General features: G+C 57.6%; 4 protein-coding genes across 16 annotated transcripts in view; 3 read left to right on the plus strand and 1 right to left on the minus strand.

Annotated features, from left to right (window-relative positions):
* Positions 1–278: 278 nt before the first annotated feature.
* UBALD2 (UBA like domain containing 2) lies at positions 279–5,005 on the minus strand. The gene is made up of 3 exons (XM_075720029.1): positions 4,886–5,005; positions 4,217–4,279; positions 279–599 (listed from the first exon to the last, which is right to left on the minus strand). The coding sequence occupies exons 1-3, from the start codon at positions 5,003–5,005 to the stop codon at positions 279–281; spliced, it is 504 nt and encodes a 167-aa protein (XP_075576144.1).
* A 4,465-nt stretch (positions 5,006–9,470) lies between these two features.
* RNF157 (ring finger protein 157) lies at positions 9,471–31,548 on the plus strand. Its single transcript, XM_075719813.1, has 19 exons — positions 9,471–9,714; positions 15,357–15,475; positions 20,023–20,111; positions 20,677–20,823; positions 21,371–21,488; positions 21,603–21,669; positions 21,825–21,868; positions 22,283–22,330; positions 22,524–22,595; positions 23,184–23,343; positions 23,573–23,715; positions 24,006–24,244; positions 24,345–24,453; positions 24,647–24,758; positions 25,243–25,433; positions 25,606–25,671; positions 25,998–26,046; positions 27,578–27,688; positions 31,508–31,548. The coding sequence occupies exons 1-19, from the start codon at positions 9,627–9,629 to the stop codon at positions 31,546–31,548; spliced, it is 2,013 nt and encodes a 670-aa protein (XP_075575928.1). The 5' UTR covers positions 9,471–9,626.
* Positions 31,549–37,770: 6,222 nt separating this feature from the next.
* On the plus strand, positions 37,771–42,043 carry FOXJ1 (forkhead box J1). Its single transcript, XM_009482298.2, has 2 exons — positions 37,771–38,301; positions 41,243–42,043. The coding sequence occupies exons 1-2, from the start codon at positions 37,771–37,773 to the stop codon at positions 42,041–42,043; spliced, it is 1,332 nt and encodes a 443-aa protein (XP_009480573.2).
* An 11,472-nt stretch (positions 42,044–53,515) lies between these two features.
* Positions 53,516–61,312, plus strand: part of EXOC7 (exocyst complex component 7) — a 23,146-nt gene continuing 15,349 nt past the window's right edge. For 9 of the 13 annotated variants that reach the window (XM_075720249.1, XM_075720248.1, XM_075720254.1 and 6 more), the window contains exons 1-6: positions 53,516–53,606; positions 54,402–54,467; positions 55,564–55,748; positions 56,433–56,538; positions 57,074–57,296; positions 58,576–58,743. In XM_075720249.1, coding sequence (XP_075576364.1) covers positions 53,547–53,606; positions 54,402–54,467; positions 55,564–55,748; positions 56,433–56,538; positions 57,074–57,296; positions 58,576–58,743 — 808 coding nt within the window. In that variant the 5' untranslated portion in view covers positions 53,516–53,546. Of the gene's footprint in view, positions 53,607–54,401; positions 54,468–55,563; positions 55,749–56,432; positions 56,539–57,073; positions 57,297–58,575; positions 58,744–59,787; positions 59,816–61,312 lie in introns of all 13 variants that reach the window. The other 4 variants (XM_075720250.1, XM_075720257.1, XM_075720251.1 and 1 more) reach the window with 2 other exon arrangements.

Here is a 61,312-nt window from a genome sequence, read left to right on the forward strand (position 1 = left end):
ACATTAGATATATTTATATATTATAGTTATATATTAAAAAAAAAAAAAAATAGGGGGAGAAAAGACCAGCTAGCGACTCTTGCAGAGGCTCTTGTGGGCCGGTGCCCTTCCCGGCAGCATGTTCCCCAACCCCCACCCCCCCTTAAAAATAATAATAAAGCCTAGAAAATTATTCCAGTGCGTTTCTCGGGGAGCCCCTGCTCCCAACGCCCTGGCCCAGACCGCTCGCTTCCCTCCCCCCCCCCCCCCCCAATTCCCCCTCTTCGGCCAACCCAGTCTTATCTCTGGCCGTCCATGGTGGCCACGGCTTTCTGTGGGGGGCCGGCGGGGGGCGGGGCGGGGGGCCAGGCGGGCTGCGGGTGGTGCAGGTGGTGGTGGAGGCCGTGGGTGGTGGGCGAGGAGGGTGGCAGCCAGGCAGGCTGGTGGCTGGGGGGTGAGGAGGCCCAGAAGGGGCTGAAGCTCCCCGGGGGGGAGCAGGCCATGGAGGTGATGGGGCTGTTGCTGCTCTGCAGGCTCTCGGAGGTCCGCAGCTTGGAGAACATGGCCAGAGCGTCTGGGAAGTTGGGTGGCGTGGCTGGCGTGTTGCTGGGGGTGCACATCTGCGGGGGAAAGGAGAGGGTGGGCGTCACATCAGTCACGGATGCTTTCAGGGTCCCAACCCGCATGCAAGAGGTGGACCCATCACCGGGGATCCTGACTGCATCCCACACCTGGGACCCCCGGCCCCAGGGGATGCTCGGGGCCCAGGTCTGGCTGCATCGGGGTCCCCAACGCTGCTGTGCAGACCCCAAGGGTCTGGGTGGCTCCCTGAAAGGTGTAGGGGCTGCATGGGGAGGGTCTCCAGCCCAGCCAGGGCCAGCCTGGGCTGGGAAGGACATTTTGAACCATCCAGGGTACTCAAAAGCGCTGGGGGGGGGCAGCAGGTTTGGGGAGGGGGATGCTGCTGATGCCAGCTGCCCCATGGGATGGGGCTGTTCCAATGGTGTCCAGCATGGGTGGGGAGGGTGTTGGGGTCCCACCTGGCCCCGCAGGACCCCCATTCACCCAGCTGCCCCTCCCCTTCACACCCCATTAGGGCACAGAGAGCGAAAGGCAGGCAGGGCCCCCCCGGGACGGGACGCGAGGCGGCGGCCAGGCCCCGCCCGGTTCCTGGTACGCCCCTGCCTTCTGTGAACCCGGCTAAATTTAGCACCCTCCCCCCACTGCCCGGTGAGGGATCAGGCCCTTTTCACAGCCAAACTTGCCAGCAGAGGAAAATGCAGTGGGTAGGACCCAGCACCCTGATTCAGCAAAGCACTTGTTATGCTCTGAGTATGGGGGGGGTGCTAAAGCCCCCCCAAAGGGGCTGTGCAGGGGGGCTTCACCCCAGCAGTGCAAAATAGGGTGGGCCCCTGCCCCCTTTTTTATCTCCAGAGAGGGGTCGCTGGCAGGGAGCGGTGTCATGCCACGGGCTGCTCTGAACGACGCAGCGGGGTTAGAAATAGCGGTGCTTTGTCCAGCCCGGTCCCGGGGGACAACGGTCTTGGGGGGCATTCCCCCCCGCCCCACTCGACCTGTTGAGCAAAACTCAGCGAGGCTGCGTGGGGTGCATGCACAGGGAAGGGGTACGTGTATGGGGTGCACACGCAGGCAGGGGAGATGCGCTGGGCGGGGACACACTGGGAGGAGATGCACGGGCATGGAGGTGGTGCATGCATGGGGGGGCTTCACCCCTCTGGGTTAAATCTGTCCTGAATCCCTGTTGTCCTCGCAGAGCCGTGGCTCCCAGCGGAGCCCGAGGCACAGCTGAGCAGCGCATCTTGCTGCTGTGCTGCTCGTGGGGATGGCGAGCGGTGCCAAGGGGCCGGGGCAGCGTCTGCTGCCTCCAGCTTTTGCTGCCTTCAGCAATGGGGAATCAGGGAGACGCTTCTGATGGGGAATAGCTGCTACATCATCCCCCTTCCCGGGGCTTATCCCGGGATTTGCCCCTGCCTGGTGCTCAGCAGCCCCAGCTGTTCCCCAGCACACACAAACCCCCAAATGGCTCTCGCAGGTTCCTCCAGATCCCCATCCCAGCCATCCCTGGTGATCACTGGGGTCAGAGGAGCTGCTGGGCATGCTGCAGGTGCTCCCTGCTCCCCCCTGCTGCAGCCAAACCCCAGCCAGGGGGGTCCCAGCTGGACCCATTCAAAGATGGGGCACTCCCTCAGCCTCTCCCAGCCCGAGGGAAAGCAGTGGCTGGCAGACCCACGTCGGCAGCGGGATGGGTGAGGGCCAGGGCACCCCAAAAATGCAATTACAGCCAGGCTAGCACCAAAGGCGTTCATGGTGAGCCAAGGATTTTCCTCCCTGGCTGCATACAGACTTTGGGAGAACTCAGTTCAGAGCTCACCTTGAAGAGGTGGTAAGCCAGGGTTTTTTTTGTTGGGTTTTTTTTTTTTTAAATAGCCTAGAAATTTGGCAGTATCTGAAGAGATACTTGTTGCAAAAACACCCAAACAACAACAACAAAAAAAACCCAAACAAAACAACCCAACAAAAATGTCAAGTGACTATGCTTTGGGTGGAAAAAAAAATCAAAACAAAAACCAAAACAAACTAACACTACAGCCGTACACACACACAAACACACACACACACAAGCCAACCAACCACCAGCCCTGGACCAAGGTCGGATGTGATGCTGGAGGGGGGACACAGCTCTGAGCTTCTGGGGCGGTGTTTGCCAGATTAATTTGAAAAACATCAATTGAAAAAAAAAAAAAAAAAAATTGCCATGTAACTATTGCCTTCCTCCTCCAAGACTTTTTGTTAAGGAGCCACCCGGCTGTCAGAGGGTCGGTCCCACCGCGAGCTGCTGCACCGACACACCACACACCAAACAGCTCCGGTGAGTCCCTTCCCCGTGGGTTTTGCCGGGTGCAGGGAGCCTCCCCTCTGTGGGGGTGAAGGCGACGTGCTGCCCCGCGCCGTAACGCCGCTGCACTCACAGCTTTGTTCTCCAGCGCTTGAAAAAGAAATAGAAACTGCGACCGCAAAGCCCCTCATCTCACCCCCTGCCCCAAGCCGTGCGGGGCACTTTAAGCTGCAAAATCAGGATGCTGGGGTGGGGGGGGATAGCAGCAAAAAAAATGCTAAAAATGCAAGGTGGGAGTATTTGGGGAGAGGGTGAAAGGTGTTTTGTCACCACGTGGAGCACGCAATGTTAGGAAAACACGGGGGGGGGGAGGGGTGGGCTGTCCTGCTCTGGACCCTCCATGCCAGCCGGGGTGGGGGCGATGGGGCGGCCATCGAGCTCGGGACGGGAGGTGGGTCCCGCTCCGCCCGGGGGGAGCGGGATGGGTTTCATCAGAGCTGCTTTGCATCCCGCTTCCGGCAGCCGCTGGATAGGAATCGCCCCGACGAGGCTTTTGGTGTGAAAACACAGCAAGGCCTGGATCCGGCCGGCAGCTCTCGCCTGCTCTGCCATCCCCTCTCCCACCGGGAAAGAGGGTTTTCCGCGAGATGACCCTTTGCAAACTCCCCGAGTCGGCGAGAAAACGCGCAGGGGGAGGAGGAATTAAAATAAAAGGGGTTTAAGTGGGAGCCAGCCAGCAAAATGAGTTTCTCTGAGAGAGAGCGTTTGCTGCCGGTGATGCCGGGCCGGCTGGCGATTTCCTGACGGCATGAGAAAAGGGGGGGGAAAAAAAAAAAAAATATCGGCTTAGCCCAGATCCGCTCCTTCCCCCGCGCGCGGCACCGTTTAGTTCCCTCAACATAAAAAAAAAAAAAAGATATGAAAAAAAAACCCCCCAAAACACAACAAAAACCACACGGAGGGGAGTAACTTCCTCCCCTCAGCCAAGGGGCCGTGCCCTCGGCCAAGGTCAAGCGGTGTTTGGGGAAAGGGGGGGCAGCAGTGCCCCCCACCCCGGGTGCGGGGAGCCCAACTTCCAGTGCGATGCTCGCGGAGACAAACTATTTCCTGGCAGACATTTTAGCTCGTGTTTACATTCGCCGGCTGCGTGTTCCTCCGGGCGCAGAGCAATATGGCTGGCAGGGGAGCTGACAGCTCCTCGTCCCAGGGGGGGCTGCGGACCCCTCGGGGGGGGGGCGTGGGGGGGTCCTAAACTGGGTGGTGTTTGGGGAGGGGGGGGGAGTTGGGGGGGTGTAGCTGGTGGGGTGGGTTTGAAGGTGGGGTTGGGGATGGGGGGTTGGGGAGGGGATGGAGGGGTGTGGGGGTGCGGGTCTCACTCACCATCTGGGGGGGGTGGTGGCTGCTGGGAATGTTGGTCTCCTGGAAGAAGGCGCTCAGGGCCGTCTGTGGGGACAAGCTGTCAGCCCCAACCCACCCGAGACAAAGGGGGAAAGAAAACACGCCCCCCCCCCGCCCACCCCGCAGCCCCCCCGCTCGCCCCCACCCCCGCGGGTCCGCCCCAGGGGCGCCCATGGGCACCCCCCACCCCCCCCAGGCCTAAGGCTGGGGGAGCCCGGTGCTGCCCTCCCCCCGGCCCGCTCGGGATCGCGTCTCCCCCCTCATGCAGCGGCTCCCCCACGCGGGGGGGCAGAGCCCACCCCCCCCTTGTTTACACGGGGTCCCACCCACGGCCCCCCCCGCCGCCGGCTCGGGGCGGGGGGCACCCCGCCGGCGCCGGGCCGCAGCTCGGGTTACGACCCGGGTATAAATAGGCCCGGGGGCGCTCGGAGCCGGTTCCCCCCGCTCCGCGTGGGTGCTGGGGGGGCCCAGCGGCCCGGCCACGCGTGTCGGTGGGCCGCGAGTGGGCCGGCCTTCCCCCCCCCCCCCCCCCCACTCCCTTCCGCCCCGTGGCTCTGCGGGCAGGGGGGTGGCGAGGCCTCTCGGTCTGAGGTGTCCCGGTCTGGGGGGGGGGGGGGGGGGGGGGGGGGGAAGGTTTGTCCCGGCCCGTACCTCGAACTGCCAGTGGGCCGCCTGCAGCAGCTGCTTGGCCTGGTCGGCGGCGCAGCCGGCCGCCAGCACGAACTGGTTGATCATCACCTGGTGCCGCAGCTCCTCCATGTTCACCGACATGGCGGGGGCGGCCCCGCCGAGCGCCGCCCTGGCTGCCCGGAGCGCGCCCGCCGCCCCGCGCCGCGCCGACACCGGGGGGCGGCGGAGGGGGGGCTGGGGGGGGGGGGGGGGCACACACGGCGAGGCCCCGCCCCCGCACCCTGATTGGCCGCCGCCGCGCCGCCCGCCCCGACGGGCGTTCGGTTCGAATCTTCCAGCTGCCCCGGCGCCGCGCCCCGCCCTTCCGCCTTCCCATTGGCCGACGCTTGTGTTTTGGCTGCAGGCGGCTCCGTTATTGGTTGTTGCACCTCGGGGAGGGCGGGGCGGCCGGCGGAAGGAACGGCGCGACCGCTGATTGGGTGCCTTGCGAGTTTTTTTCGGAAGGCGTTGGTGACGTCACGTTCATTGAGGAGGTTCATTGAGAGGCGCGGGGGGGGAAGGGCTCAGCCACCCCACGGGCACCCCGGCGCTGGGGGAGCCGCTCCAGCGGGGTCTCCCCCCTTGCCCCCCCCCCCGCCCCAGCAGGGCTCTCCCTGCTGCCCCCCCTTCCCGGGGACCCCCGCCTGAGGCCGGGGGGCGGGAGGGGGGACCCGGCCTGAGTTCACCCCCGCGCCCCCCCATAGGAAGGCCTCGGCAGGAGGGGCCCGGGGGCTCAGGCAGAGCTCCCAGGTTTGTTTTTTTGGGTTTGTTTTCTTTTTTTCTTTTTTTTTTTTTTTTTTGTAATATAATGTTTAAAATCCTGGTGACTCCGAGCTCCAGCCGCAGCCCGCAAGGGTGAGCGAGCTCCCCCCCCCGACGCGTCTCCCCCCCGCCGGGTTTGGGGACCGAGCGGGACCGGTGCGATGCACGCCTGGAGGTGTTTAATTAAAAAAGGAAAAGCGGCATTTAAAACCCAAACGAATAAACCGGGGACTTTGGCATTTAAAACCCAAACGAATAAACCGGGGACTTTGCAAATGGATGGCGTGAAAATGGATTGAGCTGAAAAGAGCTGTTGGAGGTTTGGATGCAGCGGTGGTGACGAGCCGGCCGGGGGAGAGGTGATGATGAGGGGCAGAGATGGAGCCTTCGGAAGCAGCGTCTGCAGCCGGTTACCCCCGTGGCAGCCGGTGTGCGAGGGCCCGCGTGGGACTTCGGCAAAGTCCCCATGGTCCGGTGGCGGTGGGCTCCAGCAGGCAGCAGCACACGGTGCTCGGCCGCCCGGTGCAAGGGAGGAGCGGTGCCAGCGCATGGTTTCCCCGAGCTGGGTGTCACCCTGGGGTGTTGGGGGGGGATCCCCCCCCACCAGGATGCAGCAATGGGTACAGCAGGTCCCACTTGCCCAGCTGAGATTTTGGCAGCTTCATCCTCCTGGGGCAAAACCAGCCCTAAGGCAGGTGGAAGTGTGAGAGGAACAATTCCAGGAGAAGCTGGGCCCTGGAACCCACCTGCCTCATCCGTGCAGCCCCTTTACACAGGGCCCTGGAGAACGCTCAGGATCTCCTGCTTGCCAGAAACACCCTCTCGTGTGCACGGCGCAGCTTCTAGCTGAGTTAGCAAAGCTGCGAGCAACCAGCCTCGGGTAGCGCCTGCCTGTAAAACCCAAGGAAACGCTGCTTACGAGCCCTCGCTCGCAAACCACCGGGGCTCACGCAGGCAACGGGCGTCTGAGGTTGTGATAAAACACAGCATCTGTGACATCTGGAAGAGCAAGCAGGACCTGCAGTCCTTCGAAACAAAGCTCTGCGCCTCACCTGCCTGTGGAGCCGCAAGACTGTTGCAAACACCTCTGCTTTTCCCACCGCAGCAACCAGCTGGTGGAAAAGCCCCTTTTGGGGCAGGATTTGCAGCAAGGGCAGGATTCACTGTCAACCCTCCCTGGCCTGATCCTGCCTGAGGTGATCTTCCATCCTCCCCGGCAGGCGTGCTGCCCTGCCACCCCATGGGGACCCACGGGGGGTGGGGGTGTCACCCCTCCGGGCAGGGCGTGGGGTCCCAGCACCTCGCTCCGCCTTCCCAGCCAGGAGCTGCTCTGGGAACCAGCCTGGGGGGATGATGATTGTTAGGGCTCAGCACCCGCTAAGGAAGGGCCCATCCCCTCGCCAGCCATGGCCAGGGCTGCAGGGCTGAGGCAGCCTCTCCCTAGGGCTGGGTGGGGAGAGCTGGGGCACCATCTGGGGAAGGATAAGGGCAAAGGGATGTGGGAGGGCTGGGGCGAGAGCCAGCCCAGGGGTGGGTTGTTGGCTCTGCAGCGTGCCAGCGACTGCTGGAGGAACTGGGAGTGGACTGGGAATACTGGGTATACAGACAAGCGTTTGCTGCCATTGGAGAGCCGCTCGCTCTCCTGTTTAACCTTCGAGCAAACCGCTGCGCCCTCCCCCGCCTCAGTTTCCCTCTTGGCACAAGGAGGCAGGAGAGGGGTGCCCTTTCCCTGCAAAACGCACACCCCCAAATCCCACGGCGGGGCAGCACGAGCGCTTCAGACTTGCATCTTGCCCGCAGCAGGTGCATTTTGGGGTTAAACATCGCTTTTTCTCTGTGCATTGGATTCCCCCTCCCCGCAGCCCTGCCGGGTCAGCCCCGCTGGGGTTTGTCCTGGCTTTTGGGGTCCGGTGAGGATGCGGCTGGACGGGGCTTGGGAGGGAACCTGCCCTCGAGGCCGTACCGTCACCCAGCTCCTGCCTGCGCTCCCGCGCTCCACTGCGGCACTGTCCTACAAAATCCTCTGCTGCAGTAATCGCTGAAAAAAAAAAAACCCCACAAGCCGTGCATGCACACAGCAGCTCTGCGTGTAATGACTGCTGGGTTATGGATCTGCACAGGGATAACTTTGAATTATTATCTGCACTAAAACCCTGCAGTCTGTTGTGTGCCGGTAATGAAATGTGCTGGCTCCCTCTCCCAGGCTCGCGTTTCTCGCTGCCATCGCTGGCTGGAGCAAGGCAGAGGAGCGGGGCCGCGCCGGCAGCTCAGCGATGCTGGGCTGTGCTAGATTTTTCAATGATCCGTCTGCAGAACAGGCTGCCCAAAATGGGTGTTGGGGCGAGCAGGGATCAGCCCCTGGGGTCTTGGGGCTCCCGGCTGGGCTCCAGCACCAAGAGCCAGAGCTCCCAGCGTTGATGTCGCCCTCGGCTCCTCTTCGGCCAATGCGCCCGTTGGCACCCAGCCTGGCTGTGCCATCCAGCGGCGTGGACGCGGTGTCACTGCTAGGGCTGCAGGTCCTGGTATGACAGCGACAGGCTGACAAACAGGGTACAAAACTGGCCCCAGGCTTGCCATGGCGGGGGCTGCTCTTTGGTTTGGCTTTTCTCAGCCGCCCTTGGGGCTGCGCTGGTAGAAAGCAAACGGGGAGGGAAATGCATGTGTCCCTCTGCAGGGAGGGCACGAAGCAGGGAGCCCCAGGGACGGCCTTTGCTCGTCACCGCTGAGTGGCTGAGGACATCGGGGCAGCTGATCCGCCTCTCTGCACATCTCCCATTTGATATTTATAGCGCTCGTGTTATCAACTCAAATCAAAATCATGTGATGCTCCACTAACTTGCACCACAGGACTAATTAATCACCAGGGTTTATAAGCATGCGGTCGAAGGGTCCATCCTTCACCTTCATCCCCAAGGGCGAAAGGCGAAGGTGTCCAGTGCTTCCCAGTATCCTTAATGCTGGGCAGCTGGGGGGATCTGTCTGGGGGTGCGTTGGGGTGCACCAGAGCGGACAGCCCTGCCTCCAGAGGCTGTGCCCGGCAAATGCAGCTGCTCCTGGTGCGGAGCAGAGCTGGGAAGGGGGGATGGAGAAGATGGAGGTGTGCACTGGGGGGGACTTTTAATCTGACCGGCACTGTGCAGCCCCGGGGTGCTGCCGGAGGGGCGCAGCCCCTGTGCCAACGGCTGCTCCGTCTCTTTCCCCCTGCACCAGGCGACCTGTTGGGAAAAGCGGGGGCTTGGCCCTCTCCCAGGGGACACCCCAGCAGCAGGGACGCCCCTGGGAGCCCCCCAGTACAGGGACAGAGGGGCCGGGCTCTGAGCCAGCCCGGGGGCCCAGGCTGTCCCTGGGCCGGGGGTCTCTGGGGCGGGGGGTGCTGCTCAGCGTCACCCGGGCTGGTGGGGCTGGGGGCGCGGGTGGGAGGAGGGCGGTCACGGGTGGGGACAGTGGGGTGGTGCTGGGGTGGGCAGCGCTCACCGGGGGTGTGACTGGGGGCGGCGGGGGAGTGGTACGGGGGGGCAGGTGACGGCAAGCGGGACCAGTGAGCGGTACTGGGGGCAACTGGCAGCGGGGGTGGCAGGCGGGCGGCACTGAGGGCACGCGTGTGGAGGGTAAGTGGCACTGGGGGGGGGGGGGGCCTGCTGTGCGGGTGGGGGACACCGGGCAGGGCGATCCCGGGGACAGGGGCAGCGCCTTGTCTCCTTGTCCCCCAGCCCCGCGGCACCGCCGGGCCGAGCCGCGCCGAGCCGGGCCGAGCCGAGCCGAGCCGGGCCGAGCCGAGCCGAGCCGGGCGGGGCGGGGCAGGCCCCGCATTGGCGCAGCCCCGGCGCTAGCGCGGGGGCGGTGCCGGGCGCGGCGCAGAGCGGAGGATGCTGCGGGCGGGGGCCGCCGCCGCCAGCCCCGGTCCCGGTCCCGGGCGGGAGGGCACCCCGCCGCACCCCGCCCGCTGAGCCCCGGCCCGGCCATGGGGGCTCTGACCAGCCGGCAAAACGCAGGGGTGGAGGAAGTGGATATCCCCGCTAATTCCGTCTACAGATACCCCCCGAAATCCGGTGAGCCCCCGGGGGGTCCCGCGTCCCGGTGCCGCTGCTGGGCGGGAGGGGGGGGGGCCGGTGTGGAGCGAGCAGGGTGGGGACCGAGCACGACCTTGCTGCGGTCGGGGATGCCCCTGCGCACCCCAAAGCAAACCCTGACCGCACACAGCTGCGGGGGGAGCACCCGAAAAAATAGAGGTCTGGCACTGGGCACCCTGGCTCCGTGCGGCGCGGCAGGGATGGGGTCACCCCTGGGTCCGCCCGCGGGGTGCCCCCTCTCCGGGTGCCCTTTTGCCAGCCAAACCCGGCTCCCAAACATGGCCGAGTTGTTGCGACTTTAATGACATTATTATTATTATTATTATTTGTACCAGTGGTCTGCGGCGCCGGGCTGGGAAGGCTGGAGCTCTTTTTATAGCTGGGCGCTCGGGTGCTGGCAGCTCGGGAAAAGCCTGGGTTTAAATTCCCGGGAGGATGAGGGAGGCTGGGGTGGGAGGGATTGGTGGGGATCCCTCCTTCCTAGGGCCCTGCCCCATAGCAGCACCCCGGCTTCTGCCATGGGGAGACTTCGCCTTCCCGGGCTCCTCGCCCTGCCTCGGCGGTGATGTCTCTCCCGCTCCCGAAGCCGGCCCTGTCTCAAACCTTGTGCGTGACCTTGGAAAATCCGTCCTTCCCCCCCCCCGTGCCTCGGTTTTCCCTGCAAAGGGCTGGGCTGAGGGGGGGTCCGGGGGGGGCCATGCAGGGGTCGTGGTGGGGAGAGGTGATGGAGTCTGGTCCTTAGGTGGGTAGCGCTTCAGAGCCACAAAAATACCCATATAGGCGATGATGCCCAGGAGCACCATGCGTGTGTGCGGGGATTGCCACAGGATCCTTGCGGCACTGAATATTATTAATAGCTAACTATTTTGGTAGTTAATAGGATAAGGTAAATGCTTTGATCGTTAGCGCTGTGACAGATTACTCGCTAATTGCAAATAAAGACCTCCTTAGGAAGAATTACAGCCAACACAAACCCTACTCTTGTCCTGAAAAGCTATGTTTGGCTTTTTGTTTAGATTTTAATCCAAAATTGGTTGCACAGCTGGCTGGCACATCTGTGGTGGCTGGGGTTAACCAGGGTGTTGCAGGGTGGAGATGGCTGATCCCCGGCAGCCTGTCCTCCCGCAGGGCTCCCCCTTTTACGCAGTTTCAAGGCCTTTGTCACTTTGATGCCAGCTGAAGGTGGACCACCCCATCCATGGGTTTACTTTCTACAGGCTCTGAGCGTAAAGGCGTTTTGTCTTGGCTCTGCTTCTTATTTACGGGCTCTTGAAATATCCAGGCATGAAGGGGTGGAGGGTGCCAGTCCTGTGCCCTGCTCTGGGTGAGCAAGTGCACCCAGCTGAGCACTTCCAATCTCATCTCAGCTGGCAGAGGACACCAGGCTGATGCTTAACTCTGGCTTTCAGGGAGAAACCGTGGCTTTCAGGTGTGCTTAGCTGGGCTGGTCACACCAATGGGGCCTGGGCAGAGCTGGGGGGGTGGTCCTGGTGCTGCCCGGGGTCCTCTGGGAGAGGGTTGGGAGGTGCCCAGGTGACACAGCCCTCTGCACTGGGACGATGGCAGGTTGGTGACTGTGGGAGATTATGGCTGGTTTGCTTTTAATCCGAGAGGGGATTTGCCTTCAGCACTGCCGGCAGCTGAGAGGGAGGCAGGGGAGGACGTGCCGGGCAGCAGAGCTGATTCCTCTGTGGCGGCAATGCTTCTCTTGCCTCGAATGCTGCCTGGAAACAGCCACTGGCTTTGGAAACGTGGCCCCGGGGATGGTCTCACGGGATCCCAGGGCATTTCCCTCTCTCTGTGGACATGGCTTTGACTGTAGGCTAACTCAGGATGGCCAGTGCAGCCTGTGGGAATAGGGCAAACACGTCTTGTCCCAATCAAGCATCTCCCCTTCCCATCCTGGGGGTCCCGTCCCCTCCAGGCAGGGTGCAAATGGGATTAGTTAAGCCAATATTTTGAAGAAAAGGCTGGGATTTACTTCAGCGGCTCTAATCTCATGCTGGCAAAGGTGATAGGAGGGAGAGCAAGCCGGGGCTGATTTATGGAACCTGGTGCCTGGCTAGTGGGCTCACTGTCGGGGCAAGTCCCTGGCTGAGGCTGGCATCAAGCTCTCCCCCAGGCACATGGGAGGGGAGACTGTGAGCAGGGCCCTGGCTGGGAACAGGCATGAAGGGGTTAACCAGCCAGTGACACCCCAGCCCGGGGGGGGGGCACAGCCCCAGGGAGGTGGCACTGCATGGCACAGGGAGCAGCACTGTGGCTGGGGTTTGGCTTAGCCTCCGGCTGCCTCTGGCTGCCTGCTTTAGAGCGTTGAATTAAATAAGCCGCAGTGTGCCGGCTCACCGGGCGGCGATGGGTCACCCCAGGGCAGAAGCACCCAGCACCTTTTAACCAGCCCGGGCTTTGCCCAGGCGGTGCCAGGCTCATCGCAGCACCCTGTGCTGGCACCCACTGCCGCGGGGTTTCCCTGTGCCAGCACTGTGCCATGGCCACCCGCTGGGATGACCGCAGGCTGTGCAAAACCTGGCGCTTCCCTCACCAGGATCACGCAGACGGGCTGAAAATGAGCCTTTCTATTTTAGCTGCTTCGGAGACCTGGGCTGTGACCCTGCCGAAACATCCAGGCTCTGACGTTTGAGAGCCAGGGGCTGTGTTACCAGAGCTGAGCCAGACCCCAGCAGGGCAGCGGTGGCTCAGGGGACAACGAGTGACATATGCCACCGTGTGCCATAGCCAGAGGCACGGCCAGAGCACGCACCAGGGTCTGTGCCCACGGGGTCCTTGCTGGTCTCGGGGCATCCCACCAGCCCTGAGTAAGGTGGCATCCCTGGTGCTTGTGGAGAAAAGGGGTCGATGGTGTCATTGGCGCTGGGTGGTGCCGGTTACATCTTACGTGATGGTGCTGGCGGGCACACAGGACACACTTTGTTTGCCAGGAACGCCAAGCAATTTTGGTTTATTGCTTCTTTCCAGCAGCCTCTCTGTTCAGCCCTTCCTGTGTGCTCACCGGGCCTCTGAAGTTTAAGATCTCATTAAAGGCTGGCTTTCCCTTGGCAATGTGACCATCCTTGATGGGCTGTCCTTCCCCAGGGACAGGCGTTGGTTAAGGATTTATAATTAGCCGATAATAAAGTGGCTGTGGCTGGAAAGGTGCTTGCTTCCTCTGCCACCCAGCCATGCCCACAGGGTCACTGGCACCCGCTCCTGCCGATGCCCTGGGCTTTCCCTTGCCAGTGCTTCCCTGGCAGAGCCCGGCACGACTTGAGGCTCTTGTTTTAGGAGGACCTTCCCTGGGAGGGAGCACAGGGCCAGTGCTGTCTGCTGCAAAGGGGGAGCTGAAGCCCCTGGGCCATGCACGGGGTGCGCTGGAAGCCTGCAGCACCCAAGGGTGCTCCCAACCCCCGGCAGGGAGACTGGGTGACAGCAGTGTGGTCCTCACCTTCTCTGCCCATCCTATGGAAGCCCCCAGCACCCACCAAACCACAGCTGGGGCCATCACAGAGAGCCTGAGCTCCATTTTCCAGCTTTCCCCCAGTGCTGGGAAAGCTTTTCTGCAGGTTTAAACATAATTTTTTTTCCATCTCCTGGCTTTTGCCCCAAGTCAGTGCCAGGAAAAGCTCCGGACAGCCCCGTTCTCCCCCAGCCGTGCCACTGCAGGCAGCTCCGAAGACACTTTGCTCTTGGATTTTTTTTCACGTGGCTGCGTCCTTCCCCGAGGAGCTGCCTATAAATTATGTACGTGGAAAATGGGACCAGAAAGCAGCAGGCATCAATAATTGATGGTCGATCTTTGCTAACGGGCACGCTGCATCCGGGCATCCCTGTGCCACGGGGCCTTCGGGTGAAGCTGCACAGCACTACTTGTCCCTCCTGCCCTGGTGTTAGATCCCCTCTCCTCCTCCCCTTGGGCTTTGGCTCAGTTTTGATTTTTGAATGCAGTATTAAGGCCTGATCCAGCTGTGGGCAGTCGCTGCATCTGCTGGAAGCCAACTGCAACCTCTGACTTGAGTCCCCACAAGCAGAGTTGCAGTTTAAGCTTGAGCTCCTTTGATCTGTAGACCCCAAAGATTTAGTTTTGGGGTGTCTCCAGGGGGGTTGTGGAGGGCTCTGTGCTGTTGGGTTTGGGGTTTTTGCAAGCTGGACCTCATCCCCATGGCTGGCGGGACAGGACACTGTGTCCGTCCTCCATCCATTGCCTCTCCTGACTCCCAGTGCTGCTTCTGCTCGCCCCTCACCATTCCTGTTGGCCTTCCCCTTTCCCTTCATTTTTCCACCTCTAAGGAGAAGTCCTGACCCTCCTGCCCTGGCCAGATCCTGTGCCGTGGCATGCTTTCCCCAGGCAGCCACAGCCTGGATCTCATGGACAAGGAGCAGGCACCAGTCGGCTCCTGGCTGGGCTGGGAGGAAAATCCCTCTTCCAGTTAGAAGTGCCTGACCTGGGGGCTGCTCCCAGCTCAGGGCACAGGACACACTGGTGTTTTCACTCCGTGCTTTACCCTGCGATGGAAGAAGGGACACCAGTCATTGCCTGGCATTCATCAGGGCAATGTGGAGCACTTTGCAGGGGGGTTGCTGACTTCCTGGAGGGTCTACAGCCCTCCAAAATCCTCCCTCCTGCGAGGGAGCTCTTCCTTTGGAAGGCTGCAAGCTGAGAACTGACAGAACTCAGTTTAGTTGTGCTTTGCCCGCCTTCCCAGCAGCAGCCACAGCAAACCTGAGCAGGTGCCTGGCTGTGGATGTGCTGCCTCAAATGGCTCATGAGGTCTGCGACGCCGGGATCCGGGCAGGAGGAAGCCAGCCTGTTTCGAGGGCTGTGTGCCTGGCTCGTGCTGCCGTTTCCCGGCAGCATCCGTGGGGGTGTAGGAGCCAGCCCGGCTCCCCCAGGGCTCCCAGGCTTTGGGAGATGTGGTGCTCTGCCAGGACAGGCTGTGACCGCTGCCTCTCCTGCCTCCTTGGGAAATTAGCTGGTGTTTATGCAAAGGATTAGCACTGCTCTCCTGCTCTGCTGCCCCAGAAGCCATCTCCCCTTCCTGCTCACAGACCAGGATTTGGCCACCCCTGCCAGCGAGGGGATGGTTGAAGGTCAGGGTGACCTTGGGTGGCTGAGGCTGGGCTGGGGCTCGCAGGGGTTTCCTGGGCAGGGAAAGGGGAGCAGGCACTGCGCTCGGGGAGGGAGGCAGCTGAAGCCCCAGGGTGTGAATCTGCTCCTGTTAAATCCCGCTGGATGGAGCAGCCCCCGAGCTGGGTACTGCCGTGGGGCTGGACCCCTGCACCAGCCTCTCCACATCCTGGCTCTCTCTGCCCAGGCTATGGCCATCGTGGCGGCCGGGCAGGGACAGGATTGCTGGCAGCGGCGGGATGCAGGCAGGGAGAGAGGAGGGCAAGGCAGGCAGGCAGAAGGCAGCCAGGAAGGGTCACTTCTTGGCCAGCTCCCCCTTCGCCTCTGCCTGCTTGGAGGCTGGTAGCACGTGAGCTCAACCCGAAAGGCTCCCAGCAAGGTGACCTTGGGGACAAAGCCACCTCTGAGCGATTGATTCAGTGGCTCTGTGCCGCTCCATCGCCTGGTTGAAGCCATGTCCTCCCCCTCCGCTCAGGCAGTCTCCGTGTTTTCTTTCCAGGGAGCTACTTTGCCAACCACTTCATCATGGGCGGCGAGAAGTTCGACTCCACGCACCCCGAGGGTTACCTCTTCGGCGAGAACAGCGACCTCAACTTCCTGGGGAACCGGCCTGTGGTGGTGGGCACCAGGGGGTATGGGGCTGGGGGGGGGGGTCGTGGGGCCCGGGCGTCCCCTTCCCAAAATGGTGATGACTGTGTGTATCATGGGGTGCATGGTATGAGGCTGCTGGCTGTCACCCCCCAAGGGCAGAGCCACCTGAGCATACCTGGGGTGGCCTGAGTGGATTCTCTAATGTCTGATATAAGGGTTGGCTACTCGCTGCAGCCTGTCCTCCGTCAGGGACTAACCTGGGTCTCCTCTGAGCCTGTCTGCCCACGTCCACGTGCTCCACAGCAACATAACGTTATTGCTATATCTCTCACCTCATTGCCAAACTTGAGTTGCAATGGCTGAATAGGTTTGCAGTCCCAGAATGGACTGGGAGATTGTGTGACCTCTGCCTTTGGGTGCCGTTCTGTGCAGTACCCGTGTTGCGGGTCATCGGACCTGCACCTCTTTTCTGACCCACGAGGGCTGCTTGCACGCACAAACCCACCAGCTTAAAAACTTCATCTGGTGAAGAAGATAGTGAGGGGTGATGGGCTGATTTAGCCCAACTCCTCCTTTCTTGCTCTCTCTGAGAGCTGCTTTTCCTCTTGCCCTTCCCAGCCCAGCTGGGAGCCATCTCCCAGACTAGGTGGCACGGGGTGGGGGTTATGCTGGGAGTGCTGCTGGTGTGCTGCAGGGTAGAGTAGCTTGGACAGGAGCAGGCTAAAGTATTCCCCAAGCTCGAGCAAAAAAGGCGAGGGGAGGGAAGGGGGTGGTGGGGGCTGCAGGCAGCACCGATGAGTTTTGTGGTGCTGGGTGCTGCTGGATCTGGCTGGTCCCAGGGCACAGGGAAACCTGGCTGCAGGGGAAGTCCCCAGACCCCACGGTCCTGGAGTTGTTTTTTCTGCTTGCTGCCTTTTGAAAGGGAGGAAATGAGAGTGGGGCTGTCCCCACAGAGGGTTTCAGCCATGGGGGTAACGTCCCCCGCTCCTCTGGGTGCATCTCAGCGGGGCGGCTCACCAGCATCAGCCAGAGCAGTGGCGGGGGGGTCAAGTATCAAAAAAAAAAAAAATCAAGATGAGGAATTAAAAGGCACCAAAGCTTTTCTATTGAGTCGAGATAAGCTTACCTGGTGTCAACGGCCCGGCTCTTGAATGCTGCCTGCTCTGTGCTGGGGCTGGTGATGCTGCTGCCATCCCAGTTCATGTTTCTTCCTTGAAATCAGCTTCAGCAGCATTTTGGCAGCATCGTACAGTCCTTCAGTGGGGAAGTGCCTGGCCCTGGGCTGTGCCAGAGTGGGGATCCCGGTAGAGCCAAGGGCAGGAGCACCGCCCCAAAACCCGTGAGCGCTGGATGGGCAAAGCCAGGGCCTTTCTCTGCATCCTCTGCACTTCCCCAGAAAACGAAAAGTCAGCACTCGGGTCCTCTCTCCAGTAGCGAGTGCTGAGAAATCATCTTGATTACAGTAAAAGCCTCTAAACTGCCCAGCGAGCAGTTCCTGAGTCAGACGCCCCGACAGGAGAAGCAGCAGGGAAGGTAAAGGAACAGCTTGGAAACAGCAGAAAGAATTAATATAGCATTGCAAACTAAATTGCATTGCTCCGGCTTAATTACCAACGGCCCTGGGCTGCAGAGCTCTGACCAAGGTCTCATCTCGCTGAGAGTGTGGCAGGGGCATTTTGGGGCTGGGCTTTCGGGTTGGGCCAGTCTGGGGGCTTGGGGAGGGGTCGGGGAGGACCCGTGTTGTTTCTTGCCCAAGCCTGTGTCCAGGTATCATTTGGGCAGCTTTGATGCTGTCTCTGGGACCTGTTCTGATGCTTCTTGGCTGCGATGCTTTCATGTTCTAGCCTGCTGAGAGAGCGCTGGCTGGGCTGGGAACGTCAGAGATGGCCAGTGCTTTTTGGTGGGGGATTTATATTGAGTTCCTTGGGTGTCAAGGGCCAGGAGGTCTTGGAAAAAATTGTGTCCCAAGTCCTCTCTGAGCTAAGGACCTTGGCTGAGCTATAAACAGCGCTGCTGCCGTGGGGATGTGCAGAGCACCCAGAGCCTGTGCAGACCCTCCCGTCCACGGATACAAGATAATCTGGATTTTCCAGCTTGGGACTGGTTCCCAAGGGGCTGGGAAGGGTGCGGCAGGTTTACGTAGCTGCCACCGTGCTGGGACACCTCTGCAGGGGCTGAGGAGCAGAGGAGCTCCTTGCGGCACCCAGAGAGCATGGGGCATTGAAATGTACCGCTGCGTCTCCCTGCCCACGCAAACCAGCCTGGGTCTGCTTGTAGAAAAACCCCAAGAAAAGTTTTTTTGTTTGGGTGGTTTTTTTTTTTTTTTTTTTTTTTGCTTAAGCAGAAGCTAGTCTGGACCAAACATCGCTATAGATGCATGGACAGTGTTTTTACATGGGTGACAGTTGCAGTGAGGTGTTTTTCTGTTGTTTTGCAGTTTGATTTAAATTGAGGAGATGCAAAAAGTCTTTTAAACAGCCCCTTTCTGATGTGCAAACCCGGCTTGCAAAATTTCATTCAAAAAAAACCCCAACCCCCTGAAAAAGAGCCCACACGTGGGTGTGAAAGAGCCCAATGGTGATGGCAGAGCTGTTTCTGCCGCAAAAAATTTGCCTGCGGTGCTCCCCCATTCTTCCCAGCCCAACGGCCCCTGCGGGGCTGCGCCCGGGGCACGCAGCTGCCTGCTTCCTCCTCCGTCGCCCACCCCTGGGTGCTGCGGCAGGAGGGGGCTTGCACCCATGGGTGCTCTACCTGCCAGGGCGAGCTCTGTCACTTACTGTGGGCTGGTCTGGGTACGGCTCAGCTGGGCAAGGTGCAAATGAGCAAGACTGGATTGCTTCATTTATTTGAATAGCAGAGGATGTATCGCAACATGGCGTGGCATGTCGTGACATGGCTCAGCTCCAGCCTGGAGGCCTTTTCTCGCTTGCTTCCTTCCAGCTGCAACAGACAATTCTGCAGGTGCCAATGACTCGTTAAAAAGCTCATTAACACCAGATTAATGACTCAGCCACCCTTTTCCCCTCCTGGAGGGGAGGGAGAGGGTGGCAATTCCAAGGTGCCACCGATTCATCTTCAAAGCGCCCCGTGCCATCGTCTGCACTGGGTCCAGCCCAGGCTTTAACCTGCCTTTCGATGCCACCTGTGGGACCGGAGCTGCGGGATGGTGGGACTCGGTGGGTGATGCCCAAATGGTGGAGGACAGATGGGGCAGGCTTCTGCCTGCGCTGCCTGGTCCTGCGAGCTGCCTGGGCTGTCCCATCCTGCTGAGCCCTGCACGGGTCCCCGGCTGGGGTGGTTGCGCAGCCCCATCTGTCCTGCTCTGCACGGCGTTGGGGAGGGGGGAGGCGAGGATGGCTTTGGGGACAGGGAAGGTGATGATGGCTTTGGGGACAGGGAAGGTGATGATGACTTTCCCGCGTGAGGGCGCCAGGGACATGGGAAACGGGCACCTGGCTCCCTGCGGGGCATCCCCAAGTGCCATCGGCAATTGGTCTTGTCCTCTCAGTATCGGGGTGCAGCAGGAGCCTCGCTGTCCCTGAGCCCCCTCTCTGGGCTGGGAGGATGAAGGGACTCGGGAAGCCTGGCTTGGCTACTTATTCCCTCTCCCAAGGCAGCAACTAAGCCCTCTGGCTCTTGTGAGCATCTGCCATCCATGACGGCACCTGACGCCCTCCTGGCTCTGGCTGTCCCCTGGCACGCGGTGACAGCTCGCCAATGAGCCAGGCATTAATCCTGGCATTAGCCTCTGTCTCTCCAACATGTATTTGTGTTGTCCCCCCGGGGGGGCTGGTCCCTTCCTGGGGTTCAACCTACCCGGGAGATGGAGAGGGGGAGATGGGTCCTGCATCCCTTCCCTGGTGCCCTCGGTCTCCCTTGGGTGGCTGCAGTGCCAAGGAGAGGGTGTCCCCCAGCTGCCACTGTGTCCCCTCTCCCCAGCAAGCCCTGTAGCCCCTGTGCAGGTGGACAGAAGGGACAAGGTCACCTTGGAGGATGGCACACCACCTCTCCCTCGTACCGCTGCTGCCTGCCTGGTCCTGCCTGGCTGCCCCGTTGGCTCCAGGCACGGGGCTGGCAGAGACCCCACCACCCAAATCCCATCCATCCTTGGGAGAAATCAGGGACACTTGTGCCTGTTCCTTGGCTGGCAGGCAGGGAGGGAGCTTCGGCCTCCCCCTGCCCAGCCTCATCCAGCCACTCCATGCTACATCAGCAGCCTAAAAATACATCAGCAGCTGTCCGCCTGCCCTGTGCCCCGCGTCCCCCTCACCCTCCAGCTGAAGGGACAAGGAACGGCCCCTCTCTGTGTGTAACCCCCCCGTGAAACTGTCCCCTGCAAGGGGTTTTGGGCTTGCTCTTTGCAGGGGGTATGTCCCTGTCACGCTGCCTGGTACCCAAATGCCAGTAGGAGCTGCAGGTGCTCAGCACCCATCAGGATGCGCAGGCCACCCTGTGTCCCTGCATACAGGGTGTTGGGTTGGGGCTGGGTCACTGGGGGTCCAGGGACAAGGTCCATGGCTGCTGTGATCCCCCCCGATGTGCGTCTGCCTTCACCAGTGTCTCTCTTGTCCTAGTTCCCTTACGCTGCTCCACCTCCTCAGGAACCTGTGAAGACCCTCAGGAGCTTAATCAACATCCGCAAGGACACACTGCGCCTCGTCAAGTAAGTCCTGCCAGGGGGGAGACAGGGCCAGGCACCCCACAGCCATGAGCCACAGGGAGGGAAGGGTCTGGCTTGATGCTCCCGGGGGATGCTGAGCACAGGGATGCTCTCATCTTGGCACTGGCAGATAGAGGGGATGAGCATTGCTGTCCAAATGTACCCCTTCCCCTCTCGGCATGGATGAGCTTCCCGCATGCGGGCACTGGCTGCGCTGGCTCCACTGCAGGATTAAAGGAGCTTAGTGCTGCCTTTGAAGTGCTTTACTTTTTCTTCCTCCCCCGCCTTCCAAAAGCTTTGTTGGAGGGAGGCTGGGGATTGCAGCCGGTCTGGGAGATTCAGGATTACAGCTGAAATCTGCCTGCGGCACTTCCTGGTCTGCAGGCTTGACCTTGGGCATGCCAGGCCCTCCTGGCGTGCCTTAGTTTCTCCTCATGGAGGGGGCAACCCTTTTTGGGACCATCGGTGCCAAGGGGAACCTTGCACTGGGGGAGCCGTCTCTGCTGGGGGGACAGTCCTGAGCCCTCCCCAAGGGGTGCCCGTCTACTGGACCCTCTGTGCTCACCAGGTGCTCAGAGGAGGTGAAGACTCCGGGGGAAGAAGTCAGCAAAGCCAAGGTGCACTACAACGTAGAGTTCACTTTTGACACAGATGCCCGCGTGGCCATAACCATCTACTACCAGGCGACCGAGGAGTTTCACAATGGGGTGGCGAGGTGAGGAGCCCCAGCCTGGCATGTGCCCCCCAGCCTGGCCTGTGTCCCCCTGGCCAGGTGTGGGGCTCTGCTGATGGGGATGGAGCCTCTCCTCCCTGGAGCATCTCCCCTCCTCAGGGCAGGAGGCAGCTACCGGCGGTGCTGAGGCTGGAGGGAGGTTCCTCACGTCCCCTGGGTGCCGCCACCAGGTCCCTGCCAGCCCCTGCCACCTCCTTCCCTGTCCCATCCTTCTCCCTCTTGTTACATCCAGGTCAAAGCTGAGACCAGGAGAAATCATTGCCCCTCCTGGTCCTCACCAGGTTGGCTGCAGGGTTGTCCCTGTCGCCTCCTGTCCCGTGTTGGCTGTCCTGGGGTTATTTTGGCCCCATGGGTTATTTTAGTTCTTTTTAGGACTTCTTGCCTCAGCCCCAAGAGGCATCCAGGAGAGGAGGGGAGGAGTGACCCCCCCCCCCCTCCCATTTTCCCGGCATCCCCATGAACCGGGGGCCCAGGAGGAGCATGGGGACACCCGTGGTGCCCCTGACTCTGTCCTGTCTCCATGGGACAGCTACATCCCCAGGGACAACAGCCTGCAGTCGGAGACGGTGCACTACAAGCGGGGGGTGTGCCAGCAGTTCTGCGTGCCCTCCCATACCGTCGACCCCTCCGAGTGGAGCGAGGAGGAGGTGGGTCCCACTGGACCGTGGCATCAACCGTCGGGTCGGGTACTGTTATGGATGCGGGATGAAGCCTCCATTGCTGCTCCATCTCACCAAGCCTCTCCTCCTGTCTCTCTCCAGCTGGGCTTCGACCTGGACCGGGAGGTGTACCCCATGGTGGTGCACGCGGTGGTGGATGAAGGAGAGGGTGAGGAGGGCGTTCCTTGCTGGGTTGGGCTTGCCCAGTTGCTGGCACCGCGGTGCCAGCCCTTGCACCAACCAGGCAGAATCTCCTGCTTCTCCTTGCTGCTGCCATGGGCCTGCCCATCCCCTGAGCCCTGCCCATCCCTTTGTGTCTTGCAGAGCACAGCGGGCACTGCCATGTGCTGCTGGCCACCTTTGAGAAGGTAAGTGCCAAGCTGGGGCTGTCCTCCGCCTCCTGTCCCCTTTCCCACCGGGTGTGAGAGCCTGGAGAAACCCCATGGGGCTTGCGATGGTGCTGCTGGGCTGGGGATATTTTGGGACTGCTTCTGAAATTCTGGGAGTATCCCCCAAATCCTTGATTTTAAGCACCCACTTTTGAGGCTTTTGGTCTCAGCTCCGTCTTCCTTGCTCCAACAAGTCTCCAGCCTTGCGATGTGTGTGACATCCCACACCTGCCTGGTACCGGGGTGTCAGGGGAAAAAACAGAATTGCTGCAAAATGGGCTGGCTGGGAGTGAGGTGGGAGTGGTGACAGCTACAGGGCGGGTGGGTACTTGAGCATGGCAGTCCCTGGGGTGCTCAGCCCTGGTGCCCACCTGCGTGCTCTCCTCCCTCCAGCACAGTGACGGCACCTTCTGTGTGAAGCCTCTCAAGCAGAAGCAAGTGGTGAGTGTCCGGGTGTCCCCGTGGGCGGTGGCAGCTACCGCTCTGCAGACCCCTGGGGTGGAAGGTGGCGAGGGGCTTCAGGGAGCAGCAAACCCCTGTGTGGGCAGCAGCTTGCCCCTGCCCTGCTCCTGCCTCCCAGGGAGCTTGGGGACCACTGGCAATTTCAAGTGCATCGAACCCCGCGGGGTTGCAGGTGGATGGTGTGAGCTACCTCCTGCAGGAGATCTACGGCATCGAGAACAAGTACAACACGCAGGACTCCAAGGTATGTTCCTCCATCCTGCAGCCTCCATCCCCCAGGCTGCATCCCATGGGTCTTCCATAGTCCCCTCTCCCATTCCCCTAGCACAGGTCCAGCAGCTAAAACACACATGGGGCAAGAGTTTGCAGCACAACATGGAACTGCCCGGGGCGGTACAGGTGTTTTGTGTTGGCATCGACACTGTAGGAAACAGAAAGCTGAAGGATTGAGCCTTTTTCCCCCATCCTTTGTGGTCCCTTGGGAGTGTGGTGGCTGGATCTTGTTGACTTAGGAGGGCACCATGGGGCTCAAAGTGTGGGACATGCCTCCCCCTCTGCTATATATATATATATTTGTGTGTGTGTAGAAGTTGGGGTGAAGGACACGTCCCTCTGTGGGGTGCCTGATGGCTCCAACCCTACCTCCCAGCCTCCAGGAGGGGAGGGGATAAGATCCCAGAGTTGTATTTCAAGAGCAGGCAGCCCAGGGACACAGGCAAGACCCCGCAGCAAGTTCTTGGGGCACCCAGCTGGTATTTTAGGGCACCGATCCTTGTGCCGTGCGGGCTGGGGACCCCAAGGCTGAGCGGCTCCCATCTCTCCTGCGGGGCAGGTGGCCGAGGACGAGGTGAGTGATAACAGTGCCGAGTGCGTCGTCTGCCTCTCGGATGTCCGCGACACCCTCATCCTGCCCTGCCGCCACCTCTGCCTCTGCAACACCTGCGCCGACACCCTGCGCTACCAGGCCAACAACTGCCCCATCTGCAGGCTGCGTAAGGGTGGCGGGCTGGTGTCTCTGGGGGGGGATGGCATCTCAGAGGGGAGGGCTGGCATCCCTGGGGGGGGAGTGGCATCTCCCATCCTTGGGTTTTGGGGTCCCTCCAGCCCCACATGCAGTGATACCATGCAGGGATGCCCTTCCTCGGAAATGGGGTGGCATTTTTGGGGAGGTCTCCTTTTGGCACCTGTTTTTCACCCTACCCTTCATTCCTGTTGCTGCAGCTTTCCGAGCCTTGCTTCAAATACGAGCCATGAGGAAAAAGTTGGGTCCCCTCTCACCCACCAGCTTCAACCCCATCATCGCCTCGCAGACCTCTGACTCCGAGGAGCACTCGGTCAGTGCCCAGAAGAGCCTGGCCCACCCGGTGCTGGGGCCAGGGAGGTTTGGGGATGCACGTGCTTCCTGGGGCCAGGGTTTATTTATTTAATGCAAATTGATCTTGCAAAAAATGCAAGGTTGATATTGCAAAAAAAGGGCTTTCAGTTGGGTGGAAAGACCACAGATTTGGGGCTTTCATTTCTGTGCAGGGAGTTTGTCTCTTCTCTGGGTTTTGGCTTCTCCCCAGGTCATCTCGATCCCACTGGAAGAAGGGGCAGGGGAGGGCAGCAAAACAGCCCAGGGAGGACCTTCACCCCATCTCCCCTCTCTCCCCAGTCCTCGGAGAACATCCCTCCGGGTTACGAGGTGGTGTCGCTGCTGGAGGCCCTCAATGGGCCACTGACGCCCTCGCCGGCCGCCCTGCCACTGCGCGTGCTGGGGGACCCCCCGGGCGCGGGGACCCTGCCCTCCTACGGCAGCGACGGCCCCCTGCCCCCCCTGCGGGCCCTCTCGCCCCTCGAGCGCCTCCCTGACTGCGGCCCGCCGGGGCTCAAGCTGAAGAAGAGCCTCTCCAAGTGAGTGCCGGGGTGGGCGCGGGGGTCTGGGGGGGGAGTTCAGGGGGGTCTGGAGGCTGCGGGCAGGGGTGAAGCCCTCTGCTTTGCCCCCGCTGCGCAGGTCCGTCTCGCAGAACTCCTCCATCCTGCCCGAAGAGGAGGACGAGAAGTCGTGCACTGAGTCAGAGTTGAGGGTCTCCAGGAGGAGATCCCCTACCCGGCGCGAGGAGGTGAGCACCCTCTGAAACATGCTGGTGACCGAGGCACCGGGGGGGTGGCAGGTTCAGGGGTGGTTTGGGACCAGAGGGTCTGGCTGTGATTTGCCCCTTCTGGCTCTTCCTCCATCCATAAGGATGCCCGGGGCAGACAGATCCATCCCTGCCAAATATCCCCATCCCACATCCTCCCCACATGCTCTTCCAGGAATGTGGTGCGACGCCAGAGAGCGAAAACCTCACCCTGTCGTCATCGGGAGCCATCGACCAGTCCTCATGTACTGGGACCCCCCTCTCCTCCACCATCTCATCCCCAGAAGGTACAGCACAGCGGGGCTCGCACGTGTTGGCAAGGCAGGAAAGTGGGATCACAGTCTTGGGTCCATCCCGCTGTGGGGGGATGCGGAGGGGGTTTGCATGGCCCCTTCCTACCCTGCCATGCACATTGCATGAAGCCCTGGGGTGTCACCTGTGCTTTGTCACCCATAGACCTGAAGATGGGGGCCATGGGGGCACTGATCACCCCTGCTTCATCACCCCATAGATGCAGAGATGGGGGGTATGGGGGCACCAATCGCCCCTGCTTCATCACCCCATAGACCTGGAGACGGGGGGCTGTGAGCCTTGGGGATCTGCTGCTGGCAGCTTTCCACCCATCGCACCTCCATGGCACGCAGCAGGTCCTTGCCTCATGCCCCACTCCTCCTCATTAGCCACGTTTTTAATTAGCTGGTGCTGTGCTGCAACTTGCGCCAGTGCGCGGGGGGGGTCCGGTGGCCCCGCTCAGCCCCCGCTCTCCCCCAGAGCCCGTCAGCAGCAGCCTGGCTCAGTCCGTCATGTCCATGGCCTCCTCCCAGAGCCAGCACTCCCAGCTCAGCACCGACACCGTGTCCTCCATGTCTGGCTCCTACATTGCTCCTGGCACGGAGGAGGAGGAAGAGGAAGAGGGGGACATGCTCCCTGCAGCTGCCAGCGCCACAGCCTCCGACACAGAGGTAGGTGCTGGGGGGTTTGTTGACGGCACCCATCTCCCCCAGGTTCAAAAGCTTCTCCATGGGATGTAACTTCTCCTCCAAACCCACCAGCACCAGACTCCCAGACTCTCTCCGGTTTGTTTGGTTTTTTGTTTTCTTTTTTCCTTCCATCTTTCCCACCTTCTTCCCACAGTCAACACCTGTGGAGTCCCCAGATATAAACTTCGTCAGCATCTCAGCTGAGGAGCGCGATGCCGAGGTAACGATAACCACCCCATGTGGGGCTGGGAGCCACAGTGCCACCCGGCGTGGCAGGGGGGACCTCGGTTGTGCCCACCTCTGGGTGCCCGTGGAGGGCGAAGCTGGGCAGCCAGCACCACGTCCCCCCAGGGCTGGGATGGGGAAGGGGCTGCCCTGGGGATGGATGGGGTGGTGGGGCTGTCCCCTATCCGGGCTCATCTTCCTGGTTCACAGACATCTCCCAGGGCCAGGGATGTTCCCCCAAAGGGACCCGGGGACAGCCCCCGGCACGGTGCTGGCACACGTGGGGCTGCTAACGCTCGCTGCCTCTCGCCTGTGCTGCAGGGCAATGATGTGCTGGAGGATGAGGACGCCTCTCCCACGCAGGAAGACGGTAAAAGTCCCCAGGTCGTTGTTGTCCCCCTGTTTTCGGTTTGGTGTCACCGGTGGTCAGCCGAGCGAGTGGCAGATGCTATGCCGTCTCCAGCTCCCCTGCATGCTGGCTGCCATCAGGGAGAGCCCTGGGTGCCTCTGTGGGCATCAGGGCTGGGAAAGCATCCGTCACAGCACGGCCACCCACGGGCGGGTTGAGCCCCAGTGGGTTGGGGGAAGCCAGCCGGCCACGGGGACCCCAGCGAGCACGGTGTGGGGCACGGAGCAGGCGACGGCTGGCGCGCAGGATCTGACGGTGTTTCCAATGGGCCAACTGGGAAAGAGGCTTCTCCGTGTCATTCCCCTTGCCAAGAAGGTCTTTCCTCACATCTCCGAAAGTCTCGCCCTTAGGGAGCCCTGTCTGGGCTGGTTCCCGTAGGAAGGGGCTGCAAAACTGTTCCCTTTGGGATGCTTTCCTAATTTTTTTTTTGGCCTGTCCTCAATGTGCTTTCGCAAGCCAATACATTGAGGGCTCCTCTCGCCTCCACCCATGTGCACTCAAGGAAAGACGTGGTCACCCCTGTGCCATTGGCCACCAGCCGCCTCGGATTTCTTTTGGGCAATAGGGAGGCCCTTGGTGTGCCCCCTCCCATGTTTGCAAGTCTCTGATTAGCAAAAATATACCAAAACTGTCCAACCTGGACACTCAGCCAAGCTGGAAAGCAGGAACACCCATCCCCAAAGTGTGGCCTCTGCCCTGCGGGGAGGCTCTTGCTGATGGAAATACTCAAATATAACAACTGGGGACCAACTGGTGGCTGTGGTGGACATCCACGGGCATCCCAGCAACGCCGGGAGCAGGGTGGCCTTTCTCCTTAGGACACGGTCCTGTGCCCATTCTCAGTGGGGCTACTGGCTTATTTGGGAACATCCCTCCTGAGGTGTAGTCACCTGCATCTGATGGAAGCAGGTAACAGCCTGGGGGCTGATCTCTCGTACAGGTGATGCTAAGAAGCAGAGTTACCTCCCTCAGCCCTGAAAGCCTCCATCCCCTCTGCAAAGCTTGGCTACGGCTTCTTTTGCCCCACGCATCCTGTTGCTGCCTCCTCCCGGCATCTCCGCGGCTCTTGCGCACGCACTGATGGTGCCGGAGAGCGGTGGGAGGTGACGGGTGCCACCGCAGCCCGGCTCTACCGACCAGGGACCACTCAGCCGTGCCAGGGGGAAGGTTTGGTTGAACCCCAGGCAGGTGGTGGGGGAGCAGGTTCACGCGTGCTGGTGCCCACCACCGCATCGTCGCTGTTTCACTGCCCTCCGATGCGGCCGGTGCAAGGAAAGGAGCAGCTCAGACTGTGCCCAGGCATTATTGTCCACTCTTCACCCACTCCCATCTAGATGCATCATTTTTATCTTTTTTTTTTTTTTTTTTTTTTTTTTGAAGAGGGTGGGGAGGGGAGAGGAAAGGACCTATAAATCCCACACCCCACCACTAAAAAGGCAACGGCAAGTCTCAGCGCCGAGCCGCGGCGTTAACTGCCTTAACTCCCTTCCAGGCCCGAGGACAGGCGCTTTCCTCGGTCTGAGGTGTGACAATAACAATGACTTGGGCATCGCACACGTGAAAGCGCTGGACAATAAACTGTGCTCTGAGGCCTGCTTACCTGGTGAGTGGCCGTCTGCTGAACATGAACTTGGGGTAGGGGGGGACAGTTCCACTCTTCCCTGCATCACCCCAGCCCTTTGCATCCATCCCTCCTTTCCCACCACCATCCCCACCACCGCCATCCCCACCTGGTTGTCCTCACTGCACCCCACCACTGCACCCCACCGCAGGGCTGAGCACCAGGCACGTCACCACCCAGCAGCCATAGTTCGGGGTGACCTGTCCGCACTGGGATGTCCCTGGGGGGTCACAGATTTGCTTTGCTGGGAGGCTTTGTCCCTTGGCCAGGGGGCTGCTGGCACCCCGGGGGACACCAGCCCTCCCCGTGAAGGTGGTTGTGTGGCACGACAGTGGCCTGGTCTGGACTTGTGGTGGGCGCAGCAGTATTTTGTGTCAGGACGTGAGCCGCAGCCGCTCCAGCCTTGCCGCAGGGGCTGCCTGCCTCCCCCTCCTCTTCCTCCAGGGCCGGGGAGATGGGGCATGTCAGGTCTAGGTGTCCTTCTGCAGAGCCCCAAAGTTCATCCCTCTTCCATTTCTTCACACTTTCTCTCCCACCCTCCTTCCACCTTTCTCCTGTTTCCTCTCACCCTCTCTCCATCCCTTTTTTCTCTTCTTCCTTCCTCCCAGGCTCCTCCGTCCGTGTGAAAGTTCATGTTCGCTCTGTGCCAACACGGTTTTCTCAACCCACGCTTGTGTCCCCTCCCTGCCCAGAGTTGCCCAAAGGTGACAAATGTATTGGTGACCCTCAGCCCATGTGCAGGCCGAGGGGGCAGCGGGCTGGGGACCCTGCCCAGCACCGCAGGCTCCTCTCCATCAGCCTGGGGGGTGGGGAAACAGGAGGGGAAAAAGCCAAGATGAAGCCCTCTGAGGGTCCAGGTCTGCGTCAATACATTTGTGGACAAGCTGAAAGCAACTCTGCCCCTGCCTTGCCCCTGAATTTGTGGCAGGTCCCAGACCCACAGCAGGTGCTGGAGAGTTGAGAGGGTGGGTGAAACCAGCCCAGCCCCCCCCACCCGGGAGGGGAAAGTAATTTCTTTTCCCCCTTCTCCTCCAGGAAAGCTTCCTCTCCTGCTGCCTCGCCTGATCCTGCCTGTTTCTGCACTGGAGAAACTTGGCTGAGGCTCTTGGGGAGGAACAGGCACCTGCCACAAATGTCCTGTATCCCCTCCATCACCCTGCAGCAGCAGCTGGCTGAGCCCCGCCAGCTGGGGGGGGGGGGGGGGGGGGGACGACTGGGGAGAGGGCTGGGGGCATCCCAGCAGCCCCCCTGCCTTTGCTGGGTGTCCTGGCAAAACATCCCTTGGCTGTGGCACCGGCCAAAGCCATCCCTGCACGCATCCCTCTTGGTTGTGCCAGGAGCAGGATGAGGAAGCGGGGGGCTTTGCAGCTCAAGCAGCCCCAGCATGGGGCCAAATTCTTGCTCTGCTGCAAGGACTGTGATGGCTTCATCCCCTCCCTGGGCTGGGGTGCAGAATCTGGCCCCTGGGCCAAGCCCAGCTAAGGATGCGCTCTCCATCCTTTGGCCACCACGTCTGTCTGTGCATCCCGCAGCTGCGCTGCTTGGAGCCCTCGGCAGGGAGCCGTGCTGCCGCCCGCATGAGAGGGGTGATCTGGCCTCGGCATTTGCTGGGAAAAGCGGGGGGGCTGCCACTCATGCTGGGGCCAGAGGTGCAGAGCGGGGGCTTCAGGGCTGCCCACGGTCTCCTGGGAATGGCAGAGGGGCCACAGAGAATAACTCCAGGGATGCTGAGTTCTGCCCCAAAGGTGTCGGAGGGAGATTGCCCTGGGGTGCCCCAGAGTGCTGGAAAGAGCTGGGGGGGCTGGGGAGCTGGGGCGCTGAAGGGGAGCAGCCACCCGTGGGGCTGTAACAGCCATTTGGTCGTTTCCTGGTTGCAATCGGTGTTTTGCAACATTGATTTTGTTCGTTAGACTCAGGGCAGCTCCTTCCTTCTCCGGCCCCGTCTGCTCCCTGCCAGCAGCTGCCTGTCAGCAGCCACCCACTATTGGGACTCGGCTTTGCGACAGAGATGATTTGAGGCACCATTTAATACTGGTGGTGCTGGATTGCAATCACAGGGCTGGTTTGCATGCACTGGAAAAGTCCTTTTTGGCAGAGGTTTCTTGCAGGTTTGGATGTAATCACATCCACGGGGCCAGCAAGAACAGAGTGGACTTTTACTTTGGGGCCAGGCGCTGGGTTTTTGAAAGCCTACAAGAAAATCACCTTGACCAGAGATGATGATACTATTATTGTTGTTGTTGTTGTTATTATTATTATTTATTCCTCCCCCAATTTCTTTTGTGGGGAGGCTTTGCCGTGATCAGATCCATGGGTTGGTTTTTGCCCTCTCTGTAATGGATGAAGGCACGGGACGTGGTTCCTCAAAGTGGAAAGGTTTGCTCATCCCCAGCGCTGCTGTGAAATCTCTGCAGATTTCACTCTGGTGGGAAAAGTCTTTGGGAGGCGTCGAAAGGCCACATCCTGGGGATTTTAGGACACAAGGTTTAAATAATACCCGCAGACTCCTGTCCTCAGGTGGATCCCGCAGAGCCCTGGTGTGTGCAGCGGGTTGTGAGGGCTGTCCCTGGGGCTCAGAGCATCCTCTGGCCACGGCCACAGCCTCTGCTGGGGACGGGGCAGCAGAAGCAGCACTGGAAAGAGAAATCTGGGGCAGGTGCCTGCTGAAAAGGCTGGCGGCAAGGTGAGGAGGGTTGGGGAGCTGCTGTGTCAGAGGCAGCACAAGACCTGAAATCCCCTGAGGGCTTTTGCCGGTTTAAACCCGCGGATGATCTGAGCTGTAAGCGATATCGCAGTGGGCCGGGCGAGCTGGTTGGGTTTCGCCGCGATGCTCTTTGGGAGCCCGTCTGTGCAGGGCAGGTCTGATGGCTGCTAATGGCGGGGGGGAGCCCCCTCCTGCAGCCCAAGGGGAGAAGAGGCAGGTGGGCAGGGGGCCAGGTCCCCGCTGTGGTGCTGGACTGTGTCCTGCTGCCCCCAGCCCTGCTCCTTGGCCGCCTCCCAAGGGTGCACTGAGCTGAGCTGGGTCTCTGCACCGGAGCACTGTAGTGACTTATGCAATATCAAGCCCTTAATGGGATTTTGGTGTGCATGTGTATAGGTGTGTGTATGTGTGGTCGTGTTTAGTTCTCCATTCCCTCCAGGATCCACAGACTTAATGTGCCTCGCTCTCCAGCCTGAGCTCGCCATGAAAAGCCAGTCAAAACAGTAGCTGTCACCTCCCATAAATCAGCAGGCAGGGAGTTTTTACTGCTCCCTCTCTGGGAAAGCCTCAGCGCTTGTCCTTGGCCTTGGGGTGCCCTTGCATGGCCCCCCACCCAGCTCAGAGCTGCCCGCACCCCCGGGCACAGGGCTTAACCTCGCTGGTGGGAGCAGCCACCCTGCTTTAGGGGTGCACCCCCTTCCTAACGGCACCACGTAGCCTCTGATCATTTGGGTGGTGGGATGCAAGCCATGGGCAGGCAGGTCTGGAGCTCTGCCCGTCGCCCTGCCCCGGCTGGAGGGTGCTGCCTGAACTGGGAGCCTGCAGACGGAGAGGAGGCGTGCGGGGACTCAGCTCCCCGACGCTGCAAGCATGCCCACCTCTTGGTTCCCCTTGGCATGAAACCCCGGGGGGCACCACGCATGATGGCCCCCTCGCACCGTGCCTGGCAGCGGCTCCCCATCCTCGTCCCCGACCCATTCGCAGGCGGCGAGCCCCCCGAGCCTCCCGCGGTCACCCTATTTGCTCGCTCGCGTGCATGCCCCTGCGCCGCCTCCGCTCCCACCTTCACCATGTGCCTTCTGGTCTCTCCTGCCACACAGCCGCCGTGCCGGACTCCTGCCCCATTAACATTGAGGAATAGGTATGAGAGCCCCAGAGCCTGCCCCCGCCTCGCGCCCCATCACCCAGGGGGGGTTGGTGCTGGGTTGGTGCCCCTCGCCCCAGCACTGCTGGCAGTCCCCTCGCTGTCCTGGCCAGGGTGACATCCCTTAGTGCCTAACCTGTAGTCTCTGCAGGGTGCCTGCATGTGCCCTCTCGCTGGGCATGGGTGAGCAGAGGCAGCCCCCTTCAATTTGGGTTATTAAAACCCGGCCACCATGTGTGGTGCTTCCCATTTGTCCCTCAGCATTCCTGAGAAATCGGGGCTTTAAGGGGCTCCCCTGGCCTGGAGAGGTAAGTGCAGGTGCTCACCAGCCCTTGCTGCAGCCAAAACCCAAAGCGGGGCTGGGGAGATGGGTGTTATTTGGGTAGACTAAATTGCATCCCCCATGGAAAGATGAGTTGAGCATGCCAGCGGGCTTTGGGAGCCCCTAAACCCCCGTTTTCTCCCCCCAGGCCCAGAGGCAGCCAACAACAACGTGCAGCTGCAGCAGGCGCCCTGGCCCCGCCGCCCCCCCAGCACCCGCGACGTGGAGCCGGCAGCGGCCGCCCTGCCTGTGTGAGGGCTCAGCCTTGGCAGGGGCACGTACCCCCCTGCCCACCCAGAGGGACCCTGGTGTCCAGGCGCTGTGGGCATCGCCACTTCCACCCCTCAGCTGTAGCAGGACTGATTTTTCGAAAGAAAAGATGGTAACCTCGACTTTTCCTCCCCGGCCCCCTGTGCAGAGGGGGGCTGAGAGCCACGTCACTTTGGAGCCTCCCATCAGCACCTCCTCATCCTCCAGCCCCAACGGGGACGGGCTGGGGTCCCCTCCTGCCCCTGGGCATTTCACACCCCTGGGCTCCTCTCCTCTAGCATGTGGAGCAGATGGGATAGGGTCACCCCACAAAGGGGGTCCTGGGACGTGGCCAGAGGGGGATGGTGGGAGGAGGGTGCTCAGGGATGCAGGTTAAGGACAAGCGTTGGCATTGGCATCCTCGGTGCATGAGTCGGTGACCCCATAGGGGGCCAGCCTCACCCAGGTTTGCTGGCCCATGCCCCTGCCATGCCGTGGGATGTCCCCATTAATGCACCGGCAGTGATGGTGCCCCCCAGCTCCCTCTCCCTCCCCTCTCCTTCTGGGCAACACGTGGGCTCTTGGGCCCGGCCCGCGAGGTTGCTTTTCCCCAGGGGATGGAGCAGGGTGGCAGGGGTGGGCAGGGGACCTGGTACCCCCACTCCAGTCACCAGCCCCCGGGGCATCGCTAATTTAACCTCACTGTCTTCCGCCCCGCTGTGAGCTCGGGGCTCAGGGCTGTGCCCTCTCTCTGGAACAAGTGCCAAAAGTGTCACTCCCCCGTCCCACCTGTCCTATCCTCTCCATCGCACTTTGTAGCAGGGGGTGGATGAGGGGACGGGAGCTGCCCCCCACCCCTCCATCCCCATCTCTCTGGCCAGTGCTGGGCTGACAGCATAAGCAGTTTTAGCTCCATGGGACAGGCACACAGGGACACCATTGGGGCAGAGAGGCAGCCACAGACCTCCGGGACCTGATGGGGCTCTTGGCAGAGGCCAGGCTATACCCTGGAGAGCATCAGGGTCAGTCAGAAGCCACTTTGAGGAGCATCAGACCCAGCATCTCAATCTAGTGAGCTCTGGAGCTGTTTGGGCCAGCCCAGGGTGGGACGCTGAGCCCCCCCCTTTTCCCCACCTGGTTTTGTCACGCAGATGTGATAGCAAAGGCCACCTCCTCTTTGCAGGAGGAAACTCTGTTTCAGAGCTACCTTAGGACAGAGATGCTCACACAGTAAAAGCAACATCCCACAGCATCTGCGGGGTGTGTGTGGGGAGTAGGTCCCCACCACCCGTCCCTATGGCGGAGCACGGGCTATGCTGATGGCCATGGCTCCTAAAGGGGGATAAAGCCCTTTTTGGGGCTGGGGGGTGTTTTCTCTGCCTGGCTCACAGCCGGGGCCATGGTAGCTGCTTGCTCTGTGGCCCCGGTGTGGGTCCTGCCAGAGGTGAGGTCAATGTCGGCCACCCTGCTGCTCCCTCCTCCGGGCTGGCACCCTGCCGTGTCTCCTGTAAGCTCAACAGCTCCTAAATTCCTCCTTGGGAACTCAGGGCTGGGTGCTGGGTGACATCTCCAAACTGCTGTCCCATGGGATGGGAGCTGCTAACAGCAGGGATGGCTGGAGCAGTCTGTGCTGTGTCTCCCCATGGGGACATGCTGCCCAGTGCCATAGTGGGGCAACCTGCGGGTTTGGGTGTCCCGACCCCAAGGAGCCAGCAGCACTGCGCTGGGCACAGGGAGAACTTTGGGGGTTCAGTGTCATGCTGAGCTGAGAAAACCAGGGGGGCTGCGGGAGGCCGGCTGTTTCCTAACCCTCTGGCATGGGCAGGGGAGGGAAAATCAGGCTGATGCTCCAGGGGTGGCTCATCTACCAAAGCCGAGCCTTCCTCATGGTTTCAATGGGGACAACGAGAGCTCTCCAGGCCTGGCCAGGCACCACGGCGTAGGGCTGCAATGGTGCTAATGGCTCCGGCAGGTCAGGGCAGAACAGGCAGGTCCTTACTCAGGAGGGTCCCGGGAGGTGACTGGGAGGGTTTGCCAGCTGCTCTGAGCTGTGTGTCCCCAAGGCTGCGGGAGTGGCCAAGCAAGCTCACGGGGTGGCTGCAGACTGGGTCGGCGGCATGTGGGCGCTTGCTGCTCGCTCGGAGGGGCTGTGGCCGCTGGCAAGCGCAAGGCAATAGAGAGGAGCCGGGAAGATGGTTCAGCCGAGCAGCATGCTGCTGCTGTGGTGCGAGCAAAGAAATGAGCATCCTCCGCCATGGCACAGGAGAGATGGGGTTTTGGCATGGATGACACCAGCACCATCCTTGGCCACCCAGAAGGGATGAGGGGCTGGAAGGAGCTGCCAGTGCCAGCAGCGTGGGGTGAAAGGCAACAGCCCCTTGTCTCATAGGGCAGCCCCTTGTCCCAGTGATCCATCCGTCAGGGATTTAAGAAAGGAAACCAGATTGCTGCTTATGACTTTGCTTTGAGCATGTTTTGGATTTTAAGAGTATGTTTAATAAAGGGTATCTTATGTCGACAAAGCGTCCAGAGTTGTTTTGTGGTTACAAGGTGAGGGCAGTCGAGGTCTTGGGGCCTCGGTGGGTGGAAACCCTTTTTGGCTGGGACTGTCCACCCACCCGTCACCCAGGCACCTCCCCAAAACCAGCCCAGCTGCTTCAAATCTCCTAAAACAGTTCCCAAAGTCCTTTCCAATATGCATTATCCAACCATCCTAAATCCTGCCTCCTCTGAGCCCTGCCGGGATGGAGAATGTGCAAATGCAAACAAAACCTCTTCAGGAAGAGTCTGGCCTGGGGCAGCAGCACCTTCCTGGCATGGGGTGCAGGTGGCTGGGCGGATGGCACAGGCTCTGTTGCCCCTGGCACTGCTGGGACAGATGAGGACACCCAGAGAGGTCCTTTCCTGGAGGAGAAGAGGAGCATTAAGGAGCTGGGTGCTCACGCAGGAGAAATCCTTCCAGTGCTGGGGAAGAAAACTCATGCTGGGAGCTGGTGCCTTGAAGGTGAGGAGGGCTGTGAGGGGCAGTTGTAGTTTCGTTTTAATGGAGGGGGCTGATGCATGCTGGGGGGGAGCACCTTGCAGCTGCGGGTGGAGGGCTTGCAGACAGCCAGATCCTGCGAAGGAGGAGGATGGGGATGGGAGAATCGAGGCCTGAAGTTCTTTGCCCCAGGCTGCTCAGGAAAGCCCTCGAGCTCTTGCTGCCTTCGGGTGTGTTTTTGCAGAGCCAGGTCCCACTCCTGAGGGAGATGACTTGTTAGAAAGGCTGAAAACTGAGGTTTGGGGTTGTTTTCTGGATATCGGTCTGCTGAAAAGCGAAATAGATATTTCCACTCTCCTGGGAGTTGCCTCCAGCCTCCTCCACGCCCCGTCCCAGCACTCGCCACCTGCCAGCCTGCAGCCACTGGGGACGGGCACGAGCCGAGGGGAACCTGCCCGTGTGCTGGGGAGAGGGTTTGACCGTCCCAGCTTGTCTTGCCCAAATGCCCGGGGATCCTGGCAGGAAAATCCCTTATTGTAGACACCACTTCAGGCAGCAGCGGCCCTTGAGAGTGGGTCTGGCCACTCACCTGCCCCTTGCTCTCAAATGTCCTTCCCCTGTGGGGCAGTGGGCAGGAGAAACGCCTGGTGTTTAAATCTCTCTGAGACACCCTGAAGCCCCCCACTCCCGCAAAGGGCAGGCCCTGCGCTGTGGGGTGGAAGCAAATGGCTTCCCTTGGGTTTCATGGCTGCTCTCAGCCCCCTTGGTTCAGGAAGGGGGGGGGGGTCCGTCTCTGTTAAAGCCCTTGGGCTGGCAGTGGGGGGGGCAGGGATTTCTTATAGAGGCATATGGCTGTAATTCTTTTAATTAAATAAAGGCAAGCCCCATCCTTTAATTCGGGGGTCTACCAGCCCCCCTCTTCCCCTTTGGCTTTGCCCTAATTGCTGTGGGCTCCTCAGGGGTCAGAAGTGGAGGGGGGGGGGCACAAGTAGGAGGAAAGGACTGCCCCTGTGCACAGGTTTGGGGACTGCTGGTGCTGCTGGGGCTGGATTTGGCCCCGGGTGTGGGGTACGGTGGGGTCCCCGCATCCTCCCCACAGCATCCCTGGGTACCGCAACCCATCCACAACCTTCAAGCGCCCCCATCCCCACGCCGGGGTCTGTCCCCAAGTGGCCAAGTCTCAGCCAAAAGTGGCAGGTACCCTCCGCCTCCCCATGGCAACGCGAGGACCAATGGTAGGGCCGGAAGCTGTTTACGGGGCGGAGCGTCGCCGTGGCAACGCGTGAAGCCTTTCGGAGCAGCTACTTAATGGCAGCCCCCGGGCGGCCGGCAAATCACGGCGGCTCGGCGGGCAGGGCCTGCTCGGCGCGGGGTCAGCGCTCACCCGCAGCGGGGAGAGCAGAAGTTCCCCCCCGCCTTCCCTAGGGCCGGGCCTTGGGGGCTTTTTTTTCTTTTTTGCCCCCCCCCCCTTTTTTTTTTTCCCCCCTCCTGCTTTTCCAGAAGCTTCTTGCTCTCTCGTGAACTTTGGAAGTTGGGGGACGTCGCCGGGACGGGGTAAGGGGGGGCGGCGGGACGGGCCCGCGGGGCAGCACCGCCGGGGCTCAGCCGGGCTGCTGGGGAGCAGCCGGCCGTAGCGGGGTAGCTCTGCACGGGGGCGTGTTCAGTGTTAGTTTTAGTTTGGTTTTTATTCCCCCGGCCGCTGCCGCGGGCATTTCTGGCATCTCCCGCAGCTGCGAGCGCAGGACTTTGCAAGGGCTGGGTGGTGACACTGGGGATCGGGCATCTGAACAAGCTGTCGCTGCCCTCAGCCTTATTTCGGGGGGGAAAAGCCTGGTTTGTGGGAGTGGGGCAGGTGGTTCCACTGCCCCCGCCCCCTTGCCCTCCCCCCCCCCCCCCCCCCGGCTGTTGGTTCGGCGTCGTTCAAACGGCGGAACCCCCGGCCCGGTGCAGCCGGTGCGGCGCTCCCCGGCCCCGGCCGGCCCCGCGGGGCTCCCCCCTCGCCCAAAACCACGGGATTTCGGGTTTACAGCCAAACAGCGAAGCCGGACGCCGCATCCCCAGCCCAGGAATAACGGAAGCCCAAATCCGCCGGCTTGCTCTGAGTGAAGGTGTGCTTGGGGTGGGTCCGCGCCCCCCCCCCCCCCCCGGGTTGTTTTAGGGGTGCCGGGTGAAGGGAGGAGCAGAAATAGCGTGGAACTGAGGGAAGCTGGTAGCGGGAGGGGAACTTTAAGGTATTTTGTTGAGGCGTTTGATCCTGAGATTTTTGTCCTGCTAGCGGCGGGTGGGAGAAACATCCTCGCTTTGTGGGATGGCAGGGCTGGATTTTGGTTCTTTGAGGGTTTTTTTGTTGTTTTTTTTTTAATTTCTTTCTTCAGCCGAAGGCTTGCTGGGCAGCGCCGGCCCACTGGGGTTTGGGTGACACCGGGGCACGAGGGTTTGAGGGAATTTCCCCGAGGTTCAGGGCTGCTAAAGCACCCCGGGGGAGGCATTGCGGCCCTGGTGCACAGCACCCTGGGGATGGGTCTCACTCAGTGGCACCGGGAGCACCCAGGCCCAGCCCTGCCCGGGTGCTGGAGAGCAGCTGCACCTCGGGGAGCCTCAACCTTCTCCCTGTTGTTATTGCAGGATCTGCCCCGTCCCCTCCCGCCCCTTCACGTGCACCCCGTGAATGCAAGAGCTGCCGGCGCGCCAAGGCATGGCTGAGGGGTGGCTGGGCTGCCTGCAGGCAGGAAAGGCCAGAGGGCAGGAGGGCAGCATGGGGGACTCGGACGACCTGGACGACAGCCTGACCAGCCTCATGTGGCTGCAGGACTTCTCAATCATCAATGCCAGCATGGGCAAGTCCTCCTGCTGCCCCAGTGGCCCAGACCCCCATGACTGTCACAGGATCCCCAGCTTTGCCGCCCCGTGCTCGCCCCTGGCCGCCGACCCGGCGTGCATGGGCATGCCCCACACTCCCTGCAAGCCCATCTCCTCCTCCACCTCGAGGACGGCACACCATGCCGTGGCCATGAACCCTCAGCTTGCAGAGGACATCGACTACAAGACCAACCCGCACATCAAGCCGCCCTACTCCTATGCCACCCTCATCTGCATGGCGATGGAAGCCAGCAAGAAGCCCAAAATCACCCTCTCTGCCATCTACAAGTGGATTACTGACAACTTCTGCTACTTCCGACATGCTGATCCCACCTGGCAGGTAGGAGATTTGGAGACCTCTTGCCTTGTCCCCTCGTCCCACAGGGCTGGGGAGGGCTTTCTACAGCCTCTGCCATACAAGGCAAGGTCCCACGGGGATGCTGGATCCCACTGGGAGGAGAGCGGCACTGGCAGCCAGTAAGGAAAGGCTCTAACGGGAAAGAGCTTGGGTGTGCAGAGATGCCACGGCCACGAGGACGGCAGAGGGAAGGAGCCATTACGGGGGAGATCCCAGAATCATTCTGGGAGCAGGGATGTACCCGTTGGGCTGCTGGTCCCTGCGGCTCCTCTTGGCTCTGGGGTGAAGGCATCTCTGTCTCTGGCTCCACCTTTCTGGAGCTCTTGTGGGGTCCTGAGTCCCTCGGGGCTCAGCACACATGAAATCGGCAGGTCAAGTATCTCTGGGTGCTGAGGACCAGGAGAAGGAGAGAGTGCCACTTGTTGGACAAATCCCTTGTTAGGGAGGTTCAGAGCACAAATGCTGCTGCTTTCCAAGCAGGGCAGAGGGTGGGTCTCCTGCCCCCTTGGACAGGCGAAGGAGGCTCCATCACTGTGATGAGCTGGTGAGGCCTCAGAGGGAAGCCCAAGAGAGGTCAAATAGGGCTGCTGTCCCCAGCTAGCATGAACGTGTCCCTGGGGGGTAGGGGAGAGCCCCGAGGCTCACCAGCTTTGGGGACAGCCTGAAGCACAGGGGCTTTTCCCAGCAACCTTGGCTTGCTGCCCGCCTCCGTCACATGAGGGGACCTCCAGCACGTGAGGCTTTCTAGGATGTGGCAGGGCAGTAGGGACCTGGGTGGCTCGTTCCTCTGCTTGGGTTATTCCCAGCCCAAATCCGCAGTGTGCCAGCAATCCCGGCAGCAGTGCTGGGATCCAGGCAGGGCTGGGCAAAACCACTGCAAAGCCCCTGCCTGGTTGTTGACCACCTTCTCCCCAGGCAGGTGGGTCTCCAGTGGCTCCTGAAGCCCATCACGGGGAAGGGAACCCCCGGTCCCTCCCTGGGGCCACCTGGGTCCCCCAGCCTCCCCCTGTGCTGGGGGGACCTACGGGAGCGATTTGGGAGGAGGAGCTGTGTGCCAGCGTGTTGACTTTCTCCTGCAAACTCACGGCTGGATAATCACCACGTTTTTAATTAAATGTGTTTATTAAAAAAAGAAAGAAGGTTTTCAATCCCTCTCTGCAGAGATGCAGGGGGTTCACGGGATTGTTGCAAGCAGGAATGATAAATATGTTAACTGGCCGGGTAATAACAGAGGGCAGCCCAGGCTGAATGAAGTTTGGGATGGGGAGGGGAGATGGGGAGCAGAGAATGCAGCTTGCAAGTCTCTGACCCTTGTAAAATTTTGTTAAACTGTAAATTTGGAGTGATTACAGCCTGGATTGTTTGCGGGGATATCTGTGTTCCTACTGCTCCTTTTTTTTCTCTCCTCTCTTTTTCTCTTTTTTTCCCCTCTCTTTTTTTCTCTTTTTTTTTCTCTTTCTCTTTTTTCTCTCTTTCTTTCTCTTTTTTCTCTCTTTCTTGCTCTTTTTTCTCTCTTTCTTTCTCTTTTTTCTCTTTTTTCTCTCTTTCTTTCTCTTTTTTCTCTCTTTCTCTCTCTCTTTTTTCTCTCTTTCTCTTTTTTCTCTCTTTCTCTCTTTTTTCTCTCTTTCTCTCTTTCTCTCTCTTTTTTCTCTCTTTCTCTCTTTCTCTCTCTTTCTTTCTTTCTCTTTCTCTCTCTTTCTTTTTCTTTCTTTTTGAGGCTGTGTTCTCATCCCCTATCCCAATTCCCGTACATGAAGACAGCCTGGAAAGGTCATGCCACCCATACTCCAGGGGGAGATGGATATATTCCTGTGGGAGCTGAGTGCTTTGGAGAGGAGCCAACACACCCAAGGAGCTTCAGCCCAGAGGAGGGTTTTGTTGTGTGTGTGTGTGTGTGTGTGTGTGTTTTTCAACAGCTCTAAGCATTCAAGCCTTGTTTTTCCTATTCGGCACTACGGATTATGGATGAATAAGCATAAAGATATCCAGGCAACATTAAAAAAAAAAAAACCTCTACCATATCCAATCTCTTAATACAGTCTTGGCTTTGTGGAGTCCAACGCTGGGTTATTTACCCAATAACTGAGTTTCCTTTCTGATTATTCACATCACTCCAGGCACATTCAGGGTTTCAGAACAGCTCGACGGGAGCAGAAACTCCTCTTTCTGTGTCCCCACCCCCCCGCTCATTTGAGTGGTGGCTGATGAAGATGCAGTGATTTCACACTGAGCTTCCCTGAGCCAGGAGGCACCTCTGGGGACACACAGGGCTGTGGTGGAGCAGCCCACGTGTTTTGCCTGCCTGGTTCATGTCAGCCTGGCTGTGGGGAGGCATGGTGCCTATTTTTTTGGCCAAATATTTTCCCCTCAACACTAGCAATAGGTGCAGATGAACTAGGGGATGCAAGGAGGGCCCTGATGATGCCGTTCCTCCACAGTGCTGCCATGTCTTGCCATTTGTAATGGGGCCATGGCCACATTGGTGTAAAGACCCTCCTCTTCCTCATTAGCCATGAAGGAGGACCTGACTTCCTCCAGCTTAGCTCCATGCCTAGAGCAAGTCTGGCCGGTTTCTCCCAGTGCTCTGCATGATCCAAGGCCCCATGGCCCCAATTTATATCCAAGGAGAGTTGCCCAAAAGCTTTCCGTTGGTTGGCAAGTCCTAGCTTGAACCCCTTGGCTCCCGCCACCTCTGGCTGGATTAGACAGGAGGCAAGAAAACTCTGCGGGTGACTTGGGGCAGGGGAGTTTCTGCTGGGCATGTAGCCCGGGATGTCTTGACATTGCCGTTTCTGCGGGTTTTTTTTTTTTTCCCCCAAAGGTCCCTGCTGAAAACGTGCTTTTCCACCAGCCTCTCCATGTAGGTAGGTGCCACAGCAGCAGACAAGCATTCAGCCCTGTTTTTTTTCTCTTTTGGGTCTAGAACTCCATCCGGCACAACCTCTCCTTGAACAAGTGCTTCATCAAGGTACCCCGAGAGAAGGGCGAGCCAGGGAAAGGCGGGTTTTGGAAACTTGACCCCCAATATGCTGACCGGCTCAAGAATGGTGCCTTCAAAAAGCGGAGGATGCCCCCAGCGCAGATCCACCCAGCCTTCACCAAAAGAGCCCAGCAAGAAGCACAGTGCACCGCCAGCCCGGCCACTTCAGCTTGCACCTCTAATAATGTCCTCAATGTCAACGTGGAGTCGCAGCAGCTGCTGAAAGAGTTTGAAGAAGTCACCGGCGACCAGAACTGGAATCCAGCAGATGGCAAAGCAGGGCAGAAGCGCAAGCAGCCCTTGCCCAAGCGAACAGCCAAGGCGCCTCGGCTTTCCAACTCTGCCTTGCTGACCCAGGAAGAGCAGACTGAGCTGGGATCGCTGAAAGGTGACTTTGACTGGGAAGCCATCTTCGACACCAACCTGAATGGAGACCTCTCCACTTTTGGGGATCTGGAGCTCACGCCTCCAATCAGCCCCATAACACGCGACCTGGACTTGACAGTACATGGGCACCACATCGACTGTCCCCAGGGGCAGGAGCAGGTCCTCACCGAATCCAACCAGAACAACCTGGACTTTGACGAAACCTTCATGGCCACTTCTTTCCTGGAGCATCCCTGGGATGAAGGGACAAATGATTACCTCTCCGACTCCGTCAACATAGAGCAGTTGTTTGAACTCAACGACACCTCTTTGCCAGCAGATGTGAGTGACTGGAGTAGTCTGGCGTCCCTCTTATAAGAGTCCAGTCACCATTCAAAGCCCAAACAGACTTTAGTAGGATGCTCCCCCCATGCTGCTGGGACTTATAAGGGACAAGATTTTCTAGAGACAGACACATTGGCAGTGACTTTTACCAGCTTCGTTGTAAGATTATTCACAGAAACACCAGGGGGAGTTAAAAAAAAAAAAACACCACAGGAACTGCTTAATATATCTTTAAAGGACACATCAGAAGTCTCTAGTCCATTAGTTTCCTCAAAAGAAATATAACACTACTTATTTTTTTACTTTTAAAGGAAGAAATGTGAATATTTTTTTTTTCCATGGAAATGGACACGGCATATGTTCCTTCAGGGCTAAAGGAGAGCACCTGCTAAATCCTATTCAAGACATGAGATTCCTGGTGGCTTAGGACTCTATAGACTAAGTGCAATTTCCTCACCCCTTCATCTATCCATTTCTCTCTCTCTTTCCTTTTTCTGTCTAGGTTAGTTGGTAGGTATAGTGTGATAATTAGCTAGCAAGCAAATAGAGGTCCCTTCTGGATTCTCTGAGTTCAACCTCCCTCTTGACTTGTGCCTAGGGAAGAAGAAAACGTTTATAAATTCAGCAAGTCTGCCTCTTTAGATGTTTTTATATAATCTATTATATATTATATATTCAAAGAAACCTATATTTTTAGCACTAGAATTTCTTAATAGTGGGGGGATAGGGGAAATGCAGTTTGAAAGTTGTTTTATATTTTCACTGTTTAAAGGCTTGTGTTTGTTGTTCTGTAAACCAAGACCATGCGAGGGAGGATTCCTGCAGCAGCAGCAACAGGTTTCGCTAAGGATCCAGGAATTGGCCCCGACAGGAGAGGAGCAGCAGCAACTGGGTTGCTCCAAGAACTGGCTTTTCATATTTTTTGTACCCAAAATCGTCGCTGCAGTTGCCGAAGGGTCTAGACCACCATAAACCCTCTCTGTCTTTCACCAGCTGACATAGTCCCTCTCTGTTTTTTTGGTCCGAGACTGTTGCTCTCGACTTCTTTTTGCCCATCCATCAGGCTCCGAGCAGCTGCCAGGGGAATGCAGGACCCCAATTAAGGATGCGCTTTTGGGGGAGCCATAAGGAAAACACTGTGGCATGGCCATCAGCTGGTGGTGATGGGGTCGCTCCACATCGAATGCTCCCAGGTGGGACCAAGGAGGAAAGAAATCCACATTCAGGCTCCATCCAGGAGCTCAGGCCAAAGACTGTGTGTGCAACGGGCTCTGGGGACGGCAGCAGAGATGAAGTCCCATCAAGCCAGGAGCAGCTTATCAGCCAGGAGAGACACCAGGATTGACACAAACTGAAGCTTTGGCCCTTTGGCTCGGTGTGCAGTGAGAGTGTGGCAGGGTCTCTGCAAAGTAGCTCAGAAACATTTTGGAAGTGGAGCCAAGCGCTGCTGAAACTTGACTTGAAGCTCTTGAGAACTGGATTCTTTGCCTCTCCTTCGCCATAGGTTATTAGCAGTAGAGTAGCTATTACGTAGGAGTAAGTAGAAGCTGTAGTTTTAGTGGTGTGTCTCAGACTTGCCGAAAAATGGAAGATTGTAAAGAGTTTCTTTTTTTTGGTTACAAAAGCACTTAGGACCTTTAATGTGAGCAATATAATTTAGCCAGAGTATAGTTGTAGTGTAAGAATCAATAAACAAGCCTTAAAAAAAAAAAAATTACCCTTGGAGTAATTTGCACCCAAATTGGGGAAGAGGGTTGGAGCTGTGGAGGTGGGAGGACAAGGCCCGCATCCCCCCAGTAAAGCATGGGGCAGGCTGAGAACCAACATTTTCAGCTCATACAAGCAGCAGAGCTGGGGCTGGGGCCACTGCTTTGCCCAGGTGCCAGCATCTGAAGTCCCCTGGGATGCCACCGCATGGCTGGGGACGGTGTCCCGGGGCCAGGGAGTGAGGGCCATGTCTCTGGGAGGCTTTCGGGGTTGGTGCAGATGTTTATAGCTGTATTGGTGATGCTTCTTTTTATTTGTTTTTTTTGTTATATTTTCCTGTTTTGGGGCCTCTGTACTGATGCTGAAGAACTGCAGAGATATGTGTGCAATTTAATGTTTTTCATGGAAAGTTATTTACAAATTAAAAAAAAAAAAAAAGAGGAAAAAAAATGGAGAAGAAAAAACCCTTTTGCCTCCTTGTTTCCCTCCAGCACCACCTGGCTCTGTCTGACCCTCTACCCTGGAGGCAGGGGACATCTCGCCAGCCCAGTCCTGGTTGTACACCCAGCTCTGGTACATGGGTGCTATCACCCCCCTCCGTGGCAGCACCACAATTCCCTGCAGGAAAACTGAGGCTCAAACCACCACCTGCATGGCAATGGTTACACACTGCCTGTGCAGCACAAGGGTGGCCGTGCCTGGTGTCCCAAGACCTGGGAGCTGCTCCCAACCCCTGGAGCATCCTTCCCTGCCCCTTGGGGGTCACATGGTGTGAGTGCCTGGGACTATCCCTCTGCTCGTGCCATGTCCCCACCCGGCCCTGTAGATGCCCTGAGAAACACAAGCAGCTTTGGAGCCCTCCTGGCTACAGGGCGGCGAGAGGAGCTGCACAAAAGCCGCAGGAACAGCCGAGCCCTCGTGAGGCCAATTACATCGAGGAGCAGTTGGGCTCTGCCAAGGCAGGGAAGAAAAGCAGCGTACGCTCAGCTGCCAGCCTAGCCGGTGCAGGCAGGGCGGGGGGCGGTGGGTCTGGGGGCAGCAGGTTCGGGGAGCCCCATGGGGAGGGCAGGTTGGCTCAGGGATGTGGGGCTGGGTGCGAGGCTGGCCGGGGCCAGGCTGTGGGTACCTCTCTGTGCCCACAGCTGTGGGGCAGCGCTGCCACTTGGGATGGTGGGAAAGGGGGACTGGAAGGGGACTCTGGAAAAGGGTGGTTTGGCCCCCGCACGGTGGCTGCCCAGCCCCCCATCACATCTGAGCATCTCCAGGGACAGAGATCCCCCTCCAAACCCTGCCTGGGGTGTGTCCAGCTCGGTGCTTTGGATGGACCCACTCCAGGATGTCCCATCCCTCTTGCACTGGGGACATAGCCCTTCCAGTCTCCCCAGCACATGAGGAGCACCCTATGACCTGCCCAGTGATCTACTGGATCCCATCAGCACCAGGCACTGCAGCAGTCAGCCCCAGGGCTGCCTGTTTGCTCTGCAGCGCTCACAGCTGCTCCCAATCCAATCAATCGCAACCCAAAATAAGGGCTGGGCTCACTGCAGGGGCTGGCCTTGCTTGTGTGTGCCTTGTGCTGGGAGGGCAGGATGTGGCTCCTTGGGATGAGGTAGGGTTATCCCTGTAGGAGCCAGCTTTGATGGGGTGGGGGAGGGGGTGGAATTTTGGAGGCAGATCTGGGCTTTTCTTTCAGCTTGGGGACCATGAACCCCAAAAGGCAACAAGGAATTCCCTGTCCTGGCTTCTCTCAGCTCCCCGTTAGTAGCACCCGGGGGAGCTGCTCTATGCTTCCCCTCGGTAGCAGTGGCACTGGCAGGCCTGCAAAAAGCTGGCAGCCCCCTTGTCCCTCGGTCCACTTATTTATTTTGCTTTGCCAGGCACAACCATGTAGTTTCTGTTTTTAAAACCCCTGGAAAAAGAGGAGCGCCCAGCACACCCACCCTGCCAGGGGGACTGAAAAAAACGATCTTGCCAGGAAAAAATACTCCAGCCTGCTGGAGCCAGTCGAGGGTTTTAAAGTGAGAAAGGGTGAATATAAAGGAGGCACCAGGCGAGGCCTGAAACAACCTCGTTTTGTTCAGCTTCCTAAAGCAACAAAACCAACTTGGATGTGAATTTTTTTTTCTTTCAATGAGATGGTTTGGGGTGTGTGTGTGGGGGGGTATTTTTTAAGCAGCAGCCAGGAGATGCACAAGTGGGGGTGCTATGGGGTGGGAGCATTGCTTCCCGCGGGTGCGGAGGCAGGCAGGACACCACGTTGCTGCCCGCACAAAGCCCGTGCGTGCTTGGGGCGAAGCACGGTGCCAGGAGGGAGGTCGGGACCCGGCAGTGCCCGGCCTGCCCAGGCTTGCCGATGGCAGCGGAGTTGCAGCCTGTGGCTGGGGCTGGTCCAGCCCTGTGGGCTGCCCCAGCTCGCCCGGCATAGGGGTGGTGATGGGTTGGGGACCTAGAGCTGGCAATGTCCCCCCTGCTCTCTACGCGTGGGCAAAGCATTGTGCAATGAAAACCCAGACCACTGCATCCCAGAGCCAGCTGCGTATTGGGGCATCCCACCACTGGCACCCAACAAAGTAGGTCTGGGAAGCATCCAGCTCCAAAAACTCCCCCTAAACTCAGCCTTCACAGCCCCAGCCAGGTCCTTGCCTAGCTGGTTATTAAGCACATGGCAATTATTCCTTTATTATTTATTTCTGCTATTCCCCCAGCCATCCCCTCATCCATCATCCCTCCCTGATGGGCAAACATTGACACCTCAAACCAATCTCCCGTTCACAGAGGGGGAAAAAATATACACATAAGCCCTTCTTTTCTCTCCTTTTCTTGCCGTGTCTTTCTTTCCCCTCCATTGAGTGCGGGGCTGGCACGGAGCCATTCTGGCAACAGCCGGCTTTCACTTGCTAATCATCCTAAATATTGAAAATCAACGCCTAGAATAAACAGCTCAAAGATTGGGGCCATCTCTGCTCTGTTTGGAAATGCTAATCTCGCTGCCTTTTGTTTTCCTTGTGTGGATTTGGTGCTATGCATTTGGAGGAGGTCACAGCTCATGGGTTCTCCCTCTACCCCCAGATTTTTCTTTTTTTTAAAAAAAATTTCCTTCCCCCCGCATCGTGAAAAATTCAGCCCATTTTAACATCCCAGGCCGGGACGTCTGGAGCAGTGAGGGGGGAGAAGGGGGAGACAGGATGGAGGAGGGCAGGGAATGGAATGGACTTGCCTTGCATAGCAATGAATGAACCTCCAAAGTTCAGGAAAAAACGGGTTCCCAAATGTGCGTCCAGGAGTTCACGTGGGTGAGAAATCTCATGGGAACCACGGTTGGGCAGGGAGCTCTGGTCCTGGGTACAGGAGGTCCCTGGGGGGGATGGGGATAGCATTGGGGCAGCCTGGCCCCCAGCCCTGCAATGAGGGCAGAGCCTGGGGATGGCTCAGGGACTCCCTGCCCCTGCGACGCCGATTTTTGGAGGGGTTTATACCCGAGGGGGTGGAGATGCCATAGCAAACCCCAGACGGGCTGTGACAGGCCCAAGGCCTGGACCCCGATATCTTTGCCTGGAGGGATCAGGCTGGATGCAAAAACCTTTCTGCAGGGGCTCTGGGAAAGGCGGCTCTGAAAACAGAGAGGGGGCAAAGCCACTTTTCTGCTTTTCCAGCTCCAACCTTGCACTGCTAGCAGAGCCCAGTGGGGCCTGTGGCATTCACATAGCTTGGATGGCCTACAGCATCCTGATGGGGAAACTGAGGCAGGGTAAGGTGGTGCTCTGATGTGGACCAGAACCTGATTATCTGGGCAGCACTTTCACAGCATGCCTGCACCCTTGTGTTTTCAGCTGTGTTTTTTGGCCATGCATGAGGGGTGCACACTCTGGCACTGAGGAGCCCACCTGGCAGAGCTCCCTGCCTCCCTCCGCGCCCCAGGCAGCCCCGGGACAGGTCAGTGGCCGTTGCCAGCGGCCGTTCCCAGCGGCGCGGCCGGCACAATGCGCCGGCAGGCCAGGGCTTGTCCTGCGGTGGGGGGAGTGCCGGCGGCCGCTTGCCCGAGCCACAATGCAACAGTCCCTGCGTAAATGCCGTCACGAGGAGACGCTCGGCATGCTGCCCCTTCCTCCTCCTCCTCATCCCCGCCATCCCGCCGATGCATGCCCGGGTAGGGGGCTGCAGCCCCGCGGGGCTCCTGCTCCTCTAGCCCAGCCCATGCCACCGAAAGTGGCCCCCATGGGCAGAGGGGACACATCCAGCGCCCACTGTGGAGGAGCTGAGCCACCGGAGCAGTGCCAGCACTGCCTCCTTCTTTGGGAAACCACGTCATGCCGAGGTCGAAACTTGGCCAGTTTGCAAACAAGCACCGGGGCCATGGGGATTTCTTTACAAAGGCTGTTTTTTTCAGGTGATTTATTTCCAGGTTTGGAGTGTTAGGGCCATCCCACATCCTGAGATTTATTTTTTTTTTTTTTTACTGCCATCAGGACAGTAAGAAACTCGCTTTAAAAATCTAAAGCAAACACCCTCCTTTGGTGTCTGACTCCAGAGGCTGGGCCTTAAACCCCCCAAAAAATGTCCAAGCAGGGGCAGGCTGTGGGCTCTGCGCCCGGTGGACCCAGTTCAGCCATGGGTGCTGCTGTGGGTAGCAGCAGGCAGCATAAGGGTGAGCAGGTGCATTTGGGGAACAGCCCAATTCAGGGCAACATGGGCATAACCCCCGAATATCTGGGAGTTATGGATGGGGCCAACCAGGCTGGGTGGTGTGGGGACATCAGGTGCGGATCCTCTGCGATGGTCCCATCCTGCGCGTGGGGGCCGCTGGGCTGGAGGCCTGGCGCGGGTGGTGGGAGGGCTCGGGAACATTACGAGTGGCGGGTGTTGACCTAGAAATCGCAAAGAATTTGGCCTGGTGTCGCGCTGGCGGGCGGTGTGCCAGCCTGGCAGCCGAGGGAAGCGCAGCTGCACTCTGAAACGGCGCTCCTTTTCCCTGTGCCCAGCTGGGAGAGGCGACTGCTGTCTGCCCTGGGAGCTCAGTGAGCGTTTTGGGCTCACTGGTGTCAAGGGGTGGGATGCCCATCGCTCCTAGCAGACACATTGCTGGCTGAGCATGAGCCAGGGATTTATTTTCGCTCCTCTGGGAAGCGTGTGCTCCCACCTGGCATGGGGACAACGCCGATTGCCGGCTGGGGAATGGGGAGAGCAGACCTGCAGGTGCTGGGGGGAGTAATGCTCCATCCCAGCGTCTTTTTGTTATGAGACACATTAACAGGCAGGAATGTGCAAACATCCAAAGGTCGGAGCTGTGCAGTGGCAAGGCGGCTGCAGTGGCTCCAGCAGCAGGGAATGCATCAGGCAAAGGCAGGACCCTGATGTCCTGCTGCCGGCAGAGAGGGATGGCGGAGGGGGTTCCCCTCTGCATGGGGCTCATTGGACCTGCACCCCTTGGCAGACCCTGTGGCCTCGCCGGGCGGCCTCTCGCCAGCCCTGGGGTCACTGAGTGCATTCCTGCCTGTGGGACGGGGCCAGCTGCAGCCCTGCACGGCCTCCCCATCCCCGTCACGTGGGGGGACGTGCGCCCGACACCAACCCACATGGCAAACACCCCCCTTCCTTTCCCAGCAACGCGGCGTAGAGAGAAAATGAGCATCGTCCCCAGCCTGGCCCCCAGCTCATGAAAGACGGTGCCCTGTAGTTCCTCCATCCCCGGGACTGACGCTCCCGGTGCACACATACACATTCCACCCCATCCCAAACCCAGCTGGGAACCTCAGCTCCTGATCTAAGGAGGAGAAGAAGGGCTCAGCCATGTGCTGGGTGGCACTGTGTTGGTCCTTGGTACGTGCCAGCTCCTTGGTGGCCCAAGGGGCTTGGCTGGAGGAGGGGGTCTCTGCCCTGTACCCCCCACTCCGGCAGAGTGCTAAGTAAACAGTGACGAGGGGAACCTCGTTAATCCTGGTCATTCATTTACAAAAAGCCATTTAGAGCTGGCTATGCAGGCAGTTATCAGAGCACGGGAGGTTTTCCCAGCAGGATCTTAATTCTCTCTGCAAATAAAGCCAGAGGTAGGGAGAGCACAACTTGTGTCTGCGATGGAGGGGGGCTTGGGGGGACCTTTGGGCCCAGCCTTCGAGGGACTGATCCCCACAAACCCCCTTCCTGCAAGGAGCAGAGGGTCACTGAGGGATTGCTCAAGCGCTGTTTCAGTGCAATCGCTTGCCATGTTGCATCTTCCCCTGGAGCAGCCAGGCTGGCATAGTCCTTCCCAGTGCCGCATGGGAAGGACTGGGAAGCTGCAGGAGCCCAGATGCCAGCCCTTGTCCCACATGGACCCAGTTTTCCAGGACCACTGTGCATCCCTACAGCACATTCTGATGCTCTGGATCCAGGTCAGAATCAAAGCGAAGCCGGTGGGGCTTGGAGGTGTTACCAGGGAGGCAAAGTCCTTTCGTGGATTTGGTTCCCACCTCATCCCTTCAAGTTCATGGGCACGATAACAGCCAGGGCACGTGCCTTGGTGCATCCCATGCCCCGTCTGTGCATGCTTGCTCCCTCTTTCAGGGGCTCTCTCCTTTTAACCCCATCTGGAAGGGAAAGTTGGGGACTTCTCAGGCAGCTCAGAGCTCCTGATTTTTCTGGCCGAAGACTAATCTGGCTAAAGATTAATCGCCTTTTCTGTCCAGCTGACCTAAGGGGAGACAGAATAGGCTGCATCTGGGGAGGAGGCGAGGGCAGTGCCACCGGCGACGGTGTTCCCACGCGTTCTCTCAGCCCAGGGCACCAGTGGGTCACACCATGAGGGCACGCAGCCCGGGACGGCCCTTCAGCCTATAATGAAAGTTTTGTAATTTTATGTTAATCCTGGCTCTTCCGTACTCTGATCTCTCTCCTCTTCCACATCAAATGCAAAGCTCTTTTGGAGGCTCCTGGCTGTATTAATCTTGTTTTGCTCTCGCCACCGCACGCTGTGTGCCTCACAGGCGGCTCCTGGGGCTCGGGGAGTGTCGCTGCCCCATTGCGTCCCCACTGTCCCCTCCGTGCAGGAGTGGGATTAACCTCGCTGGTGGGAGGCAAGGCCAGGCATAATTCATTTTTTTACAATAAAATGCCTATTTTTTAAGCAGGAACTGTTCCTGGGGTGAGCAGTACCAAGCCACAATGCAGGGGACAAAATGTGCCTGCTTTGAGAGCTACTATTAATTGAATTTATCCGAATCTTGTCAAGATTACACCTTTTATGCAATGACCTTCACCACCATAAAGGCAGCAAATAGAAATGTGGATTTGGAGGACATCTGGGTCTTTCCAGTGGCTCGGAGCCAAGCCCTGAGGCAGGCAAAGCAAAGCCCCTCCCTGCCTCAGTTTCCCCACCTGCAAATCAGGTCAATTCTCTTTTCTGCAGTGTTTTGGGTGACCAACGCCCTGAACACCTTGTCCTCGGAGAGAAGCGACTGTCACGTCCCTGTGAGAGGGAGCCACTTCCTCATGCCTGCGGTGGTGAAAACTCCCATTGCTGAACAACAGGACCATGATGTTGTTTGAACCCCGTGGCCTCCAACACCCCAAAAGTGTTGGGCTCTGATCCGATCCCGTGTCTTGGGTTTCGGAGCACTGAATCCAGCTTTGCTTGGCAAATGCTGCAAAAGCGACTCATTAGCTCTCTGGTTAGTGCACTGAAGCCCCGACTGAACATTGCACTGACGATGCAATCCTTATTCAGATGTGTTGGCTGCATTCTCTGCCTTCTGTGCCCATGCTGATAGTGAGTGCATCCACCTGGATGAAAATCCCTTCTCCAGGGGAGAAAAAGGGGCTCTTTCTCCCTGTTCCATCTCATGGAAGGGAAGCAAAGGGTGATTCAGCATTCCTCCATGGCCACTGCTGGGTCACCACATTTGCCTTTCATCCACCGCAGCAGCTTTGGCGCGGAAAGTAATTCCTCCCAGGCCTGCAGGGACCCTGCGGCTGGCGGTTTGCAGGGCGGGAAGAGTGGCGCGGCCGCGGCGGGAAAGCGGGAGGGCAGCGGGACCGGGATTGTCTCAGAGCTGCCGTTCCGCCAGCTGCACCTACCGCTGGAGAAACAGCCAGCAAGGAGCTGGGTGGGTATTTACAGCCTAGAGATCCCAGGTGTGCTTTGCGCCTTTTTGCATTGTACTTTAACACATGTTCAAACTGCAGCATTTCTACCCTTTCTTTTTCATTTTACCAGAAATAGCCCCTGCTGCTTTGACTCCTTGCATTTGACCAGCAAGCCAATTTTTTTTGCTGCCTCCTGTTGGATGTGGCATTGCCCCTCACGTTTGTACAGACTCCAGCAGTTTTTACACAATTTATTGGCAGACTGCCTTTCTGTACATTTATTCACTTTTTACCACCCCACCTGGCAGCTGGGATGTGGGCTGGGTGCCCTCTTTGCTCTGAGGGCTCAGCCACCCAATGAGGGGGTGAGGGAGCCTTTTTACTGGCTTTTCAGGAGATATACAGCACTATTCAGGGGAGAACACACAATTGTTCCCCAGGCTCAGTGAGGGGAGATTTCCTTTTGGCTCTGGCTGCCCTTTGAATGAGGGGGTGAGTGTAAGCAGAAAAAGCATGGATTGCTATAAAAAAAGAGATGGCTCTGCTGTACAGGGAAAAAAACCCTTCCCAATCACACCAGCCTGGTGGGGAAAAGCACAAGAGGTGCTGGGCACTGACCCTGGACAGGGATCTTCTCTTTTATACCCAAGATCCTGTCTAGCAGCTGTCCCCATAAAACACAGGCAGGCAGTCATGGCTGGGCAATGTCGCACACAGAAAACACAGTGCCCTGGCTGTGCATTGCCCCTCACAGCAGCCACAGCTGTTTGCAGCATGATAAGGTGGGTTATGAAATGCGTTGAAGTTGTTGAACAAAAGAGGCCCTTAGGGCTGTTTCAGCTCCTTTCCAGTTTGACAAGGGGAAGATAGATGGGAACATGCCAGTCCCTTCGGGTGGCAGGAGCCTTGCCTCAGAGCAGCACGAGACGGTGGGAGGCTGGGACTGTCTGTACTGATAAAACCAGCTCCCTGCTCCAGGCTGGACATGGTTTATGAGGATGCAGAGCCCTGTAACTGCCCCATTGTGTGACAGACCTAGCCATCCCCACCTATGCTGCAGGAGGGAGAAGATGGCAGCTTCCCTGTGGTGGTAGCCTTTTCTTCTGGAAAACGGATGCAGAAGAGGGGTAGAGTGACCTGCACTCCTGTAAAATGCCTACGTTTTCGTAATTTTTATTCAGATTTCTATCACATCCCTGGGCCCAAACCCCTGTAATCTTCCTCCGCACCTTCTTTCTCCCCCCAGGTGTGCAGCAGAGCGGTCCTGGGCCTGGCCACCCCAGCAGCTTGGCAGGGGGGAAGCTGGGTGGCTTTAGACCTCCCTCAGGACCCCGTGTCCTGTGGGGACGTCGCTGATATTGGTGTTGGACGGGTTAGGCTCGGCCAGGCCGTAGTGGGGATGGCGGGCTTGGGCAGCCAGGCCTGCCCTGACAGAAAGGGGATGCCACACCGGGACCCGCCACACCGGGACCCGCCACACCACTTCCAACATGGCGGCGCAGCCTGCCCGCCGCTCCCAAACTGGCCGTTACGACGGGCAGTGCGCATGCGCCTCCGCGCACCGGGGATAACTGCGCATGCGCATGCGCGGCCCGTGCCAGTGCGGCCCCTGCCTAAATGGCGGCCACTCTCCAGATGGCGGCCGGTCTGGCTGCGCGTGCTCAGTGTGTCTCGCCGCTCCCAAGATGGCGCCGCGGCAGTGACGGGGGCGGAAGCGGGTGTCTGCGGTGGGACCGAACGGCGGAGCGCGGCCCCGGCGCCCTGCGGCAGGATGATCCCCACCGAGGAGGTGTCGGCCCGCAGGAGGGAGATCGAGGGCAAGCTCAAGCAGGTGCGACTGGGCTGGGGACTTGCTGGGGGCCCTGCCGGGACCTGGGCCCGGGCCCGCGCCCGCAGCCCCAGCGCGTTGCCTAGGAGACGGGGCTGGGAGCTGGCTTGGAGGTTCCCACCGGGCCTGGGAGCGTCCCGGGACCCCCTAAGGGTCTGGTCACCCCGCTCCGGGCCTGGCAGCATCACCAGGTCCCCTTCAGGGCCTAGGGCCCTGGTTTTCAGGGTAAAGGGGTATCTCTGCCCCCCCTCTTAGTGCCTGGTAGCTTCTGGGGGCTCTCCTTTCAGGTCTTCAGGTCCAGCCTGTGAGGCCAGCCCTTGCAGGCTGCTATGCCCCCCCTATCTCTGGGCTTCGGTGACTTGAAAACAGCCCTTGGTGGCTGCTTTGCATTGGCCACTTGAGTTCACGGCTGTGTGTGGCATTTGGACGGTGCCTGTGCAACACCTGTGTTGTGCTCTGGCAGGGAAATGTGTGGTCTGAGTCAGGGTGCCTCTGTGGTAAAGGGGTTAATTTTATATTGTGCTGTGACTTCAGTGTGCTAAGGTTTGTGGACTCATAGTATTGAAGGGAAACGAGTAATCCATAAAGACCTCGCTCACTATGTTATGTGTCTCTCACCTTGGGTCAATTGCCCTGATTTCTATTAAGAGGTGTCATATTAGAATGTGGGCTTGGCATCAGACCTAATGTGGTTTGCTGCAATGTTTACCAGGACTTGTAAAAACCTACATGTAACGTTTAGTGACTTAAATGCTTAGTGTTCAGAATTGAAGACTTATTTTTTCATCCTACTGACAGGAAGAAGAAACTCTGTCCTTTATCAAAGAGAGCCTTGAGAAGAGTGACCAGCTTACAAAGAACATGGTAAGGAGGTCCTTGAAGTTCAGCCCTAATGTTGGGCCTGGGTTTATTTTTTCTTAGGAGAATCCGTTTTCAAGGCTGTCCTTGTACCCATCTGAGGAGTGCAGAGTAATGAATTGCTTGCTCTGCATCTATGTCTTACACTTCAGTGGCTGGGCAAAGGAGAAAACTGATGAATGTTTCAATCCTCAACTTCTCTCCTGGGGAGATGAGGTCTCAAATGAGCTGTTGGGCTCATCTCTTTACAGTCTGTCCTCTCTCTAGGGAAGAGGTGTTAATAGAGCCCAGACTAGTTTGTGCAACAGCATCATGTTGTTACTTCATAAAGTCAGGTCTCATTTGGAGTTTTATTTTGGGGGTGTTCTGTTTAAGAGGTAGAAAGTAATTATTGTGCTCTAATTGCTCATAAGCCCTCAGCTAGTATACTTTGTCCAGTTTTGTGCTCAGTGCTTTCAGAAAGTCATAGAGATGCTGCTAGAGAAGTGTGGAAAACACAACATAGGAGTCAATCTTGAAAGAATTATATTTTGGCCTAGAAAAGATGACATTAAGGCACCCTTTTTGAGCTTACTAAGGTTTTTCACCTTTCAGAAGCAATTCACAGTCCCTTTTAAAAACCAAATGTCATCATAGGATGGAAAAGAAGGTTCTCACTATACTGGTTCTGTGCCTTCATGTTGTGCATCTCATGTTTGGGTCTTAGTGGTATGGAGCAAAGTGGCTGCTGGTTTATGCTTTTGTTGCTCTTTTTACCTAGGGCACCTCCAGGCAGTTCCTGTGGATTTGTTTTCTGCTGTCAAATAAAATTTTGCTCCTCCTGAGTACTGTCTTGGAACATTACCTTCACACTTTACAAACATTTAATTCAAGATTGGCCCATCTCTGTATGGCAGGTGGTCTGTTTTGTGATTGTTAACAGAAATTGGGACATAGAGGGATTAAACAGCCCACATAAGGAGCCATGGCAAATTAGTAGCAGAGCCCAAAAAGAGAAGCTGGGACCTGAAGGTCCTTGATTGCCCTGGTCCAACTACTGCCCTACTGCATGGATCCATGTGGAAGGATGTCCTCAGCGCTCTGTTTCTCTCTTGGTGTGTAGGTTTCTATCCTGTCCTCCTTTGAAAGTCGTTTGATGAAGCTGGAGAACTCCATCATCCCTGTCCACAAACAGACAGAGAACCTGCAGCGCTTGCAGGAGAATGTGGAGAAGACCCTGTCCTGCTTGGATCACGTCATCAGTTACTACCATGTGGCTAAGGACACGGAGAAGATCATAAAGGAAGGGTGAGTTGAGCAGCTAGATCTTCCTGGGGAGCTTCATCCTATTGAACTTTTGGGATAGAGGTAGGAGAGCTGACCCCCCACACATCATAATTTCCTTGTACCCTTCCCACACTCTTTCCCCTCCATCAGTCCACAGTAAAGCTGTCTGACTTGACCTTTAGCAATCCCCAGAGGGCAAAGTCTGCTCAGACTCTGCACTGGTGTCTCTTTCAGGTTTTGCAGACATGCTGCCGTATTAATCTCATGAGCATTGGTGGCTTCTCTTCTTTCCTCCGCTCTTTTCCCAAAGGTTCTTCCTGCCCTGTTGATGTTTTTGCTTCAGCCAGGATGAATCAGGACTGTTCTGGAGCCTGCTTCCAGTCTCTGGAAGTGTTGTGATGGCCCTTCTCTGGGGTGGGATGTGCAGCTTCCTCTTCCTTCCCATCAGGGCATGATTGGTAGAGGAAGGCAAGGCTGAGAGTTGTGTGCTGCTCAATCATCAATACTTCTGCACTTGCTGCATGGATTGGGTATTCTGCTGTGGCATTGACTGGAGGCAAAAGGGAATCCCATGATCTCCTAGTTGAAGAAAAGGAATTTAAATTTTCCTTGTTATTTTTATCCTGAGTTTGGTCTGGTGCTTTCTTGGTATCTTCTTTCTTTGCTTCTTGGGGCACTGCTTTTTATTTTTGGTTTTATTTTCAGCCCCACTGGAAGGCTGGAGGAATACTTGAATTGCATGGACAAAATCCAGAAGGCAGTGGAATACTTCCAGGATAACAATCCAGACAGCCCGGAGCTGAACCGTGTGGTAGGTCATGGATCTGGAACCTGGCATCGGTGAGAGAGGGACAGACGTAGCCCTGCTGCTTGCCCTCTTGCTGTGAGAGTCTGACAGGCCTGCTGCCTGGTGAAGAAGGTGTTTGGGCATAGCTGAAGAAACGATTGTTTTGGCTTCTATTTAAGTCTGCACTCGGCAGCATTTCTGCTTGTGGCGTTTTGCGCACTCTGTGCATTGTTCCAGTAGGACTTCTGAAAGCATATCTTGCATGTGTGGTGGAGTTGATTGAACCTCCTCCTGAGTAGCTCTTGTCAGTCCTTCAACTCCTTGAGCAGAATGGGAGATCTATTTAAATCCCACTTGAAGACTGAGCAACTCCCAAGCATTTTTTTATTTAATTGGCTTTAAAAGTCTCTTAGTTAGAGGCGTTGTTGGAGTTTGAAGCATGCAGTACTTGACAGTGGTTAGAAACGCTGCAGAAAGTACGTTCTTATGCAGAAATACTTGTGAGTGGCTTATTACAGAAGCCCTGTGCTGCTTCTGTCCTTCTTCTGTTTTGTGCCAGAAATCCCTCTTTGAGAGGGGCAAGGAATCCCTGGAATCAGAGTTCCGCAGCTTGATGACACGACACACCAAGCCAGTCCCACCCATTCTCATCCTGGACCTGATCAGCGGGGACGATGAAATGGAGACGCAAGAGGAGATGTCTCTGGAGCACCTCCCGGAGAGTGTCCTGCATGATATCATCCGCATTTCTGGCTGGCTGGTGGAAAATGGCAGGAATCAAGGTTGGTAGTGTTGCATGTTGTTCTCTTGTAGTTCTGTATCAGGTGAGTGCACTCCAACTACTTACCACACGTGGTTGAGACCAAAAGCAGGTATTGAGGATCGTGTGCAGCACTGCACAGCTTGGCTTGTAGGTCGCACACCTTCAGCCATGAAGCCTCTGCTCAGGTGCTGCTATGGCTAACAAACCATGAGTCACACTGCTGTTGGTAGCTAGCAGCACTAGCAGAACTAGCAGAACTAGTGACTACCTTAGTGGCACCTTTTAGGTGAGTATCAGTCTCCTTTCAATCACCTTAAGATTCTGCTTTTTGGTTTTTTTACAGCATTTGTAGTGGGACTGAAGTGATGGTTTGTCAGTTGAACAGAATGATCTGGTGGATATGATGATAGAAAGAGCTGTGTAAATAAAAGCACAAATTATCTTAATGCATAGTCTGTCCTATATCAGAAATCCATTTAATTTGCATCTGTAATGCCTTCTGATGGAGCTGCAACTATTTAGTACTCAGGTATTATAAATGTGCAAGACACTGGTCGCTTATTCCCATTTGGGAACTATTTATGAACAGAACTTGTTGTATTAAATGTGACCAAGGGTGGGGAGAAAGCAGCACAGAAGATTTACTTCAGTCAGTACATGTCTCTTCTTTCCTGTTTTGCAGCATCAAAATCTGCCTACAGCTTTATATGCCTTTATTAACTCTTCCTTTGTGGACTTGTTACAGGAACCCTGTACTTTCACATACATATAGATACTAGAATCACCCCCCACCTCAATGATTTACTTCTGAGTGGGGATTACTGTGCTTACCGAATATGATGAACATCTTTAAAAGCTTCTTAAGAATTTTTCCATGATCAAAGGTGACTCAAGCATATATAGCATATTTTTTTAGTCAGTTTTTATTCTGCTTGCAAATGATGAACACCTCATTTAGTTCCTGAGTGCCCTGAATCCTGAGAAGTGTGTCGAGTCTCTCATGCTAGAAACTGAGCACTTGAATTGACGATGTCTTGCACAAATGTCTCCTGTCAGTTCCGCAACTGATGTGCTCTTAGTTGTGTGTGGTGGGAGGGCTGGAATGAATACTGCAGGAGAAGAAAAAAGAAGTTTTTGGAGAAAATAGGAGAGGCTCTGGGAGGGAAGAACACTTTCTTGGGGTCCCACATCAATGCTACTAAGTCCCGTTAGGGGCACAGAGTGTTTCAGGAAAGATTTGTTTTACCATATAGTATTCCCTGTTTGCTTATAATCTTGTTTCTACCTTGTCTCCTTAGATTTCATGACTGTTTACTTCCAAATTCGCTCTGTCCAGCTCGACCGCTCCATCAAGGGGCTGAAAGACCATTTCCGTAAGAACAGCTCCTCCACTGGGGTGCCATATTCCCCTGCCATTCAGAACAAAAGGAAGGACACCCCCACCAAAAAGCCAATCAAGAGACCGGGTGAGTCCCTGAAGGGGGGATCACTGTACTGTGTATCCTCTTGCCTGGGGATTGAACGCATATCTGCTGTCCTTCTCACTGCTGAGGTAGCCTCTGTTTCTAAAATGTGCTTTTAGGACAGGAGCAGGGGTGAGATTTTGGAGATAAGCACCTCTTCTCTGCCCTGGATTCAGCATTGAGATTACAGACATTTTCTGTCTCTGTTAAGTCATCAGGTCTGTTCTCTGGGCAATATAAAGGGAGGAGAGGGGTCCTGTGTATGGGGAGAGAAAAGGCCATTGCCTTAACAAAGGAGATAAATAAAAAGAGACCTGAGTGGACTATAAAATGATATGATCTGAGAACACCTGTCCTCAGCTTTGGAATACGGAATATAGGCTGTGCCACAGCAAAATAGAAAACTCAGATCTGATAAAACACATCACTTGAATCATTAGCTATGAATAAATTATTATTGTGCTAGGAAACCAAGAACTCATCAGGAGTTGAGATGGGGACTTAGGTAGGTGCCTACAGAAATGAGATCCAAAGTTGCTTGAATTTTGGAAGGGCTGTTAAAGCTTTAGCCTCGGCCTGTCTTTGGAAGAGCTATGAATGTGGCTGGTGGGTTATTCCACCTCTCCCCATAATGGAGTTTTGCTGCACTTTCTGCAGCTGGTCAGGCCCGTCACTCCACTGTACCAGAGTGCAGATCTGGAGTTCCCGTCTCTGAAATGTGCCATCTAGTGGGAGCATGGCCAGAAGGAGGGCCAGCAAAAGCTAGAATGTATGTCCCACGGCAGCACAGTGATGTTGTCCCTCTGTGTGTCACAGCACCCTGTTGTCTCCTCTGTAATAGTGATGAAAGTCAGAAAAGTTCATATTTCTGTGGGTTTACCTGGCCAATACTCTCCCACCCTAATATTTTTTTCCTGTGTTGTCCGAATACTCTTACTGGGTTCAGGAAAATAATAAGAAATGTGGATAGGGACTGGGAATGGATGGGATGGGGAAAGGGAGAATAAGAAATACCCATTTTAATTATGTTGTGTTTATTTTTATAATCCTGATGTGAATGCAGTCCTCATCCCAGGTAATGTGTATCTATGTGTGCGTGTGCTGGCCCTGGTGCTCGCTCTCTTCACTTCTGTGTGTGGAGAGGCTTTGCTGGGCCTCTTCTTGCTAAAGCAGAGGGTGTGCCTGGGATATTTGGAGAGGGAGGGCTGCCTGGGGAAGGCTGTGACATCCAGAGATCACACCTCTGGTCTTTTAAAATCATTCTGCCATTGCTGCTGTGCCCTGGAGCTGTTCCTGAAAGCTGATGTGCGAGTTGCAGTTGGTGAATGCAGTCAGTCTGTGAACTTCAGTGGATTTTCCCCTGTCAGCAGAGAACCACAAAACAAGGGGATGTCCCACCCCACACTTGGCTTTCTTCTGGAGTTTGGCAGGTAGCTATTTGCATAAGAATTTGCCCTCAGTGTTGGAAGACCTGTAGAGGACAATATCCTCCTGCTAAGGAGAACTAGCTGTGCTGCAGATGGCAGAAAAACAATGTTTAAAATTGCTTCTAAGCATGATGGCAGTCATTTGTGTTTGGCTCCTGAACAGTGGCTCCTGCCCAACAGCATGATTACAATAGGTAAAAATTATTTTTGTGTGGTTCAGTAGCTCACTACTAGAAAGATGCCAGATGGGGATCTGTAGTTGAACCATGGGGAACTCAGGTTGCGGATGCTTCAGATTTGGTCCACAGTTCTCAGTTATCACCTGATACTGAAAAGATCCCTAGGTTTTGACTGCTGTGAAGTCAGCATGGTCAGCAAACATTTCTGAGCAGCCTGCCAAATGGTAACATCTACCCTGTGCTCTAGGTAAATAGAGATAGAGGAGCATTTTTTTTTTTCATGGACAGATTAAAAAAAAACACTAGGATTTTTTTTAAAGAGTCTCAGATCTTGGATGCTCACATAGAGAGTACGGAAAAGAGCCCACACATTTGAGAGCACAAGCATTTGTTCCCTACAAACAGGGCTCCTCCAAAATGGATGCATTTGGGCATCCAAAATTACTTGTCATGATGAGTGTCTCAGCTGTAGATTTGCCAGGAGACTTTCATGTCTTTTTGCCCAGTTTAATTGGAGCTTGTGAGATGGGCCAGGTAGAAGGCACAGAGCATGGTCTGAATGCACTTACAGAGCTGACAGTGTATGAAGGAAAGAGTGTTTCAAATGATCTATTGGGGTATTGTTAATCTCAAGGAAAAATAGTGGCTAATTCGACTCCAGTCTTCTGTGAACAAAGACAGAGAACCAGACTGTAGCTCTTGAAGGACAGGGGTGGTTAAACCTCGTACACGAGCCATCTCTTATGGCTACTAAATTGTACTTAAGTGAAATTAAAAATGGAGGAAAAAATAGTCTTTGAGCAGAGATTCACTGTTTTTTCTGCAGTTCCATCAGCTTTCAAGGACAGCTCTTGAGGCAGAGGTCTTACACCCTCTTCAAACTGGCACAGCGGCCCTCTTCATAGCAATATTCATCTGGTGGTGTTTGATTCCGCTGGTTTTAGCCTTTGTTCAATTATGGACAAA

This window comes from Pelecanus crispus, chromosome 12, assembly GCF_030463565.1.
Source record: "Pelecanus crispus isolate bPelCri1 chromosome 12, bPelCri1.pri, whole genome shotgun sequence".
Taxonomy (NCBI): Eukaryota; Metazoa; Chordata; class Aves; order Pelecaniformes; family Pelecanidae; genus Pelecanus; species Pelecanus crispus.

Coding starts and splice junctions, on each gene's coding strand:
- UBALD2 (XM_075720029.1), bottom strand. CDS start 5,005: ATGTCGGTGAACATGGAGGAGCTGCGGCACCAGGTGATGATCAACCAG. Junction 4,280..4,885: donor CGGCCCACTGGCAGTTCGAG/GTACGGGCCGGG, acceptor TTGTCCCCACAG/ACGGCCCTGAGCGCCTTCTT. Junction 600..4,216: donor GCCACCACCCCCCCCAGATG/GTGAGTGAGACC, acceptor TTTCCCCCGCAG/ATGTGCACCCCCAGCAACAC.
- RNF157 (XM_075719813.1), top strand. CDS start 9,627: ATGGGGGCTCTGACCAGCCGGCAAAACGCAGGGGTGGAGGAAGTGGAT. Junction 21,869..22,282: donor TGCTGGCCACCTTTGAGAAG/GTAAGTGCCAAG, acceptor TCCTCCCTCCAG/CACAGTGACGGCACCTTCTG. Junction 22,596..23,183: donor ACAACACGCAGGACTCCAAG/GTATGTTCCTCC, acceptor CCTGCGGGGCAG/GTGGCCGAGGACGAGGTGAG.
- FOXJ1 (XM_009482298.2), top strand. CDS start 37,771: ATGCAAGAGCTGCCGGCGCGCCAAGGCATGGCTGAGGGGTGGCTGGGC. Junction 38,302..41,242: donor ATGCTGATCCCACCTGGCAG/GTAGGAGATTTG, acceptor TTTTGGGTCTAG/AACTCCATCCGGCACAACCT.